The sequence below is a fragment of the Diplotaxodon limnothrissa genome, linkage group LG14 (assembly GCF_057381915.1).
Source record: "Diplotaxodon limnothrissa isolate DT_005_m linkage group LG14, D_limnothrissa_male_GT1.1, whole genome shotgun sequence".
NCBI lineage: Eukaryota > Metazoa > Chordata > Actinopteri > Cichliformes > Cichlidae > Diplotaxodon > Diplotaxodon limnothrissa.
This window is the reverse complement of record NC_140609.1, coordinates 20,614,872-20,680,287: the sequence shown is the minus strand read 5'-3', so window position 1 is coordinate 20,680,287 and position 65,416 is coordinate 20,614,872. Positions and strand designations below refer to the sequence as shown.

Below are 65,416 nucleotides of genomic sequence, written 5' to 3'. Positions count from 1 at the left end.
TTCATTAACATATGACGTCTACATACACACAGAGTACCTTGCCTGTGCGTTGTGTAAGTGTGTGTGTGTGTGTGTGTGTGTGTGTGTGGTCAGAGTGTGACCCCATAATCGACTTCCCTAAACCTGCTGGTCTGGAAGTCCAGCAGTTCATCTAAACAGAAGGCACTTAGCCTAAAACAGATATAGATACGTTTATCCTACCATAAAACAATAAGACAAGGTACGACCTCTCCCATGCTCCCAGAATGTGGGTGTGAATGCCAGAGCACTCTGGAATGCACACAACGTCTCTGCAGACTAAGAATCAAACCTCTATCAATCTACAACTAATTATAAAACTCTAAGCATATATAAGTAGATATTTCTAAGCATAAATGACAATAAACAATGCAAATCTAACATAAAGGGGAAAAAAAGGTGAATATTAGATGTCCAGATGTGTGGACAGAATTTTAACAAAGAATGCTAATGGATATGTTGTGTGGTGTTTCAAACTTGCGTTTTTAAAATGAGTGTTCTTCAGTTAAAATTGGATTGGGTAGGATAATGGATAACACTGTATTTAAGTTAAAATGATAACTTCAAATAATAGGATAATTCAATCGAAATCTCCAAATAACCAGTAATTTCCGACGCAAATAGTCATTTACAAATATTGTAACAGATATAAGTGAAAGTTTATTCTCCAGTTTTAAAAAAGAAACTCTTAAAAAAGGAGTTCACACTTGCATGGTTGGTTGTGATTTGTATGTGTTTTTATATAAACATACCACAACCATCTGTGTCTCATTATTGCTGAGCCACCTTTTAGATTAGAGTGACTCCCATCTGGCAGGCTGACTGTCAGACACTTTATCACTCTGCACTCATAGGCAAAAACAATCTACAGCCAGACCTTCCTTGGATTAAGTAAATGGGCACTTTGCGTGATGTAATGTTATGAAATTGCATAATCCATTATAGCTAACAGATCAACGTAGTAAAAAGAGCTCTGTATAATAGCAAATCAGGTCTACTACTAAGTAAAGCTTTTTCTACTGAAGGGAAGTGAAACAGAATCATTTTGCAGTACAGATACCTGTAGAATGTCCTGATGTTGGAGATTTCATACTAAGTGAAATCAGTACAGGCTGTTTTCATGACGAAATGAAAGTCTACACAATGCTGACTCTTAGATCATATCTGCAGAGACGTGACGTGATCTGTGCTGTGAAAGATTAACGTATTTTCTGTAAACTGTTTATGCTCAGCTCAGCTTGTAAAATGCTTCAATCTTTAAAATGACTTGAATGACAAAGCGAGTGAGTCATAATTTACTGGAAAAGTAACAACAGACACTCAGACATACATATCTAAGCAGCCTAGCAGGCTGGCCTGATTATTGCTATCTTGTTTTGTTGTCTCACACACAGACATACACAATAAATATTTCAAATCTTGCAGGAGACTAGTCTCGCAGAAAAATCTGGAGCTGGTCCAGAGTTGGTACCAGTTTTAAAATCAAGTCTGTGGAATTGTGAAGTACCGGTGGTTTTCTGGGGGCGTGTTCTTGGGGATTGGAACACGTTACCCTGGCAACCTAGCAAAAGTTAAGTTTAATGTTTTAAAATGTAGTTAGGCTTGTGAAAAGGTCTATTTTAACTCAAACCATGATCATTTTCAAAACCCCGCTAAATTGTTTGGTGACTAAACAAACCACCAAGTGTGGCCTTTTCTCCAGCTGGTAGTGATTAAATACTTAAATAAATAAAAAGTAAGAAAAGCACCACATTTTGAATAGCTGATGCGAAACACAACACATAATCCAAAACAAAAACAAAAACTCCACGAATTTGGTAAATATCAAACTTTTTAGAAAACTAGGTATTTTATAGCGCCCAAACAGGAACTTACATAATGTTGCCCTTGTGGTGGACCACTAGAGGGCTCCACTCACACCCAATGTGGAGGTAAGCATGGATGACACAGAGCTCTCAGTTCTCACTCCTTTATTCCTCTCCAACATTAACTGAACACATCGCACCACAAAGATGATCAGGTGGTCCCGGCCCAGGCCCCTCGCCACAGCCGCCCACCTGCAACCGGGCTGATGGATTCTGTTTTTTCCCCCAGGAGCGCCCCACAACCAACGGAGCCCGAGTTGTCTGCTGCAATCTACAGATTGTTCAATGACTGCAGCTTTTTCTGACCGCCAGAGCCAGCCTCGCTCCCGGGCTGGGTTTCCCACATGTGGACTGGAGAAGCCGGGTATCAAACCTTACAATTAGTAGACAATCACTCTACCCCCTGGTCACAGCTTCTGGGTGTCTTCTTCCTAATGGACAGAAGGGGGTGACTCTTTTTGTTAAAAAAAAAAAAAAAAAAAAAAGATTGTTTAGAACTGCTGAGCTGTGGAAACTCAGTCCTTCAGCTCTTTTGGACAGCAACCTCAGTAAATAGTTTAATGGTGAGTTTGTGGTCCTGGTCACTGGTCGTACTGAAGTGAACTTGATATACATTTTGTAAATCATACTTTCCCATGAAAGTTCAAGAGGACAATAAAGACTGGTATGGCTTAGGATTTAAATGACAAGTCGCTGCTGTACTGCTTGTAATGCATTGCCCTCATTACATCATTGCATCATTACATCCGGTTGTGTGCTCGTGCAGGGGGCCTGTATTTATGCCTGAAGGGTCTTCGAGTTTTAATCTGCCAATGAAAACTGTGACCAAGTTCACCTCATTGTTTTCCTCTGCCCTTCTAACACCAAATATAGACATTGTTGCCAGTACATCTGCTTGGAAAACTTGTTTTTTTTTTCACAGACACAGTGTCTTCTCATTTAAATCAGTTCAGATCCACTTAAAACAATCCTTGTCATGAATCTACTAGTATTAAATGAAAACTTCATTGTTTAAAAGTCAAATGACACATGAATGATAACATAATGTAAACAGTAATACTGTAATCTACATCTTGCATAGCTCTCTGTTAGGAATAGGTTAGGCAGCCCTGATCTCTAAGTGCAAACAGTCATCATGACACTGTCGACTGTCTAGCTCTTTAAATCTGTGTTTATCAGTCATTAATCCGTTCTCCTCTCCTTTCCCTGCCCATCCCCCCTTGTAAACTAAATGTACCGCCAAAAATCTAGTGATCATTGTTTTTGGCAGGAAAAACAGTAATATGAGAATTTCCTGTCTTGTGGTGACTTTCTGTTTTCTTTCCAGGAAACTAAATGCTTTGAATTTTCTTATAGATTTGTTCCTTGCGATCCTTGTGTCTTATGAAGCCTACAAACTGTTATGTTTTTCATTTTATCGGCAAGAGATGTCCTCCCTTAGGTATCCTCGCCTCAAAATAAAACAACGGCAAAAACAGCATCTTTTGTTTATAGAAGTTTTTCTTGAGATTCAAGGTAATTCTGTGGTCAAAAGGTCAAACTGAGTATTAGATAGAAGAAACTAGAAAGTCAAAATAGAGACTAAATGTTAAATAATATGGAAGGCTTTTGTTTGTAGAAAGGTTTTGTCTTTGTGTGTATATGAATTAACTCATTGGTGTGTATTTGAGGATCTCTCGACACCTCAAAGACAGTCATCCCTGGCAGGACTACAGATGGACTGTGTTTGAGGGCTTTAATTGCTTACGTGCACAAACTCACACACACATACATGCATACAAACACAAACTGAGTGTAACACATTTATACAATGTTTTAACATGGAGGCTAATTTTAAAAAAAAAAAAGAAGAAGAACAATACCTCTTGTGATTCATTAGAAATATAAAAAGCAAGACCTCTGCAACAACTTCTGTCTCTTAAGTACTCTATGCCATCGTTCAGTCAGAGAACAAATAATTCATCCCTTCAGTTCTCTATATGACTTATCGGAGGAAGAGAAGCCTGTCAAGGCTACATTAAAGTAATACCCTTAGACAGGTTAAAGAGATGCAACAGTCCATTAAAATAAAATGAAAATTTTATGATCAGCATTTCTAAGGCCACATTATTCCAACTTCTTCGCATGCATTCGGTGCAATTTTATTTAATGTTAGTTTAAGAGTAAGTGAACTTATAAAAAATACATGAGTACTATTACAAAGTTTTGAAGATTTTTTTCATATTAGATTTAGATAATGCATGCTACTTTAGGAGAATGATGAATTCTAATGCCTGTATAATAGAGCTTCAGTTTTGACTATAAGGAAAGAAAATTTTTAGGTGTTTGACAACAGTCCATCCGGTGTCCTTCATACTGAAATTGTAATTCTGGAGACCCAAAAGATTGTAAAATGGTGAGAAGTTCAAAGGTTTTCGCAGGTCTCAGTTCCACAAGTCTTGAGACCAGTAGGTAACCGTTGCTAGGGAAAGATGTGTATTCCCTGACCAGTTGGTGATGGTTGCTGGGTGTCGCTAGGTAAAATCAGTCACAAAAGGATTGCTGCTACAAAAACCTTGTTGTAAATGCTTTGGTTGCTAGCAAATTGCTGTGGTTGCCCAACGTTTGCATAGAAGATGCCAACCTGTGAGCAAACACTAACCAACTGCGACCCCGGCAGTAGTGAACGTTTAAAAAGTCCAAACTGCAAACAGAAAATGTTTGCCATCAAAGTAGAAGTTGTGTCTGTCATGGTCCTGGGCCGTGTTGGCCCAGTATTCTTAGTTCTCTTGTATTTTGGTATTCAGTTCCCTGTTTAGGTTCTGTTTCCTGAGTTGCCCGGTTATGTTGTTCCCTGTGTGCTTTCCCTTTGTGACTCTCACCCCCTGTGTGCCCCTCTATGTATTCATGAGCCCTTGTCCCCTTTCGTGTTTTATTCCATGTTTTCCCCAGCCTGTTATGTCTGTGTTCTCCCCGTGCTCTCTCCTCCTGTCTGAACCTCTGTGTACTTCCTGTTTGACTCTGCCCGTCTCCCGTCAGTGTTATGTTCACCCCGCCCTGTCTCGTTATGGTTATCTGTGTCAGCTGTGTTCCCCGTGTGTTCCCACTTTCCTCGTTAACCCTCTGTGTATTTCTGTCTGCGTCTCCCTCTGTTCGGCGTCGCGTTCTCCCTCATTGCTGTGTGGATTCCCTGTGTCTCCCTACGAGTGTTAGTTTATTGATTCCCAGTTTAGTTGAGTTCTGTATTTCCTATGTTCTGCCTGTCAGCAATAAAGCTGCTTTTGAGTTCATCCCCGTGTTTGTGAATCTTGCGATTGGGTCCTCCTCCCGCCTGCCACACAGCCGATCATGACAGAAGAACGCGACCCCGACATGGACCCAGCGATTCACAACCCCTCCGCTGACCTCCGGGAGGATCTGATTTATACAGTGGAGTATTACTGTCAGGAGTGGGTGGCGCTGCCCGAGGGTGAGTACCGGGAGACCGTAGCCGTCCGTCTACAGCGGATGGTGTCCGGACTCCCGTGGCTATTCGGCGCGCTCCGCCCCCACATCCAGGACTTCCTCGTCTCCACTGTAGGCGTCCTCCCGGAGCAGTCACTCCCGTACGAAGAGCCAGAGGATGTTCAGCCCGGCCTGCTGACGGATTCGCGGCCCGGCTCGTCTCCTCCCCCTTCCCGGAGAAAACGGCGTCCCCGCCGTCGCCGTTCCCGAGCAGCGGAGCAGTTTTCACCCCTGGGAGAGAGTGACCGTGTGTCACACTCTCAGCCCGAGCCTTCGGGTCCCGGACTCCATAACTCATGCACAATCGCGAGTGGCACTGTTTTTTTGACACCGGACTTGGATAATTCTGTTCCCTTTTTTTTTGGACTCCAGGGACACTATACAGCGAGGCACCTCCGTGCCCGATCATTCACCGGGTGCTCTCGCTGGTAACCCCTGTGTTTTTGAGCCCTCTGATTCAGGAAACGCTCGCAGCGTTTCCTTTGGTTCAGCGGATATGACGGTGTCACCCGTGGAGGTAACTGAACCTAAGACTGTTATTTCTCACCAGACTCATCTACACACTGCTACTAGCATTGTAGCCCCGCAGAACTGTGTTACTCCGCCCTTGGACTCTAGGGCTGTGACTCCCAGTGTTGCTCCTTTAGTTTCTCAGGTTGTGGTTTTTTCTGTGCCCCAACTTGAAAGTGTTAACTCGGACGTTACCTGTGCAACCTCACCTTTTCCCATGCCTGCTAAGGTCAAGAACCGCAAGGTTTCGTCTGCTATAGACAGACTAGCCATAGATTTTGGTTTGAGCTCTACCGAGCTGTTTGCACAGGTTCACTTTTCTGTTCCCTGGTTAAGTTGGTTTAACTCTGTGCACCATGCTTTTCAGCCAGGTTTCATGGACTCTGTGTGCACTACGTCTCGGGCTACGTCCGGTACGGCTGCGAGTAGCGTGGTTCCACATCCAGGTCATCCGGACGCTGCTTGTATGAGTTTTCCTGTACCTGTGGCTGCCCCTAGACCCACTCTTTCCAAGACTGCTAATGATGCCCTGGACAACTTAAACACAGCAGCGATGCTAGATCCAGCCCACCATAAGTCTCTGTTTACTGACATTGTATTTGACTTCAACAACTTAGTTCACCCAGTCACTGTTTCTGTTCCTATGTGTCGCTCTCCACCTCCAGTTCCTATAACCAGGGCAGCGCGGGCCCAGCTTTCCCTTGCACCCGTACCTACCCCTCGGGTGAGGGTGGCTGAGGTCCAGCTGGTCCCTGCTTCTATCCCCAGCCTGGCAGAGGCTCCGTTCATCCCGGCACCCGTACCTACCCCTCGGGTGGGGTTGATGGACATTCAGCCGTCACCTCAACCACAAGCGCACCTACCACTACACCTGGCATCCCTGTCCACAACGCAGTCTGTAGCTCAGTCATTAGCACAGTTTCTTGTTTTGTCACCAGTCCAGACTTTAGCACAGTTAGCAGCTCATTTACCCGCTCAGTCATCCGCTCCGTTGTCACCTCAGTTTCTTCCATTGCTTGTTCAGTTCTTAGCTCAGTTAGTAACTTTGTTTCCTGATCAGTCAGTAGTTCAGCAACTCGTCCAGTCACCGCCATCCTCTGCTAGAAGCTCTTGTGAGCTCACTCAGCCAGTTGAGGACAGCGTCGTGCTGACAAAGCTTGGACAGACTGTTAGCCCTGCACAGCCCCAGCCGTTGCCTTCTAAGCCGACTGCGCGCCCTGTGCAGCCACAGTTAGCGTCCCCTCAGCCAGAAGTCTCTGCACCAGCTGGCTCTGCACCTGTTTCCGCTGGGGGTTCAGGAGGACCCCTCCAGCCGCTCCTCGTCTCCGCTGGGTGTTCAAGAGAACCTCTCCCGCACTCCGGCCTCCTGAACTGCTCCGTCGTCTCCTTCGTCGCCGCCGCTGCCTTGCGCGCGGCCGGCCTCCTGAACTGCTCCGTCTCCTTCGTCGCCGCCGTTGCCTTGCGCGCGGCCGGCCTCCTGAACTGCTCCGTCTCCTTCGTCGCCGCCGTTGCCTTGCGCGCGGTCGGCCCCCTGAACTGCTCCGTCGTCTCCTTCGTCGCCGCCGCTGCCTTCCGCTGCCTTCCGCGCGGTCGGCCTCCTGAACTGCTCCGTCTCCTTCGTCGCCGCCGTTGCCTTGCGCGCGGTCGGCCCCCTGAACTGCTCCGTCGTCTCCTTCGTCGCCGCCGCTGCCTTCCGCTGCCTTCCGCTGCCTTCCGCGCGGTCGGCCCCCTGAACTGCTCCATCGTCTCCTTCGCTGCCGCTGCTGCCGCCGCTGCCTTCCGCGCGGCCGGCCTCCTGAACTGCTCCATCGTCTCCTTGGCCGCCGCCTTCTTCCACGCGGCCGGCCTCCGGACCAGCTCTGTCTCCTGTGCCACCCGCGTGGTCGGCCCCCCGACCGTGTGACCCATGAACTTTTGTGCCGGTGGGCTCTGGGTCGGCCCCCTGAACTTTATTTGAACTATGGTCTTGTGCTCCTGTGTTTTCTGTTGTTCGTTTTTGTTTCCTGTTCTGGTCCCTCCGTCCTGGTCCCCCGCCTCCCGCCCTGGGTGGGTTGTTTTCTGTTTTTGTCTTGGTTCTCGGGTTTTGGCTGTCGGGAGCCAGCCCTTGTGGGGGGGGTACTGTCATGGTCCTGGGCCGTGTTGGCCCAGTATTCTTAGTTCTCTTGTATTTTGGTATTCAGTTCCCTGTTTAGGTTCTGTTTCCTGAGTTGCCCGGTTATGTTGTTCCCTGTGTGCTTTCCCTTTGTGACTCTCACCCCCTGTGTGCCCCTCTATGTATTCATGAGCCCTTGTCCCCTTTCGTGTTTTATTCCATGTTTTCCCCAGCCTGTTATGTCTGTGTTCTCCCCGTGCTCTCTCCTCCTGTCTGAACCTCTGTGTACTTCCTGTTTGACTCTGCCCGTCTCCCGTCAGTGTTATGTTCACCCCGCCCTGTCTCGTTATGGTTATCTGTGTCAGCTGTGTTCCCCGTGTGTTCCCACTTTCCTCGTTAACCCTCTGTGTATTTCTGTCTGCGTCTCCCTCTGTTCGGCGTCGCGTTCTCCCTCATTGCTGTGTGGATTCCCTGTGTCTCCCTACGAGTGTTGTCTTACTGCTAAAACCCCCCAAAATGGACAACCTTTACTTTGAAAGAAAGCAATGTCTGTTTCCTGTCTGATTTTAGTTTTCACACTTTCTCTACTGCTCAGCGAGCAGCTACCAAGTGTTTGCAGACAAGACATCATCTTTCTTGCAAATTACAGGCAACTGCAGGAATCTACTCGCTATCAAACCATTCGCAATGATATGATTTTTGTGTAGCACTGTATACCTCTTAGGTCATAATTCATTACCTTGTAAACTTGTAGTTTTTCCCCATGCTTTAGTTTGTTTTCACAAAGAAAAAATCCAAGTGAGCTAAGGTGAACCAAAATGCGTCACTACAAACCACATGAGAATGCCTGGATCAGATGATGTGTCCTTCATAGGAGAATCAAAAGTAAATACAGGAAGAAGGTGCTGTGTGAGAAAACAGAGAATTTACATTGATTTCAAGGCTAGTTGGCAGCCCCTAAATACCTTTACACAGCTATAGCACCTTCCCACACTGAAAATGAAAAGCATATGTTGCTATGGGACGTTTTTTAGCTCAAACTTGTGTCTTACACCAGGTAGTTGGTGCAGATCACGTTCACACCATAAACTAACTGCTCTGGAGTTCATTTGAAACCGTACCGACACAACCTCCTCCAAAGGGTCTTTATGTGGTTGTTTTGGTGCACCCAAGAGCTTCATCATCATGAGGTATTTGCAACATGTTCAAAGAAGTATTTATTCTTGTGGGATGCAACATCCTGCAACTATATCAGACCAAAGAAATAGTCAAGTTTGAAGTTGTTGCATAAGCAGTTCATGAGAAAGCTGCAGCTGGCCCATTCTGAACAGGCACTAAACTGACATTTAGTCAGTTTAGCAGATAAAGTTCCTGTCATTTCACATTTATAAGTACATATTAAGACCGGTCACTTTGAAGTTTCACTCAACCAAAGCTAAGCACTAATTATCTGTGCAAGAGTCTACAATCTCTGGTTATTAGCACTAATGGTTACCCATTCCACAGTTTGGGTTGGACTGTCTTTAATAGTTCTCATCATTTCATTTTCATCAAACAGTAAAGTGAATATTTACTTTGCAGTGAGAGAAAGTGTCTTTGAAATCAGCATTGTTGTGGCGCATTCATGCATTTACATTGGTTGCCATCACAGCTGGAACACCATCATTTCTCATTAGGATCAATTTATTGCATATTATGAAAGATTAAGTTCATCTTTTGAGATAATATTGGGAATTTACACTATGCATATAGTAAAAGATAGCGGAGCATAACAATAATATGAATTTGTTGGTTTTGATAATTAAAGTAAAAGTTTAGTGACTTCTCTAAAGAAATGCAAAAACATGATTTTACTATAAGTTGAACCTGAGAAGCCTTTTTTAAACAATTCAGGCACAGCAGGCAGTTTAAAATTCTTCTTTATTTAATGATCATACCACACCAAAGATTGTGCTAGAAGAGCCATACAATGGAAAGAACTATAATACATGACCAGTGTTGGGGAGTAACGTAATACATGTACCGCCGTTACGTATTTAAAATACAAAATATGAGTAACTGTATTCCATTACAGTTACCATTTAAAAAGGTGGTATTCAGAATACAGTTACTTTGCTGAAATTAAGGTATTACATGGTGGTATTTTCCTGTTTCATATGTTTGGCTATGCTCTCTCTGTTTTTGGTTTCCACGCCCCAAACAAAACACGCATTAAGAAGCTCTAATGCCTGTGTCTCAATCTCGCGGCCCATGTCACCCCTACTTGCGGCTGCATAATGACATGAAGAAATATTTTTTAAAAATTATTCACAAAAATTATTTAATATGAAGGCAATAGGCAGAATGCTACAAGCATAGCTCTAAAGAATGTAGCTTCATGGGCAGTGTAGTCCGTGCTGCAGCGAGAATGGACTGCCATACACGTTAGGTGTCTGTGAACGAGGGAGGGAGAAAAAGGAAAAGTAAGAGCTGTCACTGAGCAGAAACAGGAGCTGGAAGCATGTAAATATAATAATAACCACTGCAGCCAAAAAGAGTGCCTGACGAGCCCAGTTGTAAGTAAGCTGCTAAGACTCGACTGTACACCGTGTTCGCGTTTGCCTCTCAAACAATAAGTTCCGTTGGAGCAGCCTTTCAACGCCTCTCTCTGTCTCTCGCTAGCAAAGTTGACCCAGATAACAAAGTAAAGCTAGTTTTCGGTTACGAGCCCGACACGAACCCGACATATTGAAGCCCATACCATGAAGCCCCCAGCACACGGTTTTTGTGCTGATGTTAATGCCAGAGTAGGTTTGGAGTTCTGCAGTTATTGAATCAGCAGAGCGTTGGCAACTTACTATATACCTCAGTACTCAACGACCACTCTCTGTAACTTTATTTGGTCTGACACTGAGTTGTAGCTGAGTTGCTGTGGTTCTGAAACACTTCCTCTTTGCCATAATTCCACTTAAGGTTGATCGTGGATTATTAATGATGGAAGAAACTTCAAGAGCTGACCTATAGCTTCAGTGCCATCCTGTTACCATACTCGAGTTCAGTCTTTAGAATAACCCATTCTTTTACAAAGGTTTCAGTGAAATAAAGTGGGTCTAACAGACTCCATGAGCTAGGCTCTTAATTTCATACACCTGTGGCATTGGGACTGAAAACGCCTGGCTTGAAAGATTAAGAGGTGTGACCCAACAAACTGAGGACTGAGGACAAAATTAGCTGGGTCCCAGGTGGGTTTACCAAGTGGGCCCCAAATATTAGCACTGCTTCTCCCCATTTGGGCCCCACATGTGTGTGTTGGCTGGGTATTTTTGTGTTTTGGGGCATATTTTGAAAAAGGATCTGTAAGTTACATCAAAATTTACCAGTTCAACTTTACACATTTCAAAGTGGTCTTCAAATTTAAATCTTAGTAGCATGACTACTGGACTACTAGGTTTAATTAAAAATAAAACACACACACCACTACATCTACTGCCATTTTTGGTTTTTCTGTTCTCATACTGATTTCCTACTAGGAGGTCAGTCTAACAAGAGTTCTCTTTGTCTCTCCTCCATCCCCCTATTGTTTTGTACATTTGATTGTTTTTCTTTATGCTACCTGTTCTGACCTGTCTACCTGATGTGATGTTTGTGTATTGTATGTATGGTCAGAAGAGGTCCAATTTTGCTGCAGGCAATTGCAAGTGACAAATAAATGGCTTCATCATTTGAGTCAGATGTTTTAATAGTCTTTTCCAGACAGCAAAATTGTAGTCAGTATTGTAATAGAAAGGAAATGGATTTTCAAGTTGTTGGTCCTCGTCACAGCTGCGAATAGAAGTGTTTACATGTCAGCAAAGATAACCTTTGTTGAACATCTGTAATCAGACAGTTGTTATTCTTCACCATTCTTTTGTCCATTCATCCTCTAAGCATCCCACACCATCACATTGTGCATAATATGTGTTCTCTGCAACAGTAATAGTACTGTAATAATCATTCATGATGCAAAAGTGTTCATTTTTTTCATGTTGAAGTCGGTCATCAAGACATGAATGTATTTCCATGAAATGGTACGTGGTCCAGGAAAGTAAAGGGAATCAAAGCTACTCTGTAGTTTCCCAGTTTTTCAATTTTTTAAATGAAAACAGCACTTTTGTTTTCTGTCCAAACTCTTTCATTAAGCGCTTCTCCAGTATACAGAGAACATGCAGGAGCCAACAATATTCAGCCAAAGGTTAAAAGTTGAAGTTTAAAGGGAAATTGACCCCTATAGTTTTTTATTGTTTATTTGTTAAAAGGTTTATGTGATTTAGGTTTTCCTCACATCGCGGTGAGACCAGCTTTGTCGCAAAATTAGTAAAATCTGAGTTACGACGAAATCGAGACGAAAAAACATGTTACGAGTCAGGGGTCTGGTCAGGACTCTGTGTGTGTGTGTGTGTGTGTGTGTGTGTGTGTGTGTGTGTGTGTGTGTGTGTGTGTGTGTGTGTGTGTGTGTTTGTACAAAAGAGGGGTTTCACAATGTGGATTTCACGGTCTGGTGCCTCGCATGCATGAAAGGAGGGATGTGAGAGATGACAGAGAAAGGGATGAAAGGGGAAGAACAGAGGGTACAGCGTGACACAAAGGAGGAATAGACCACGGTGTATATTATGCAACACCAACTGAGCTTTTTAAATTCTCATCATAGTAGTTAATAACACTTTAGGCTCCTCTCAAAAGGAGATAAGAGAAATATGTAAACTATACTAATCGAGCTAGGCAAGAATAAGGCTTACAGTAAGAAAAAGGTTGCCAGTTAACCTGACTTAACCCTGCTGACAGGGCAAAACCCTCGAGCTGATATATTCAGGGTCAGACTCTGCAAGGAGCTGAGATGAACCCCAGCTGCTCGGTTCCTCTTGCGCTTCAGTTTTATGGATCATTTAGCTTGTTATGCTGCCATCTTGGGTTCATGTCTAGTGTGGAGGATGTATTTAATTTTACTTGCTGCAAATGAGCAATGCAAGGGAGCCTATTTATGCTACCTCTTTTTCTATAGCAATCTACAGTATAGGGATCGCTCAGCACAATAACAGCAAGAGAAAACGTGTGACATCAGAATATTTGACATTTACATTAAACACGTGTAGTTAAAGGATTTTCATGTAGTTAAGAGATTGGAGTTACTAAGCACTGGGAATTAGAAAGTAGGATGAAGATGTTGACAAAGACAGCCAAAGAGCCTTCCTATCTGGTGGGTTTCCGTTATATATAAGTTTCAACACGTTCTCACTCCCAAAGCGTAACATTTTACGCTAGGTGACAAATCGTCAACATATTACGTTTTCGGCTACCCACCACGTTCCTAAATGACGACCTCGGAAAAAAGAGGAAATATGAGAACCGTCTGGACTCCATCTACACATGTTCGCTCTTTTTCTTCAAATCACTCAGAAACACGCTATTTAACATCATTATAGTCCTGGTTAAGATCAGGAATAAGGTTATGGTCAGGGCTAGGGATAAGGTTAGGTTTAGGGCTGGAATACAGGGCTGGAACGTCTATTACCGCGGGAGCGTCATTGCACTGGATTCGCCGCGTACCATAAGAACGCCGAAGGTCTCCTTTCGCGTTCCTCAGGAACGCCGCGGGACGTGACAAAACGTCGACATGTTACGCCTCGGGAGTGAGAACGGTTTATATGTCTTTGTGGAATCAGATGAGTCAGGCTAAGCTTGTTATCACTGGGTAAGAACATACTGATATCTTTTGGGCTAATACTGTAGGTCCAAGCTTTAAAATGAAAAGAAGAAAATTAGAATAGCATGAATGTGCCAGCCGGCCTTTATGTGCTATATAATTGGGTACTTTCCTTTACAAACATAACGTTTATTTTTTTACCCCACTAGATTTTTTTCTTGCCATAATCTCACTTTAAAGTTTTAATTATTACTAATTTATTCTCATTCCCACCCGACATGACATGGTTGATAATGACTACCACTCTTTCAAAAATCATCCTCCTCACACTACCTCTTCCCATTTTTCCTTTGTCTCCTCTAATCCATCATCGCACTTATCCTCTCATTTCCTCTCTCACTCCTATCCAGTGTCTCTTTCCTTGTCAGGTGTCTGAAGTCAGTTTATTAATGCCAAGAAATGAGCACGATGCATTTCCACCTTCATTATCTTCCCTTTCCCATCCACATATTCCTCTTTTACTTTTTGTGTCACTCATCGCCTTTTTGCCTCTGATGACTATCATGACAAAGTCTTTCTCATTTCTGTTCTTTTTGTTCTCTCTGGACTCTGGCAGCTCTGTCTGCAAAATTATCTTCTAATAAAGTTAGCCACAGAGAGCTGATCTGCTGTGACCGATCTAAAGCCTGTGGGGAAACACTTCCCTCTAGGATAATCAAGCAAGGAAGTGAAAAAGTTATTATTTTAAATGAGTAGGAAGCTCAAGAGGCACATTACAGCTCATTAGTCTGCTGAGGACTGACAGGACAATGACGCAATTCACTCTAGACTAAATCTTTAACAGAGAGATGCTGAGATGCACATGCAAACACATGCATATGTAGAAACACATGCAATTAAAGACAAAAAACTGATGGGTTAAAACTACATAGTGCACAACAGCATGTTGATAACTAAGTACTCAGATAACACACACCAATTAGTTAAACTGCAGGAATGTCTTAAAGACATAAAGACCTGGATGGCCGCTAACTTTCTGCTTCTTAATTCAGATTAAACTGAGGTTATTGTACTCGGCCCTGAAAAGCTTAGAAATATTGTATCTAACCAGATTCTTACTCTGGATGGCATTACCTCGGCCTCCAGTAACGCTGTGAGGAACCTTGGAGTCATTTTTGACCAGGACATGTTCTTCAACGCACATATTAAACAAATATGTAAGACTGCTGATTTGCGCAGCATCTCTAAAATTAGAAATATCTCAGAGTGACGCTGAAAAACTAGTTCATGCGTTTATTACTTCCAGGCTGGACGACTGTTATTCATTATTATCAGGATGTCCAAAAAACTCGCTGAAAAGCCTTCAGCTAATCCAAAATGCTGCAGCAAGAGTCCTGACAGGGACCTGAAAGAGAGAGCAGATTTCTCCTGTATTGGCTTCCCTTCATTGGCTCCAGATCCAGAATTGAATTCAAAATCCTGCTCCTCACATACAAGGTCTTAAATAACAGGCCTCATCTTACCCTAATAAACTTATAATACCATACCACCCCATTAGAGCACTTCGCTCTCGCTCTGCAGGCCTACTTGTTGTTCCTAGAGTATTTAAAAGTAGAATGGGAGGGAGAGCCTTCAGTTTTCAGGCTCCTCTTCTGTGGAACCAGCTTCCAGTTTGGATTCGGGAGACAGACACTATCTCTACTTTTAAGATTAGGCTTAAAACTTTCCTTTTTGCTAAAGCATATAGTTAGGGCTGGACCAGGTGACCCTGAATCCTCCCTTAGTTATGCTGCAATAGACGTAGGCTGCCGGGGGATTCCCATGATGCATTGAGTTTTTCCTTTCCAGTCACTTCTCTGCATTGAATCATACCTGTTATTAACCTCTGTCTCTCTTCCACAGCATGTCTTTATCCCGTTTTCCTTCTCTCACCCTAAGCAGCAGCAGATGGCCGCCCCTCCCTGAGCTTGGTTCTGCCGGAGGTTTCTTCCTGTTAAAAGGGAGTTTTTCCTTCCCACTGTCGCCAAAGCGCTTGCTCACAGGGGGTCATATGATTGTTGGATTTTTCTCTATATCTCTTATTATAGGATCTACTGTACAATATAAAGCGCCTTGAGGTAACTGTTGTTGTGATTTGGCGCTATATAAATAAAATTGAATTGAAGTATAACTGAAGGATGGACGCAGTCGGCAGAAATATTTACTACCATTTTAATGATGCTCAGTTATCCTTCACACTATTACACCAATAGCAGCTGAACTGTTGGTACAAAGCAGGATGGAGCCGTGCTTCCATGGTCCATGGTTTCCCTAAAAACGTATTAGACCAGGAAATGTTTTTCCAATCTTCTGTTGTCCAATTCTGGTAAACTGTGCATATTGTAGCCTTGGTTTCCTGTTTTTAGCTGAAATTATGTCATTATTAAGGTTAAGAGAAATTGTGGGTTGCAATTATATTTTGGGTAAAACAGCCCTTAATTGCTTTTTATATAATTGTGTAATGCATTAACAGTGTGTGAATGTATGCGTGAATGGGTGGATGACTGGATATGTAAAGCGCTTTGGGGTCCTTAGGGACTAGTAAAGCGCTTTATAAATACAGTCCATTTACTTGTATGTAAATGGACTCACTTTAAGTGACATTTTATCACCAGACTCTGGAGTTTCCCTCAGATCCTGGAAACAGGCGAACCTCAGATTTTTCTTTTTAACTGAACTTGCAAGTCTCAACTTTCTTTCCATTACTTCTGACCTCTTGTGATCTTTCCTCATCTCTCTGATTTCTTATCTCTTTGTCCTCTCTCTGCTCTTGTGTCATTCTTTCTTTGCTGTTGCCTTTATCAAAGCTAATTCCTCCTCTAACAATCTCAGTGATTGGAAGGAAGCTGAAAGCAAATGGCACTACACTTTTTAAATGATGTATCCACCATCATCATAATGGGGCAAATGTAACCCTGACCGAAAGATATGCCTCCGCATGACCTCTCCTGGTTGTTAATTTGGTTGTTAATCTGGAACTATTTTAGCAGGTATTAGTAGATATTAGACTGGTGACCTCTCCAGGGTGTGTCCCGCCTCTTAACCTATCACAGCTGGAATAGGCTCCAGCACCATGGGGGGAAATGTATGTATGAATGAATGGAGTTTCTCCCATTAAGGCGCATCCATAAAGATAAAAATAACACTCTTTACACTCTTGACTCCAGAAAGCCAAGAGAAAACCTAAATGTAAAGAGGGAAACCTGAGGCATCAAAATGTGAATCCACAGAGGAATGGGTCATATCACAGTAAGCATATTACTGTGCAGGTTTCCAGCAGTATGTTTGCTGATAATAAAAATAAAAACTCATCGGTGCACTGGTTGCTCAAACCTCTGACCATTAACTCATCAGTGTGAAGCTTCAAACAGTTGACATCCTTCTGGCTTCTGGTCCCCGTAAGAGATCAGGCTCTTGATCTTATCTAATCCTTTGTGGTTGTGACGCTGACCTCTGCTGAACCTGCAGAGTAACCAGCTCAAAATCAGTTTACGTAATAACTGACCCGTGCAAGCATATTACTACAATTTTAGGACCATAGCTTTTATTCTGTCCAGAGTCCAAAATAAATAACTCATAAATAATAAATTTCCTATTTTGCTCAGGTAGCAGTGCCTAGTAGAAAATGCTAATACACTGTTTGCACGGAGGCTAAAATAAACATCGCTGTGACACTTTTAGTCCTTCAGCTTTAAAGGGCGAGCCCGAGGACAAGTTTCTGTGGCCTTTAACAATCAGAATTGTTTACAAAGAAGTGCACAGGATTAAAACTGAGTCATAGCCATGGTTTTAATGCATATTAAACAGGTTACACACAAAGGAAACCAATGAATTATGATAGTGCTCTCAAATGAAGCATTCTAGAAACAGGCAGAACAAGGGTAACAGCAGAAATGTCTTTAAATCTGTGCATTGCATAAGGGAACAAAGGTCTGTTTTTAACTGTAACATGTAGTTTTCACTTTGGAAATTTTAAAAAAAGGGAAAAGTTCCTGCATCGTGTAACAAACTACATGATGTACATGCACGTCATCTGAGTTTGGCCAATGAGCCATTTCGTCACATTTTACGTTAAAGTGAACTTCTGTACCAACATATATCACAACCTTAATTGTTGCTTTCCTTTTGTGGTTGTGGAACTGTACAAATGAACAGAAAGATTCTGTGAGCTAATTATTTCAATATGATCGCTGATTTTACGTTTTGAAAAAGGAGTGGGGTGACGGGGCTGTGGGAATAAAGACTCCCATGCAAATTCCTCTGCAAAATTCAAACTGATGCTTATATTTAAAAGAAAAATAATCCATGGGATCAGTCTTAAAGTAAGGCTATTTTACAACATTTCTAGAGAAAGTATATTTTCAAAATATACAAGAGTTGCCATGTCCGACAGCAGCAGAATTTTTTTGTTCCACTCTTCTACTTTGTCAGAAGGCACAGGCACAAACCACAGCCACCACCACTATGTTGCCAATTGTTGCCAGGACAGCAATCCACAGCCAAATGGTGTCACTGGACACTTTGCCGTCATCCTCGGCTTCCGAGGGCCGCGAATAGCCAGCGTTGAGGTTGGACGTGGACGTCTGCAAGGACGTGTTGCCGTTGTACGGAGAATCCATGAAGGCCCCGCTCACAGCCGGGAATTGCTGCCAGGCAAGTAGAGAAAGAAAAACAAAACTGGGTGATTAATAAAGTCAGGTGCAACAAAACGAATGACAAGCTGAAATATGCGATTAAATAGGGTTTTAATCTGGTACGCAATATTTTAAGGTCTTTAACCTACAATGTAGTGATGAATTGGTGATATAAAAATGAAAAATATTGCAAGTGAGCACCGTTTTCAGTACAACATAAATAATAGAGTGATGAAAGGCACAACTGGAAAATGATATTTTCTGTTCAGGTTAAACAAACAGCTGCTCCTGGTCTCAGGAGAGCTAGCGTGCAGTGACGAGAACGCAGCATCTCAAAGGGATTAATTCTCAGACGGATTAACAGTCCGTCACATGCTTCACGTTACGAAAAGCTGCAGAGGCAAACACAAAGAGGATGAAAGAGAAAATCAGAAAGCAAACAAGGCACAAAATGAATCCCATTTTTAGTCTCAGGTGGAGGTGTTTGTCCTCTGTGGGCTTTCATATTATCCCATCAGACAGGAAAGAGATGCAGCCAGTATTCGTAGAAATACGAGCACACGCTCATGTATGTTTACGCTCTTCTTCCAGCCCTACGCACACATTTACACGCATGAGGTCCAAGCCACCTCAAGTTTTAGCCACTTGCTTAGGTTATGTTGCTGTCACTATTCATCCCGGAGGTGTGACACACACGCACACGAGGTTGAAACTCAGGATGCGTCGGCGTAATCCGCTGTAACGTTTCTCACAAACTCACCAGAACACCCAAACACAACCACACAGGGTGTCTTATACTCTTAAAGCAGAGACTGCACAGTCTGCGATACAAACAGACAGCCCAGTGACCATTAATAATTCTAGTTTTCACCCTGACAGATGAAAAGTTCAGCTGAGTTTGACCCTTGGACTTGTAGGTATTTAGGCATGTTAAGGAGCCGTTCTGTGATTGCTGAGCAACATAATGTTCAAACTTGACTGTCCAAAAAAGGTGAGTCGGATCTGACTGTGTCTGGAAATGTTCATTTATTTGATCAATAGTATATTTTTAAGAACTAAACATTACTTCTTATCTATACTCATTAGTTTGTTATTTATTTCTGATCACTGCGATCACCCCCACTGGAATAGGGGACGGATGATTTGAATGTAGCTCTTCAAATGTCACGTTCATCCGATGAACAAATGTTTCTGACGCTGCGTCATTGTGACTGCAGCTGAGGTCAGACCTTTGTGACTGTGAACACAGCTATGGCTCTGGGATGTTTCAAACATCAGGTTCAGTTTGACCCCAAGAGCTTCTCAGGCAGCGTTTATGTCCCCATCTACCCTCTCTACGACCTAACTCCAGATGTGACTTCAGGGCAAATTTCACTCATACAGACATTTTTTGTTTTTTGTTTTTAAGAACTCACTTCGTTATCACTGAATATTTACAAGAGAACTCTAGCTGAGTTTAGTGAATATGCTTTCTGTACAAGGGAGCGGATATTTTTACCTTTGTGAAGTTTAAACGCTAATTTTGAGGAATGAGCAAAGAGTCATTTGAAGCATGACATGAGAACATGGTTCAAATGCCTGCTAGTTTTAACTAGTAAGACTTCTTCTGTCTTCACACCAGATAAAGTACACAAGATTTAATGTTTGTTTGGTTTTATTTTAGTTTTTGGCATGAACTATCTTTGTATCTCATCACTCTTTGACCAGCTATTGGGCACAAAGACAAAAAACTGCCAAACAAATCCAGATTCAGGCACAAATATTGAACATAATGATGTATAAAACAGCTAATCCTCGATTTCAATGCATAAAAATCCACTGATCACACGGGGATCAAGCAGAGCTTAGGCTACATGTCCCAGCCAAGCAGATCGCAGAGCTTGTAGTGTACATATTAAATCCAGCGTATGTACAGTATGATGATGTTTTCCAATATACACGATCGTTCATTCCCAGCTGTCTCATCTTATCCAAAAGCAGCTGCATGTTTTCATACCGTCCTTGAAAAAAAGGAAGAATTTAAAACATTGCAACCATTAAGATGTGGCAGCATAATTTATGAGAAAACTTTGTGAGTGCCCACAGACGCCATCTAATATCTATATTTAATTAAAACTGCCTCCTGGGATTTTTCACAAGTGAATGCAGGTTTGGAGAAATTTATCATAAACCAAGCAACATGCAGTCTAATCATACAGAAAATCTAACCATATACATATATAATAGGGGTGCAACGATACTCGTATCGCTACTGAACCGTTCGATAGAGTGCTTTCGGTTCGATACACATATGTATCGAACAATACAAATTTTTTTATTTATTTTATCAACTTTTCTTCTGACGATGCTGTCTGTGTTGAGAGCTCAGTGGATCTGCGCTCGACTCTTTTCCAAAGATGAGTGATTTCTCGATTAGATAGATTTGTTTTGTTTTTTATTTTGTTGTTTCAGCAACATTAAATTTAAAAACTGTACTTTTGAGTTAAAATATATATTTATAATTTTAATAAATGACAAATTAAAAAGGCATGAACTTTTCTTTTGTATCGAAAAAATATTGAACCATGTCACCAAAGTATCAAACCGAACCGAACCGTGAATTTTGTGTATCGTTGCACCCCTAATATATATATATATATATATATATATATATATAAAATGAAGGCAAAGCATACTGTAACAGTGGGAGTGGTGAAATCGCTCACTTTTTCATTAGAAAGTCTGTGCCCAGAGGCAGTGTCTTATTCTGCGAGTAAAAGGAAAAGGTCATCAAGAAAAGCAGCATGAGCATGAGCAAGTGTTATTACACCACATGGTTGGAGGACAAATTATCCAAAGATATAATGAGTTTGTTTTTAGGATGACACAGTCTGAATTCAAATAGTTTCATATACTGTACGCTATGACTCCGCGTGGTCAACTGAAAGTGGAAGTCGGGTCGTACTGTATGGGTGCTAACACATTAAGATCTAATTTCTGATTTTAGTTCTTTTTTTTTTCATTTTACCTTTATTTGTTTATTTGAGAAAAAAAGCTCAGTCTTTGGATGGAAAATCTGATATTAAAAGCCTGTGGCGACACGAGAAAGGATTCGGCAAATGAGTTACAAATTAATGAATTAATGAACCGCGGCACATGCAAATGCTGTGCTCTTAGATGTGAACCAAAGACATCCACTGCAGTATTGTACTACAAATACAATACTTTTCAGCAGTGTCTTTACATACAACCAGCCACACACACTTAACCACACATCTGCTCTCACACACAACAAGCTTACAGTCACTGCACTGAGCAGTGTGAAAAGGCAGCAATCTGTTCAGTCACATTAAAGTTATATAAGGAAGTGACGTCTTTCAGTGCTACAGCATCTTCATAGTTTTACTTTAAGTGCTGTTTTTTCACACTTTAGCTCAACATTTTCACTGTGTCCCAATCTCAGAATTGTATGTGTCTCCAGCTAAAAACGACTGTGTTTATTTCTGGATTGTGCATTATAAGATCTAGAAAAATCTAAGCTTGTACTGCAAACTGTAAATAAAGAAATCTAAAGAAAGACATTGAGTGTATATCGTGAACCATATCAGAATTGTTTCAGTTAATTTTCTGTTAAATATTGGATTTATCTAACTCATTGTTTTGCTTTCATTTTTTAGCCACTATACTATAGTAGGCGTGGTATAAAAAACAGCTTTAAATTCATCTGCAGAATTCATCTCCACAAATACGCTGATATATAACTGTATCTTGATCAGTATGATATAACTGCAATAGAAATGTTGCAAATTAAGTCATATAATAAGTGAGGTTAATCCTCTTCTAACTGGATACCGCACGGACTGAGTACTAGATAACTGAGATTTAATTACAGACCACACACATCTAGAAGAAATACCAATCACCAATCACACTCAGAGTGAGAAAGTGATTTAGCAGTGATAGAAACACACCTTCAGTCAAGAAAAAAGCTAAATAGAACCCTAAATTAAAATACATAAATAAACATAATCTTAATGCATATCTAACTCTCAACAAATAGACAATCATATTCAGCCTGTTGCTGGTCCTGAAAATACAGATCACCTTCTTGTTCACTCTCAAACGCTCTAAAGTAACAAAACAAGTCAAGTGCAAAGCTGCTGGGATACTGAATTTGAGAATGCACCTTACACATGCTTGATCCTCTGTAAGTGTCTGTAAATTCGTCCAAGTTTAACATGCCTTGCATCTGATGCACGGGACATTTTGTCATGCTTTTGATACCAAGAGCAATCTCCATTAAGATCATACGAGTGATTAAAAGTTTCCAAGTGATTCCAGGAATCCTTATACAAAAATCGATGTATCTAAAACACACCATATAATGACAAACAAGCTAGAAAGAAGGTATGAAAACAGAGAGTTGTACCTACTGCCGGCTGTATGCGAAGAAAGAAACCAGTTCTTAGGATGCGGTCTGTCTCGTCCTACGCTCTGACTTAGAGTGCATCCAGAAACAGAGAGGAGCTGCGCTTCATGAGAATGAGAGACCTAACTGCATCTGAGAGAGACACAGTATACACTGAGAGAGAGAGACAGAGAGAGAGAGGTATCCTTTCCAGTGAAAGTGAGAGATGAGTGTACACTGTGAGAGCATGTGTGTGTGTGTGACAGCTATAGAGATCCCACTGTGAGAGTATGGATGTAAAAATGTGCGTGGGTAAGGGTGGGAGTGGTTTCATCTCCGAAACAGCTGAGCTGGAGGTTTCTAACCTCACTCTGACAGACTATTTATGTATCAGTGAAGGAGAGCCCTGACGGACGGCGAGAAAAGTGAAAAATGATGTTGTTCAGCCGCAAATGAGAAGAGCAATAGGGCGGAGGTTTGAGATGCATCCACTAACAGATTTGAACCAGCGGCACTGTGAGCACTCGGCATTCGACTCAGCTTGCTTAGTCAAATGCATGTTGGCATTTCGGGAGCTCGTGTACAAATATTAACAGCATTCATCTGCATGTACGAGTGAAGCCATATGCACAAATTAGAGAACATGTGTGTAAGATAGCATGTCTCGCAGCTTGTGTGCGTCATGCTCTGTGAATCCATGCAGAAGACAACTGTCTCAACATGCAAGTTGTCTCAGTCATTGTTTAAGACCGCCGTACTCTTTGTTAAAACATGAACAAAGGGTTGGTCAAGTATTTGCACTAATACACAGCAACAGTGCCTCCTGCTCATCCAGTTCAGGGTTAAGATGGGTCTGGAGCATGTCACAGCTGTCAGGTCACCAGTCTGTCGAAGGGCCAACACAGAGAGACAGACAACGATTTACACTTTAGATTCACCAGTTAACTTAACATGCATGTCTTTGGACTGTGGGAGGAAACCAGAGTAACCACAGAGAAGGCATGCAGGCACAGACAGGACATGCACACTCCACACAGAAAGGTCAGTGGATTTGAACCCAAGACCTTCTGCTTTGATGCAAAACTGCTAACCGCTAATACTAATGCTTAATTAGTAATTCACAAATAACTACTATATTATTAGTTACAAGCCCCAAAACAGAAACATACAAGTAAAGGAATGGAAAGAGAAGATGTTTGCAAAGAAATAAAGAAACAAGAATCAGAGCAGGTCTTCTGCCTCTTAACTTTTCACTTCCCACCCGTCACGCCGTAATATGTAAACTTTTATCCTCCTAACTCTATCCTGATGTTTGCCTGAGACTTCTGCCTCTGCTTCTACAAATCTTTATGCCCTGCTTTTGACCTCCTCTACATCTTTCTCGCTCTTCAAATGTAGTGACATCATCACCCATAAAATTAACACATTGCTGTTTTGCTTTCCTTCTCACATCATCTAACCTGCTATTTTTTCCTCCACTATCCTTTCATGAATCTCTCCCTATTTCCCTGTGCATCACTTTACTCTCTTAATTCAAAGCGTGATAGTATCATCCCTCCCTAGATGATGTAGCGTATAGTGCTGCAGGACTTGTAGTACTGCCGAGATATATCTATATATATTAGAATTAGAGATTTCTTCTGTTCATCTGCTTAGAATACGTTGGCATTTGAGTCTACTCTCTGTGCCCATCTGCATGTGCATCCTGTTGTTGCTTAGAGTGAGGAAGCACATGTGTAGCCTTTATGTTTCTGCATGAGCATATGTGTTGGCATTCATTTGCTTGTCTCTGCTCTAAATGAACAGGTGCAGGAAATGCATGCCTATGTAGATATAAAGCTTTATTCTGTGTGACTGTGTGGTTGCATACACGTGTAAATGTATATGTGTCCAGGACAGGCATGGTTTATAAAGTTATGTAATGTGCTTCTACACTGAGGGCAAATAGAGAAAGCGCCTTTTGTAATCCCACACTCATGTACACACAAGACACAAATGAATGCACACACATATGCTGCAGAAACACGCATTCATCAATCACTGAAAGCGCACAGTTATCTAAAATTAGAGGGGATTGAAGTGAAGAGAAAAAAGATGGAGAGAATAAAGAGGTCCATACTCACAGATGTTTTATTAGATATTCGTCTTCAGAGACGTAGTGTATCTTTATATTTAAAGTGTGTTTCAGCTTTATATGCAATATCTTTAAAGACTGGGAAGATTATGTTTTCATTTCACCTTTGACAGGTTAGATATTGCCATAACTGGGATCTTTGGTCCATGTGGTACTTATTTAAGAGAAAAACATGGATGGAAGAAAAAGGGGAAGAGAGAAGGAGAGACAGAAGAGAGAAAAATAAAAGGCTGAATAAACAGCCTCACAGCATCCAGCTGTTCATCTTCTTTGTGAAACATCTGTCATAAAATTACAGGCAGTGAAAGCAGAGGAAGGGGAAGAAAATACAGATGAAAATGATGCTTAGCTACTTCTTTATTGATAAAGTTTGCACAGTTAGCTCTGGACTGCTCTGTACCCTCACTAGGCATTTTCTGCATGGTTTTATTATATAAGGAATGTTATAATGTGTTATCTATACATTAGATCTGTAGAATCTCCCCCCAAAACACTTCTGTAACAGAAGAGGCTCTTGCTAATAGGCACAGGTTAGTTAGCATGATCCAGAGCATTTTAAACATGCAATCTATAGAGGATTTATATCTGATGAACCAGCAAACATTTCTACCTAAAAATGTACTTATTGGCTACATGATGTTATTCTTTAATAATAAATCTGATATTTGTTCAGTAATGGAAATGCTTATTTTAAAAAATGTCAGAGATGCATAGAAAAGAAAATAATATTCAAAATGAACCAGTTCTTTGATACAGTCTTTCTCCAGCCATCTATCCATGTTGTTCTAATTCGGTGTCTTGGGAGATCTGGAGTCTATCCCAGTTGTCAGGTCAAGAGCTGAGGTATAACCTGGACAGGTCATCAGGGCTAACATTGACAACTCATGCTGACACTCACACCTACTACCAGCTACCACCCTGAGCACACCCAACTTTACCTGATCACAAGTCTCAGTTTTACTACACAAGATAATTTAAATAAATAAATAATCAAATGGAGTAATAAAGCAAGCTTGAGTGGCTTATGGTTCTGAGGCCACGGCACTGGGTTATTATTCTGTGATTAAAAGAATAAAAGATCAAAAAGGTACAATATATGCAAATCATTAAATTACATTTGTAGAGTTTTACAGACCTGCTGATATTGTCTCCTGCTTGCAACAAGCCTTAGAGCCTTTGAGACAAACCTAGTTTAACTGAGTTCATTTTAAATCACACCCAAGACATGATGGTTTGCCCTGAAATAAATGACACCAAGCAAACTAAATCAAAATGTAGTATGCAGCTGAAAATAATTTCCATAATTTATAAGTTAATGAGCCATGTGATGAGAAGAAATGTCTAAGGCGAACTTTAGCTGAATGAATTCATGATAAGAATTGAAGCAGCAATTGTGCGAGGAGAGGGGGAAAAGAAACAAAATGAGCAAGAAGACGAGAGAAAGAAAAAAAGAGATGACCGCACTCGGTGATGAGCAAGTGCGAGTACTCTGCAGAAGAGCCTGCTCTTATGGCTGGTTGAATCTTTGCTTAGTTTTGCTGGAGGCTTCAAATCCTGACTGACAAACAAAGAGCAGCATTCACTCAGTTATTGTGTGCTTCAGACACACACACATACAGTATAGGTAGTGTAACTTAATGTCACTTATGCATTCAATTGCAAAAAAGGATTAAAGGATTTAACTGAATTTATCAGTTAAATACAGTGGGGCAAAAAAGTATTTAGTCAGCCACCGATTGTGCAAGTTCCCCCACCTAAAATGATGACAGAGGTCAGTAATTTGCACCAGAGGTACACTTCAACTGTGAGAGACAGAATGTGAAAAACAAATCCATGAATCCACATGGTAGGATTTGTAAAGAATGTATTCGTAAATCAGGGTGGAAAATAAGTATTTGGTCAATAACAAAAATACAACTCAATACTTTGTAACATAACCTTTGTTGGCAATAACAGAGGTCAAACGTTTACTATAGGTCTTTACCAGGTTTGCACACACAGTAGCTGGTATTTTGGCCCATTCCTCCATGCAGATCTTCTCGAGAGCAGTGATGTTTTGGGGCTGTCGCCAAGCAACATGGACTTTCAACTCCCGCCACAGATTTTCTATGGGGTTGAGGTCTGGAGACTGGCTAGGCCACTCCAGGACTTTCAAATGCTTCTTACGGAGCCACTCCTTTGTTGCCCGGGCGGTGTGTTTTGGATCGTTGTCATGTTGGAAGACCCAGCCTCGTTTCATCTTCAAAGTTCTCACTGATGGAAGGAGGTTTTGGCTCAAAATCTCACGATACATGGCCCCATTCATTCTGTCCTTAACACGGATCAGTCGTCCTGTCCCCTTGGCAGAAAAACAGCCCCATAGCATGATGTTTCCACCCCCATGCTTCACAGTAGGTATGGTGTTCTTGGGATGCAACTCAGTATTCTTCTTCCTCCAAACACGACGAGTTGAGTTTATACCAAAAAGTTCTACTTTGGTTTCATCTGACCACATGACATTCTCCCAATCCTCTGCTGTATCATCCATGTGCTCTCTGGCAAACTTCAGACGGGCCTGGACATGCACTGGCTTCAGCAGCGGAACACGTCTGGCACTGCGGGATTTGATTCCCTGCCGTTGTAGTGTGTTACTGATGGTGACCTTTGATTATATAATCTGATTATGTTCGTATTTTAGTCTTTTTCCTATTCATGATGATGTTTGAGCGCAGAGGAGTTCACAGGGAGCACGCCATGTGAACTCCTCTGCGCTCAACCATCATCGTGAATCCTGGTCTTGTTATCACTTGAACAACCAAGTCACGCTGCCATGTAACAAAATCACATGTACATGGATTACTGAATGTGTTACCTCATAGGTCATCTGACCTTATCAGGAATGCTTCTGACGGTTGTATGAAGCCAAGTTATAATGTAATACATAAAAGGAAACACTGAAATATTGCACCGGAGATTATACTACACTGCCAAGATATCATAGAAAATGAATGAAACACGTCACTGCATTAACATTTAAAGCCTCGGTAATGTGAATAAACGCAGACCAGAATGATACAGAACACTGTTAGACGGTCTAATGCACAACACTGTCGAATGATTGCTTTTTTCCATGTGCTCTAGCCAGGAGTTGCTTCCAGCACGATAGCATCTTGATACTTGCCCAGGAATAAGAAAATAATGACAAAACATGGTCCACTTACACCTTTAATACATCAATTGTTCCATATCCAAAGTTCCAGGTGAAGATGTAAATGAAGCTTCGGTTGCTCTGCATCAATAAATAGCAAGTGCTACAGAGGAGGAGTGAGCATAAAAGGAGTAACATTTTTATGGGCTGTAATTTCAAATGAAACTTTTCGAACAGCTCAAAAAATATCACCAAACATCCAAACCATTTTTGCAATTTGTCACAAAATGTCCAAAACCGGAATTTCCCAGGGAGACAAAGAGGTGCAACACTGAGAGATGAAGATTGAGGATATGTTAGAAAGATTATTATTAATTTTTATTTTAAAAAGGTAAGGAAATTTAAATCTTACATCTGATGCCCTCATTTATTTATAGTTTTTAAATAAGATATTTGATTCTACATTGTGATTATTAATTTTTTTTTTATATCAAATTGAAGTATCTAAATTTTGTGTTATTCAAAGGCTGCATGAAAGTTTTAGGGAGTCTGATATAGTTTAATGCAGGCTAAACTATTTAGTTTGCAGTATTGTTGTACAGCTTACAGTAATGCACTGTGTTGGATTGGTGCAGAGCAGGCTGTGGTGTTCATGGTCAATATTGAGTTACATAAATAATAAATAACTTGAAAAATTTTATATTAATTTCATGTGTCTAGGGGTTGAAAATCAGCCATATATCTTGTGAAACATCTACTTATATTTTGTTAAAGTCAGTTAGGCGAGTCCATAAAGAGCAGTTAATACTGAAGTAACAGCACAGCTGATTACTGCCTGTACACAAAGAAAAATCTCCAGGAGCTTGCATTACTTTATGATCAGCCCACCTGTCAAATCCACTTTAATCCCTCATATTATATATATATATATATATATATATATATATATATATATATATATATATATATATATATATATATGTATATATATTAGGGGTGCAACGATACTCGTATTGATATTGAACCGTTCGATACAGTGCTTTCGGTTCGGTACGCATATGTATCGAACAATACAATTTTTTTTATTTATTTTATCAACTTTTCTTCTGACGATGCTGTCTGTGTTGAGCGCTCAGTGGATCTGCGTTTGACTACTCCGCCTAGGCTGCACTGTCGCGTGAAGATCCACTAAGCGCAGCGCAAGCTAGCAAAACAGGAGCTAAGCTCGTTGCAACATGGCAACTACCTCAACGCTACCTGAAATTGAACCTCCCCCACTCTCATTCAGATCTGGTGTTTGGAACTATCTTGGTCTCCATGTGAAGCGTGACCCTGATGGTAAGTGCGTCATGGACAAAAGTAAAACAGTATGTTGGATGTGCCACGCAATGCTCAATTTGTGGGAACTAGTGCATTAGCGCAGTTAGCTTGTTAATGTGTTGACGGCGTCCAGCCCCACGCACGGGGTGATCCACGGTAACTTGTTAACGGAGATTTGCCGCGTTATGGCGTTAATGTCATTTTAATGAGATTAACGCTGACAATAGTGGGAACACAACGAATATGACTACACATTTACGCCGACATCATCCTAGTGTAAAGACAAGTGGAAGCAGACAAAAACAACAAGCATGCATGCTACAAACTTTAACCGAGTCATTTAGACAGCCGTTAGCACATGATTCTCCTTATGGGGACCTGATATGTTTAATATGCTGCCCAGAAGAAGCGTATAGTATAGCTTTTATTTTGGAAAGAGCCATTTCTCTGTAATAAACTCTCTTTTCCAAAGATGAGTGATTTCTCAATCAGATAGATTTTTTTTTTTATTTTGTTGTTTCAGCAACATTAAATTTAAAACTGTACTTTTGAGTTAAAATATATATTTATAATTTTAATAAATGACAAATTAAAAAAGCATGAACATCTTTTGTATCGAAAAAATATTGAACCATGTCACCAAAGTATCGAATCGAACCGAACCGTGAATTTTGTGTATCGTTGCACCCCTAATATATATATATTAAAGCATACATTTAGGCAATGACATGTTCATTGCATATATCAAGTCTAAACTTAAATAGAAGATAGGAAATAGGAACTGTTCATCAGAAGTTAATTATCAAGTTTCTAAGGTGAAGTGTGAGTTGACAGTTGAATTATTTATGTAGCAATGTGCAGTTGTGTCCATCCTGTCTCATGTCTGACGTGTGATACTAATCTATCATGCCAACCATTGTGAATGAATAAAGCATCACAGAGGTTATAGTACGCCGCAGGGCATTTATGTGTCCTCCCCTCCGTGCCTTTATTTGTCATGACTTAAGTTATTTCTCAAGGCTATCTCAACCCTGTGCTGAAGGAACAAACACGTGAGGTGCTTCATGCAATGTTAAACGACATACAGACATTCTTTGAAATCAACAAAAAGACTTCCCAAACAATGTGAAGCACACAAAGTAGAAACAAAGAAACTTTGTAGGCACATTTCATACACAATGGCTAGTTTGGATTTACATAATTACATAATAATTGCATAAAAAAATTAAAACACCTTTAAAGTGCAAAACATAAAACCTTGTAAAGTATATTAAAATCAAGGAACCCAGTTTAAAGGAAATGTAAAAATAAAGAACCAAGGCAAAAAATAAGACACTACAGAAGTTTTCTCTGGAAGCTCGCTCCATATTTATAGTGCATGCTACCTTAACGCTTAATGCTTTTTCCATCTTTATGTCAAGACAGAACCTGCTCTGTAGTACATGATCATGCTCTGTCATAATATATATGAAGTACAGATAGATAGATAGATAGATAGATAGATAGATAGATAGATAGATAGATAGATAGATAGATAGATAGATAGATATTGTGTGTGTGTGTGTGTGTGTGTGTGTGTGTGTGTGTGTGTGTGTGTGTGTGTGTGTGTGTGTGTGTGTGTGTGTGAATAAATTCACTATAACACAAAAATGTCTTGTGCAAGTCCAGCAGTCACATGTGCAGTCGATGATGCTGCCAATGTCACGTATTTGTTAAGGCCGTTGTGATTCTTTGCCATGTTGTTTGGGATGATGTGAGCCCTGAATACTGATGACATATGCTTTACGCGGAGGTCAAGTAACGGGTGGCAGCTGTTTGACTAATGTGCTGCCTGGGCATGCCTGAAAAGAAAGTGGGGTTCAATTCCAGGAGAGAAGATGTGATACTTAAAAAAAAAAAACTAATTCCCTTCCTATTGTGGTCCTATATTGATCATTATTTTAAAAAATATCAAATATGATTGCAGTTAAACTACTTAGATTAATGTAGTTTTACTTGTCCTCAGTACTGGACAACTGGACATCAGTAACAGGGAACTTCTTAATGCTGAAAACAAAATACAAAAAAAAAGTATGATCACATATTTTGGTCATAAATGTGTATTCAGGCAGAACAGCAAACGTATTAGTAGTTTTAGTTCTCAGTATTACATACATGCTTTACTTTACAGCCCTGTAGTTCTGTATAGATCACTGTATGAATGTGGGTAACTTATTTGTTAAACAAAGCAATACGAAAATCTGATCCATGTTTCTTTGTTTTGGATGAACTGGAAGAACGAGCTGCTCGTGATGGATCCAATTTGCTGTGTGTGCTACGCAGATGTCGCTCCGAAGCATCTGATAAACTCTTTAGCAGATGGTAATCTGACCTATATTTACATCGCACACACTTTGATTGGCATTGCTTAATTAAGACCAGTCTAACAGTCACTCCCAGAAAGAAAAAAAGGGGGTTGGGATTGAAAGAGAGGAAAAGGGTCAACAGAGGAGCAGTCTTGGAGGTTTGCTGCTCAAGGACACGCAGCATCTACAGGATTTGACAAATACATATTGAAAAAAACATTTCACTTGTTTCCTTTTTCTTTTAACTCTTCTGAAAGGTCAACCTTGAATTAGGCGGATTATGAAACTGATTTCTTTGCCACTATATTTTGTGCCATATTTAATGTAGTGGAAACATTATATTTACATCCTTCATCAGCTCAGTTATGACCTTTGAGCCTTTCACTTGAAAATACGTTCTTTTCTTAACAAAGTTTTGGAGATGCGTGGTTTTGACGATGTTGCAACACTGACAGTTAGTGTGGGGTGATTAAAGACCACACATTGAGCACATCTGATGAACTATCTAAGAACAGATGGCTATCAGATGAGGCTTTCCATCAAACTCCTTCAGCCAGACAGAGTTCACGTCTGGAGCAGAGAAGCTCAATGAGTAGAGGATTAAAGGGAACTACCACTCAATTGAGGGATATAAAACTGTTTATTATTGGTTGAAAGAGTTTATATTTTAACCTACAGCACACATGCAGAAAGTCTAACCAGCTGTGTGGAAAAGCTTTGAGCTTCTGTTGCCATTACTTGAGCATGTCTTTGCACTGAGGGTGTGTTGATTTAGTGCCCATAAGCAGATGGTAACAGGAGACTTTGCACAACAGGGTACCCATCAGGAAATAGGTACCCAATCTCCAAAACTACTGTGTGTGATACAGTGACATCTCCTCTTTGTGCCTTTGCATCATACTGTTTGATATATGAAAGCTATTTTTGCCAAATTGGAAAAATTATTTATTTCCCCAAACAGCAGGTTTTCAGATGTGATAAATAAATACTTCTGTGGCATATTTCATCGGGAGTCTATTAAACTGTGTCTGTTATGAATGAATGCTGTCACAACCACTATCTTTTTTTACATTTTGTCCAAAGACATGTAAAAAAATGGTTTCTAACTGTCAATAACACTATTTAGTCCTTAAAAAAAATCCTTTAAAAATGACCCGTCATATCTGTAAGTTAATTTATCCTTTCCACATAAAGAAAGATGTATCTATTTTATATTTGCCATTAAATAATTATGATTTTTTTTTTAAAAAGACAAGCTAATAGACAGCCTAGTTACTCAAATATTTTCTTATGAAAAAAGTAAAAAAAATCATCTTTGGAGATGCACTATAGATGCTTCCTATTGCAAATAAAGCACTACAGTAAAAGTGACTCAGTTCCTCAAAGAGCACATTCAGTGATAATAGGAGTTTTACTGTGCTTGCACTTAAAAGCCTGTGGACATATTGCAAAACACATCTGTAGGCTTTATAGCCCTCCAATACCCAAACGGGTCACTACTGCAACATAAAACATTGCCCTCAGGTTATAGCTAAAGCTCAAGATCATAATTCAGAGGCTGGGAAAAAATGAGAGAAGAATATTCTTTCATGATTCAGAGTAACAGGATAGAGGCTGCTGTGTTAACCTTTAAAGAAAAAAGTCCAAGTTCTTATTTTTGTAAGCATGTTGTTCTTTGGATGCTATTTTAATGAAAGACTTTTAAATGAACTTAGTGGACTGGAAAGCTTCACTGGATAAAAAGTAAAATGTTGAGTTGCTGATGTGCAAAAACTGCTTCATTCATGCATCCTGAAAATGGAAAGCCCTCTATCTGACAGTGATGTGATTTTTTAAATTATAACACTTGAAGGCAAATCAACATACAGCAAAGGAATATGCATTCAGTTTGAGTCATGTGAGCAGTACCCTCATGGACAACGATGTCTTTGTGAACAAAGCTGTACCCCAAATTGTTCTCAACTGTATTTCAGTCCATGTGAGTGTATGGCTCATGGATACTTCACTCCACTTTGTTAAGAATTGGCAGAAAGACGAGAAAAAAGCAGCGCTGATGTGACTCAGTTGTTTAAATCAAGCGTGAGTCCTTGCTCGCGTGTCTACTTTGGGAGAAGCTACTGCACAGACTGCTTCTGACTCATATCTGTATGTCTGCTCTGTCTAAAATTGTACAAATAATGTGCAATTTTGTACTCTTCAGTGTACAAAAAGTTTTCTAATGATTCAGTGACTCAGTCTACACACTGTAGCTACAGTTCCCAAGTAATAATAAAGGCTGATAAAAGTAGACAGTGTGGGATCTGTACTTTGTCTACTTTTATAATAATTTCACTACAACACACTATGTCTGGAAAACCTTGATTACTATGAGATCAGGCTGTGGGCTTTTAAAGCGTTGATACTGGACAACATATGAACATTTGACCACTACAGCCAGGGAATCCAGTGGATGTAGCAGAAGTTGGTGGCATGGTCACTGTAAATGAGTGCAAAGTTGTTCTAAATGATAACCAGTTTTTAATAAAGGTCATCGAAAGGCATAGGTCCCCTGTAATTAAATGGAATTCCACTGTTAATTTTAAATTACAATTTCATTATATTTACCTACAAATTCTTAAAGGTAAGAGTAAGGGGGTCACAAATCAGGTTTTTACTTTAAACGAATCAATACTATAAGGAAATTTTAATATTTAAAAATTTATTACAGTAATAGTGTGCAGTTTAATGGTAATATTTCCCCATCTGACATCAAAAGTACACTGTACTATGGAGTGGATTCACTTTGCCTTTTTACACCTTTAGATTCATTAGGTTGTTGTGTATGATGGGTTTTTCTATTCGTCTCTGTACTTTTATTTTACTAATTAAAATGTGATAAGGACTATTCTTGTTTTTCAGCTTACAAGAAAAGAAATACCTGTAAAAATTTGGTCTACGTGACTTTATAATGATGGAGCTGATTCTAACTCGGTTTTTTCTTTTCTTCCACTGTTGTGGTTTAAATTTAACTTTCAGACAGAGGTTTCTTCATGCTTGTAAAACACATGGAAGCCAAGGTTAAGCCACTCCATATCGTACAGTGTACTTATGACGAAAGACTGGGAAATATTGTTTGTTTTAAGCAAAATTGCCCAGAATTTATGCAGTACTTCAAATTTCTTACAGTATAATTTGTGTACCCTATTCTAGGGTAGCAAATCATCCTTTAAGTACTTCTAGGTAAATATAAATACATATTAATTTCAAACAAAATACAGTGAAATTCCATTTCATTACAGGGGAAGTATTATAACGGTGTTACCTCTTTGTCTTATGATGACACATTTTTATCCTGATGGGAGTGCTCTCTTCTAAAATCACATTGTCTCAATCAGTTTCTACCATGATCCAGTATCTCGTTATCTCCTCTTTAGTAAAAAAAAAAAAAAAACTTTTTAAATATCCTTCTAAAAATCATAAAGTGAGAGCTTATATGGATAACCATATTTCTGTTTCCTTACCTGTGCAGACATCAGTGATAATTCCATTGTCCCGGGGTCAAAGGTTGCCAGCTAGAGCATCTAAAGAAGGCGGTCTTTAAAGTAGAAGTCAGACAGCTGACAGCAAAGAAAATAAAAGGAGAAGAAAAACGAGTATGAGGGCTTCAAAACGGCACTGCTGTGCTTCACTCAGTGTACTTGTGAATGCTTTTCATGCTTCACAGAAGAGTTTCTTCTCTCAATACATGTCTCTCTCTCCCCCTTCCCCCCCCCCCCCCCCCCCCCTCACTCTCTCTCTCTCTCTCTGCCTTTGTGGATGTGCATGTTGAACATAAAGCATGCTGATATGGCTTTGGCACTAAACTCCACGTCTTCCTGTTACAACTTACTTTGGATTGAACCCCATAATCCCAAAGTGGATCCTTGAATTATGACTGTATTGCGTGCATGTTTTTTTTAACCCCATTATAAAGGAGTCACAGGCTGTGATTAAATCATGTAGATAATAAATATTTCCCCTATGTGTTATAGGTTATTATTTTGTTATAGTGTCTCTTAAAAATGTATTTTTGGCTCTTTGGCTCTTTGGGTGAGGGAAACCTTTGACTATAAACAAAAGTTTCCATTTCTGGTTTGTGTTTAGTATCTTTTGAAATGCAGCACACATTTAAATATGCATTTACATGTTTAGAAAGGTCCTAAAACAAAGTTTAAAATAGTCTCTTGGAGGATTTCCTCTTTATGTTTTATATTGATTTAGGTAGGGTAACAATATCTTAAAGATTAATTTAAAGTTTTTTACAGACGCTAGGACACATTTCCCAATACTTAGGTCACTTTTGCAAAACACTTCACACAATCCTCCTAACTGACCGTCAGCTTGGCAAAGCAGTTCATTTCACATTCAAAATGCACTACAACTACCAAAACACTTTATTCAGGTCTCAAATAAACTCATTCTTCCAGAACACTAGCAAAGGTTGACAGCCGACAAACACACTTTGTCACCCACAAAACAATGACCTAAAAAACACTAACAACATGTAGCATTACACAGTGTTTTCTTGTGTAAACCAAGGACACATCTCTGTTTATAATTTCAATATATGTTACTGGAATGAATCAGACATCATGCAGAATTCGTTAATATTTGTTTATGTATTTTTATTTTTTTGCACTAAGTAATCCCAAAATACAAGAATTTGTATACACACCATCCACTGATACACATACAATAGTAATGCTAATCTACTCGGTCTCCTCCATTTGGCCACAGGTTGTCATCCACATCACATCTTATGTCATCTAGGGCAACACACCTAGGACAGAATCTTCTGGCTGCCAGAATTGAAGGAGTTGGAAAATTGAAGGAGTAACACCTGTGTAGATGTTCATCTACAATGAGAATCAGCTGTGGCTGGTTAAACTGCATTTTTAGTTTACAGTTTTTCTCAAATGTTAAAACACAAAAGCCAATCCTGTAACCCAAATGACCAGTAGTCTAAACACATTTACTAAATGTAGCCACCATATTCCAGTACCATAAACACATGTCACATGAAGACACAATTCACAAAACACAACCCTCTGTACTCATAAATCTAAACACATTTTTCCTTGCTAAAACACATGTTGCAAAACAACTCTGCTCATATCCTCAAATGAAAGCCCATGTGATGCAAAATGCTTGCCACAGTCACCAATCTTTGAACACAGGGAACACACCTGGCGTCATTCACTACACACAATGACTCAAAATTGAAGACACTTGTTGCTAATGCTGTACCCACATGTAAAAGCAAGTTCAGAGTGCACAGTATGCTGAAGGTTCCAAACAAACACAATGGATGAAGGCAGAGTCAGGGGAAGAGGAATCTGATGCAGAGGAGGGAGAAGAGCTGGCCCTGGAAGAAGAGGAGCAGGCCAATGAGGAAGAGGAGTTCAAATGAGAGGAGGAAGAGGAGCAACCAACGAGGAAGAGGAGAAGGCCAACATGGGAGAGGAGAAGGTCCAGGAGGGAGAGCAAGACAACCTCGCACCATCATTACGGACGAGATGCGAGCAACAGCTCAGCGACATGATGCCGCACAGTGATTGTGGTGTGTGTGTGGTGTGAATAACGTAAATAAAAAAACTTCACACCCTGTTCATGTTTTCAAGATTACTGTTGTGTGCAATAGATTCTGTTTTTGCATTGAGTTGTGTTACAGTAGTGTACGTACATGCAGGATTTTCTATAGATTTATACTACTCATATGAAACTCACAAATCTAAATGCCTAATCCTCTGCAGAGATCTACGACGATCCGTTACTGTATAGTTTCTAAAATATGCATTGGCAGTTATGAAACAAAGAACCTTCTCACAAATTGAGCATTGTGTTTTCAATTGTTTTGCTGTAGTGTGTAATGCTGTGTATAGTGTTTACAGTTTTGACAGCTTCGAGCTGCTCTCTTGGTGTGGGAGTTTGAGTTTTGCAGTGGGAAGGTGTGGTTGTGTTTATGTAGCTTTAGAGAAGGGTGTTGTGTTTGGACATTGGGGGACCTGGTGGTAACGTTTGTGACATGTGTTTTAGCATTTGAGAAAAACTGTAAAATATGTTTCACTAAAATGTTGCTGTTGGATTTTGCTGTCTTTTCAAGTTTTGCATTGTGTTATTGTTTTGGCCATAAGTTTAACAGTTTTGAAAACAGTATGTAAGCACATGCAAAATGTCCTGTACGTACAAAGGTTTTTGGCAGTTGTTGTGTCTGAGTGAGAAGATAATTCATGAAATTTGAGAGATGTAGTCATTGAATGCATTTTGTGCCAAAACAATGATAACTGGTCCTCAGTTTAGCCCACATAGACTTCTGTTGTGCTCACTGTGTGAGGAGTTTTGCAAACGTGACCTAAGTATTGAGAAATGTGTCCTAGCGTCTGTAAAAAACTGTAAATCTATCATTAAAAATTTCTGAAAAACAAAATGCAATAACTTTCCTGTTATTCAGTTCTTATTTTCAAACACTAAGTACTGATGACCATCCAGAAACAGCTAATTGTTTCCTGCTTTATATACCCCATGATTATTTCAGCAATAATGTTTTCACATCCAAATGTACCAGAGTGCAACAACAATAATTACACTACCTGGGACTCTGTATGCCGTACAAAGAGATACTTTTTGATGATGATACAAATTGCCTCTAATGACTGTAGACCTCTATAGTACTTTGTGCCCTTTGCAGTGATTTTCAAATGCATGACAAAATAGTCCCTGCTCTAACCCGTGTGTGAGTGTGTGTGTGTGTGTGTGTGTGTGTGTGTGTCATAATTTAGCGTGAGAAAATTACTCCACATTTATGTGCCCTGCATGTCCATGTGTAGGCCGGGCTGTTTCAGAGCTTCGTTGTGCAGTACAGAGTTTGTCACGGTGCCTGAGGGCTGGTGACTCCAGCTGTCAGTGGAGAGAGTGAGACACAAAGTCAACTTACAGTTTTTTCTGAATGCTTAAACCCTAACTGTGATTCCTGTAGCACAATCTCTAAAACTATTCAGACTTATAGCAAAACCACTCACTGAGTTTGCAAAACTAAAAGCACAAAAACTGCTTTGCACTCAGTTTGCAATTTTGTAACACACACTTTGCAAAACTGTAGGCACAATTCACTGCACAACACTCAATTACCAAATTTCCAACACACTCCTAGCAAAAGTATACACATGTATGGCTATCATTAACACTAATTTGCCAACTGTCTGGCACACTTTCACACGTGAAAACTTTTTTAGATAATTAGTTCACTTTGCAATCAGCCTAAGCACTATATTACAGGTAAGCTGTGTGTGCGGAGTACAATGGAGGGAGCAGAAAGAGTGAGAAGTAGAGGAGGCCGAGGAAGAGGACGTGGAGGTGAAGAAGTAGGATGAAGAGGACGACAAGGACAAGGAGGAGCAAGAGGAAGACGAGGAGGGGGGAGAGGAAGGGTAGGAAGAGTAAGAAATAGAATTGCTGATGACATCAGAGCTACAATAGTGGACCATGTAATCAACCGTGGAATGACCCTGAGGGTAGCTGGCCAACGGGTCCAGCCTAACTCGAGCCGCTACACTGTAGCAAGTACCATAGGGACATCTTGAAATGAGAATCGGTTAGCACAGTCACTTCGCACAAAGATTTGTAGCACTGCCATATGCCAATGAGAAACACACCAATACCATTGATGTAAAAATACTGAAATTGTTACTTTACAGTATCAGAATCAGAATCAGAATACTTTATTGATCCCTGGGGGAAATTATTTTTTTGCTAGATGACCAGATGCTGGGGGCAGAGGAAGCATGTTCACTGCAGACCAAGTAACCCATATAGTCATTATGGCGATTGCAAATAATCCTATACTTGGAAATAACCACTTGTGTTTGTTTTGATGTGTTTGAATAAACACCAGTACTTGAAGTTTGGATCCCTCTATGCTTATGGATCTATGACAGAAGTATGAGCTCAAACTGACATAGCCTACCTTGTGCACAGAGAAAGCAAAAGCCAGATGTGTTTTGTATTCATACCATCAGTGTGCAGTTGGCGCATTGTGTGCTTAGTAGATGATGGCTTGTGTGTACTGTTTGATACGGAAACACCATTTTTACGAAGGTGTGAAGAGTTAATCCAGCTGTGTTTGCTTTTGCAAGAGAACTACAATGTTTTGATTATTGGGTGACAGGTTTTCTTATTTGTGTGAAGAGTTTTGCAAAATTAGCCAATAGTTACAAAAAATGTGCTTACGCAATCAGAAAAAACTGTAAACAAAAGAGTGACAAGTGAAATGTGTACGATTCGAGAGAGAGGAAGCAGATCCACAGATTGAATCAGTTCGCTGCCAAAATTAGTTTGTGTGCTCACATCATGTTTATCAGTTAAAACCCACAGGAAGAAATGTGGTTTTACTGGGTACATTTCTTTATCACACTTCCACGTCCAATCACTGTAAAACACAACTTTAACAAATACAATAAAAAAGACATCATAGCCACAATTTTTTTCACATATTGTTTTTTTTAATAAGGCTGTTGTGTGAATGGATGAATGAATGAATTAAAAGTGCTATATATATAATAAACACTGTGAAACCCCTAATATAGAGAGTAAGTTCTTTACATTTCTTTTAATCTTTTTAATACGTGCATAATCGTTTTTCATAGACTACACAAAATGAGGGAAATTAGCGCTTTAAGGGTGATGCATTAAATGTGCGTCACTTGATTTATTTATTTATTTTCTTTGCCACTTGGGGGCAGTAGAGTCGCTGCACAGTCTCTGAATGGTGTGACCCCCGCATCTTTTGTTCACTGTCGTGTAAGCAGCCACGGAACGCATTCTGGGGGCTGGGTGTTGGCTGTTCTTGATTCCTGTAAAGGCCAAGCTATTTTATGTAAATCATCTCCAATGCTGTGTCTGGAAACTCCCCAAATGCTTTTAAACTAATCGTATTTATCTGAATAAAAGTGAATAAAAGACAGATTTTTCTTTTGTCGTCAAACATTCTGAAGAACACATTTGCTGAATGATGTATGTAACGTAAAAGAAAGCACTGATTAGCCCACGAAAAAGTATTATTCCAGTCAGACATAGCTGGGTGTTCTAGGAAAGGAAAAAAAGGAAAGTCATCTTTTGTGATAATGCATAGTGACATGTCCATCAAGTGTCGATCAAGCGAGAAGAGGTGTGTACAAAAACACCCATAAAATTACTGATACAGCTGATGAAATCTCATACGGTGTTGGACAGATAGGATATTATGTACATATGAGAACAAGCTACACACACTAGAGCTAAAATATTTAGTAACAGGTCATAAAACCAAAACTAAAATCTGAAACTAGCTAAAATAAACTTGTTCACAGACTCAGGTTGCACAAATATTTCAGAAATCTGCGAAAAACAATCGCAAAACTTGAAAGTTATTGTGGTACTTATTAGTTATATAACAAATCCGAGCCATGCCGGAAAAGTCAAGCATATAGCTATATGTAGGCGTGTGTGTATGTGTACCATGTATACAGGGTGGGCCATTTATATGGATACACCGTAATAACATGGGAATGGTTGGTGATATTAAAGTCCTGTTTGCGGCATATTAGTATATGTGAGGGGGCAAACTCCTCAAGATGGGTGGTGACCATGGTGGCCATTTAGAAGTCGGCCAGCTTGGATACAACTTTGTTTTTTCAATAAGAAGAGGGCCATGTGACACATCAAACTTATTGGTAATGTCACAAGAAAAACAATGGTGTGCTTGGTTTCAACTTAACTTCATGAGTTATTTATAAAGCCAGCAATAGTAACACGAAATTCACACTTTTATACATCTTGTTTGATTTTCTTGCTTAATATTTGGAAGTCAGTGGCACATCTCTGACTAGGCTCACAGCCCCAGATTCTCATTATTTTTAACCATCTAGTCTTCAGTCAAAACAACGAGTTACTAAATGGTGTGGATTTAAATGACTTCATGCATGCTTCTTCGCTTGCTTTCACTAACTCAGATGGTGTTGCAACTGTAGCAGTTTGTCTTGAAACAGCAACTTTTATATCAAAATTTCATGTTTATTCTCAAAATGATCAATAATATATATATTTTTTTAATGTGGCCCTAATACTCTGTCACACTTTCCTGTCGTGCCACTCAAAAACAAGGCATTACGGGTGATGGTTCATGGGCAGCCAAGCAGTCAAGTGTGATCACATTCCAAGTCTTGTCTATTTTACAGTAAGTCAGAACACAGAAAAGCAACAAAATAAGTAAACGTTGGTTCAGAGTGTACTTGTGTGAATAATTGAGTAGAAAATGTTTTTTTAAGTACTAGTCCATTTTTAAAAAGTCACTTTAACCCTTTAGAGCCGATCGGAGCGGGAACGCTCTGTTATGCGTAACTATTTTTAAATCCCAGTAGCACTGCAACCACGTAAGCTAGCGCAAAATTTTTTTTTGCATATGAAACCCGAGGAGTTGTACTTACATCTGATGCCATCAGCTTGTCCTAGGTCACGGTTTCCTTCCACATAAAGCTTTGCAAAAACTGCATAAAAAGCGCTTGCAGGAACAAAAACATAATATTCCAGAAACACGCTTTACCGATCTGATCAGCTGTTCAAAACACTTCCTACGTTGGAATAGACGTCAGCGCGAACTTTTGCATTTCCGCCATTACCTGCCCGAAACCGGAAGTGACGTCATTTTCGCGGAAATGTAGTCTTTTTTGCGATCAGGGCCTCAGGGCCTATACTGCTCTTTTTAAAAGTTATCTTTGACTTTATGACTTTCTGTGTCGTTTCTGGGATGCTTAGGACTCATATTGCACTGCTGGAAATAGTTTATTTTGATGCACATGCTGCTTTTTTGCAAATTTGCAGTATAATATTTATTTTCGTTTTTCCTGCAGTGTATAAAAATTGGTGTATTTCAAAAATAAAACTATGAAGACACTCAAAATAAATTTCCTGTGGTAGGAAACTATTTTGTGCAACTTTTTTGTATTTACAGTTTTGAGGGATAAGACTCTTAAATTTCTCTAACTACAAATATATGTTAAAAAATCAAAAACGATTTTCAATTTTTTTGTAGTTTATTGCACTTTTATGCAATTTATGTAATTTCTATGCACTTAATGAATACATATTATTAAAATCTGGGCTATAATGGTTGTATTGATGTATAGCAACTTGAAATGCTCCCAAAAATGGCTCCACAGCATGTAAAAATATAATATAAGCTCTGGCGGACTTGGTTCTATGGTAGGTCTTAAAGGGTTAAGATACATTTAGTACAGTTTTAGAGTCTTATTAAATTCATTTCAGTCTCACTTTCACTTAAATACATATCATCACCTTTACATAATCTCCAAGATCCCAACGTGGATAGGTATTTTTAGATCAGTGTGACCAATTACAACATGACAAATGACTGATTATAGTCAGATATGTGTCTAAGGTTTTCTACAGACAATTTTGATGTAAGCAGTAATTGCTACGGTAATGTACAGTAAGTTTTTCCAGTTCAATGAAGCTGACTGACAGTCTGATAAGCACTGTAATGTCCAGAGTCACAGAGTTTAAAAAAATCACTGATGTTTTGTTGTTGTTAGTTAATGGAGTGAACTTTAGTTGGTTTGCAAACTAGATGTGTGTAAATGTTCAGGCACCAAAATACACAAACATCTTGGTAACTCTGTAGCCTCCTGGTGCTTTCAGAGGAGAATCATACTGTTATTATATACCACTGTGAGTCTCTGCATTCTGTCTTTTCTATAGCAACATTACAGATGGGCAGTATGCAGGGAAGTTCAAACGGCTCAGAAGAGAGAGGTCATCACATTCACTACACATACTAAATTAATGAGCCAACTTATTAGCTTAATATAACTTCCAGCTCTGTCTATAAATGCCCCCATTGTCCAATAACTGGTTATGTAATAGCCTAAGTGTTTAATCTAATTGCACGCCTTGAGGTAATTCCAGACAGGAAGAAATCTGAATGTGTCAGTTTTCATAACATTACTCCTACTGATATTATATTTTATGTCGTATCCTTATTATCCATACTAGATCATAAAACAATCACCAGTTACTATTAAAGATCAGCCCTGTTATATGAACCGAATTTTATCAACCCATAAAAATAACCATGAGGTGCGCGTGTAATAAGGGGTGTCTGTTTCTGTACAGATTACTAATACATTTCCATAGCTTACAGGACAGGAACATTGTGTATTTTTTTTAGAAAACTACACAATAAAAATGTATAAAATAATTACTTCATAAGACTATGGTCAAAATAATTATCTGTTACTCACTGTTAAAACTGTTAAAATAAACATACTGGATAAATATGTGCTATTATGTGTAGAAGGTTATTAACACAGTCACAGTCGCCCATGATTAATGCAGCAAAGCAAAAACCAATAGAAACGTTATCGTGGGCATAGACGTGAAGAAACCTCGACACAGCAGACGGCGGTGTTCACCTCTCACGTCCGTTCATCGTTACATTTACAAGAGAAGAAGAAGAAGAGCGTATTCACTTCCGTGTAAAATTTCATGAATGACCACAGCTTCCCCAGTGTAGCTCGCTAACTAGTACCAACTTCGAGTAGTGTCGCTTGTTTGACAGCTGCCGCTACCGCCTGCTTGTTCTAAAATGGATTATACTGCAACTCAAAGTGGGTTCAGACAGCGTAAGTTACGTACGTAATTTTCTCATTAGCTCAGTTCATACGTTTGCCGGGTGCATGCACACATTTGATGCTGGCTACTGTTAGCTCGCTCTTATCAGCCGGTTGAGACTACCTGCTGACGTTAAACAGTTAAACGGTGAATTTAAGCTTAACTTTCAACTTTAATTAAAGAGCTTTAATTATATAATAGGCGCCGACAATATGTGTTGACACTGCTAACTAGCTAATTCGTCTCCCGTTGCACGGGCTGGGCTGGCTAACGGTCCCCTCTGATGACGTTACTTATTCGGAGTCTTTTTTTGCTCCCTCTATGCTGAGCTTTGTTTGTTTAGGAGCCAGAGCTTGCAGTAAACAGTGCTTATTTGAACTCTGATCAGTTTAATGATTAGTAATGAATGTACAGTGTTATTTTTGTGCTTTTAAAAAATGTGTCAAGCCACTGCAGAGGGGGCCCTCTTGAAGAAGCTTGCTTTCTTGCTTAAAGTAGAACAGTTTTGTAATATTTACATATTTATTTCACTTTTTTAGCTTCTTTATTTCATTCTTAACAGTTAAATAATTTTTCTACCACTTAACGAATAGTAAAAGTTAGAAAATCCAGATCTCAAACTGGCTCTGAGAAATTAGTCCATGCATCTGTAACGCTTTATTTACAAGATTATCCAAATCATCAGAAAGACGGATTCATTTTGGCCCAATTACAGCAACCAGTGTCTTTACACTAATATTGAAATTTGAGCATATTACCCCTGCACTGAAGTCACTTCACTGGCCCCAGTTAAATGCAGAATTTTCTTTAAAACCCCTTTTTTAGGGGCTCTCTTATCGATGTCTCTCCACTGCACCTGTATTCACCAAAACAGGTGAAATGGGTTCACAATAGTTCATGTTTTCTAACTGGACAGATTGATTACCCTTAAGGATATCCATCATGAGTGTTTTCTCCTTCTCCAAACTCTGTCTTTTTACACAGAGCCCAGTATGCGTCTAAGGAATAGTCCAGGGGACAGTCCAGATGGCAGTCAGCTGTTTGAGGATACGAGCAGAGCTGGGCCTGGACCACAGGCAGGATACAGGTGGGACTCCTGCCAATGAGGATGAAGCTGTTTTTTCCTTCTCAAGAAGAAGCCTTTGACTGTGTTTTTACAAATACACTCAGTGCCAGAAGGGGGCGACAACATTCCACACCTCATGTTTTACTTGATCGAGCTCATGTCTTTTGTCTTCTGCTTGCATGTGTTGTAAATATTGCTTTTGCTGATTAGATCATCATGTTCACCGAGCTGATCCCCTGTCTTGTGTCACATTGGCAGGAACCAGCAGGCCGGCCCTCAAACTGCAGGATTTCCTGGTCAGACCCTCCTGTCAGAGCCCATGTCCAATCTGGCCATGGCATATGGCAGCTCGCTGGCATCCCAGGGGAGAGAAATGGTTGACAAGAACGTAAGAGCAGCTCACCAATTTTTAACAGGAATGAGTCCAGTAAAATCCTGCTCATGTTTAATCTCATAATAATGGTAGAATAAATGCAGTGATTGCCCTTGTTAGTCAGAGCCTCGTATTCATGTCCGCATGCTTGCTTGTTTCAGCTGGATAGATTCATCCCAATTTCCAAGCTAAAGTACTACTTTGCTGTGGACACAGTGTACGTCGGGAAGAAGCTGGGCCTTCTAGTTTTCCCATATATGCACGAAGTGAGTCTCTTTACACCTGCTAAATGTCAATCATTCTGGTGGATATGTGTAGAGATTGCTTGTGGTTTTCCATAAATATTTAAGATAAAAGAAGAAACCTGCTATCTTCACATAGACCCAAATATTTAAAAACATGTTTATTTTGGGTCTTACATGTTTGAAAGTAAGTGTGTGATCATGTATGTTGCAGAACTGGGAGGTGAGCTACCAGCAGGACACTCCTGTGGCTCCGCGCTTTGATGTGAACGCTCCCGATCTTTATATTCCTACCATGGGCTTCATCACATACATCCTGGTGGCCGGACTGGCCCTCGGCACACAGAGCAGGTACATCTGCATCCATGTTTTTATCAGAGTGATGCACATTTGAGTATGACCCTAAGCTCCGGTTATGACCATCTTAAACACTTTTTGGAGACTTGTAGTTTTATGTGTTTCTGGTTTAAGCCATTTCATTTTCTTAAAGGCTGTCCTTTTCAAACCTTAAAGCCAAAAATGGAGAACATCACCACAGGTTCATAATAAAGGATTTAGAGTATTCTCTGTTATATTTCTATGGACTCTGTTATTTCTATGGACTTCCTCAGGTTTTCACCAGAGCTGCTGGGAGTTCAGGCAAGCTCAGCTTTGGTGTGGTTAATCATGGAAGTCCTGGTGGTCCTCCTGTCACTCTACCTTGTCACTGTAAACACAGACCTCACCACTATAGACCTGCTGGCCTTTGCTGGCTATAAATATGTTGGGTATGTACCAATTGGTGTCATTGTTTGCCTTTTATTACTCTGAATCTGTCAGTGTCATGCCTTAAATGTGTATATCTCTCCTTTTGTTTCTGTAGGATGATTGTAGGCTTAGTGGCGGGCCTTTTGTTTGGGAAGCCGGCATATTATCTGTCTCTGCTGTGGTGCTGTGCTGCCATCTTTGTCTTCATGGTGAGTAAAATTATTTACTTACGTTTAGTAATTTTGTTTTAGTGTACAGATTTTAGGGTGGCACGGTGGTTAGCACTGTTGCTGCACAGCAAGAAGGTCCTGAGTTCAATTCCACCATCAGACCGGGGTCTTTCTGTGTGGAGTTTGTTGGCCCTGCGACAGACTGGCGACCTGTCCAGGGTGTACCCCGCCTCTCGCCCTATGACTGCTGGGATAGGCTCCAGCGCCCCCTGCGACCCTGAAAAGGATAAGCGGATGGATGGATGTACAGATTTTATTTTTGAAAAATTATTGAAGATGGTTATAGGCTTGAACACATGTCAGAAAGCCTTAAAGGTTCATAGATCTCACGTCAAACTGTGCAAATGCATCCTTCTGTATTTTTTAGTACATAATCGCAACAATAATAATAATAATAAATTCCTTGTGATTTTTTTTTTTATCATAACTTCCTGAAACTTGGGGTAGTCATATTTAAAGATAAAAAGTTAGACAGGTCAGGTAATTTGCAGACTTAAGTTTTTTCCACTTGGGGGTGCTGTTGTTAAACGTGGCCGAAGTTTCAGAGACTGCAATAATCCTTTTGAGTCAGACGTTTAGCCTTCAAGTTTTTTTGTATCATTTGTTTTTCCTGTACTCTTGTTCCACCCTGACTTCTGTTTAGCACAATGCGTGCTGTTTGCATTGGTGAGGCAAGGAGCAGCCAGTCAGAAGAAAAAGACAATTTAGGGAGATGAGTGTTAAAGAAAGAGGCGTTGAAAGAGTTTTTGTGTCCGACAGTTGAACTGAGGGGGTTGTATAACCCACCAGTTTAAGACAGTATAAGATAAATTTGTCTTTTTGCAAAGCTACTTTGGTGGATGCTCAGGTTAAAAAATCTAGAGCTGCAAATAAAACGTTTTCAAATATCTTTTGCTTGTCTCTCCTCAGATACGCACTCTGCGTCTGAAGCTGTTGTCAGAAGCAGCAGCAGAAGGGAAGCTAGTGAGAGGAGCCAGAAACCAACTGAGGATGTACCTCACCATGGCTATAGCAGCAGCACAGCCCATTTTCATGTACTGGCTCACTTTCCACCTCGTCAGATAAAAACTCCAGCACTTGCACATAGAACTCGTCATCTCACCTGACTAAAATTTGAAAAAAGAAAATAAACACAACATACATATCAAAGAAGCTGGACTTGGATGAAACACACAGCGACATGAAGCCTCCACGTACGTGTGGAGCTGAACAACACGCTACAAGACGACTTAGAGAAGATGCGAGGCGTTACCGCCGTTTCACAGCACAGCCATTTCATTAGCATTGCCTTTTTTAAGTCTTCGCAATTTTGTAGCAAGAGCAATTGGCTTTAAGTTTCTTTTTTCTACTGTGTAATTACTGCTTAATTATGTTTTTTTGGGGGGGTTTTTTAGGAGTATTTATGTATGTATGTATGTTTGTGTACAGCAAGACTATTATTGCAGATGTTTCATGAGTGATATCTCTGAGCCAAGAAAAAGCGGTAACCTCATACAGACCGTCCACTTAATAAAAAGAACTCAAATCTGGGTTTGAAAATGATCAACTGGCTCTGCTTGAACGTTTGGACGATGAAAGCTTTTCCCCTTCTAATGTTTTTTTTTTTTTAATGGCTGTAATTGTCCAGCAACATGAGTAAAAACATCTATCTGGAAACCAGGGTTACCCAGCTCGTCTAGAAATGTCATATAATGCCTAACCCCCATTGTTCACACACTCTGTATTGATTCTGAAAATATATATATTGTATAATTCACCCTGCTCCCCCCCCCCCAAAAAGACACACTGCTATTGATAGCGGTCGTGAAACTCTTAACGAATGCCTAGTCAGTGACGTCTGCGCTGTTCCCTCCCTCTGCCCCCCTGCAGGACGTCTCTACAGGAGAAGAGTGAAAGATTGAACGTCAGAGGCGACAAATGTGGTTAAGTTTAAAGATTAGGGGTTGTTGTGTAGTGCATTCACCTAAAGTCCTTTTTATTTCAGTGTCTAACTTGACATCTATGCTGTTGCTAGCAGATTTCCATGGTTACCTGTAGTTTGCATGAAAGATGGTGACTTACCTGCGAACACTTGCCACCTACTAGTGGAGAGGCAATAAAACTTGAAAGTGTGCAACACAAACAAGCGGATAATGTTTGCTTTCAAAGTAAACCTAAGAAAGTGTTTCCGGTTTGCTTTCTACTTTTCACATTTTCGCTAATACTCCACAAGTACTTTGTTACTGTTTGCAGCCATTAGGTGTCATACAAACTGTGGGCAACAATGGCAATCTGCTTGGAGTCAAGCACCCAAAGGTTTTCGGTCTTTGCGGTTAATTTCACCTTGAGAGTGCCACTAGCCTCCTGAAACCACTCACCAACCAGTCACTGAATGCACACTTTTCCCTAGCAAAACATGTATTACACTTCAGAATCACATTCAAATGATAGCTGTCTGCATTTTTCAGAAATTAGATGTATTCAGCTTATTGAGAACACCTATGAATGTTAACCAGTTTGATTCTCATAACAAAAATAAATACTCTTCTCCCTAGCAAAAAACAAACAATAACACTGGAAAATATAATAAGTAATTTTATCGTATCAGATGAACTGCAAAAGAAATTTCCCTCGTACGGTCCCGGTACTGGTAATTTTTCTTATACAGAATGAGGCCTTATTTCTGTACCATTATTTAATAATTAAAATGTGATAACTGTTTGTGATAAAATGAAGAGTTGACTGATATATTGCATATTCCTTTATTGGGTGAGAAAGTCATACCTACAGAATAGATATCAGAGCCTTAAACAGGCTGACTTCTGCTAAATGGGTCAAACTGGGCAGAAAGTATCCAAACACATAACATCCTTATAGAATATGATGTAACACTATAGATCAACTTACCTCAAAATATATAAAGCATACAAACAATTACAGCAATATGATGCAACAAACACAGCAGTGCTACTAATCCAAAATACTCCAAGCTTCATATAACTGAAAAAAAAAAACATGGACATTTATTTTTAGCTCCATTCTGCTGCTGATACATACTTTAGGTTTCTGAACATTAAAGTCTGTCTATTCTCTCCATCTGTCAGCTGCTGCTGGCTCTTCCTCCTCCTCACACACTGCTGAGTTTGTCCTGGTGGATCATCAGGGGTGCAAAGCCTCACAGATGATGTGCAGCAGTGGGTCCCTCAGTCTGTCCTCACTCTGGACACTTGCAGTTGACATACATGGAAATCTGATTTGGTACCAAATCAGAGTAATCAAGTAAATCCAAAACTAGTCTAATGTTATTAGAAATATGCTTATTTCTCATAAAGCCTGACTGTGTCTCAAGAACTCTTTAAATTCTGTTAACAAGTACTAAAGCCATATAGTCATTATTGAGCAGACAGATGGGTCTCAATAAAAAGTGAGTCTTTTGGAATAAGTGTTATGAGACCTTGAGTAAGAGTAGGAGGGAGGGTGTTATTCTCTATACTTTCTTTGAAAACCTGTAGTAAGAACGGAGCCAGGAGATTAGAAAATGATTTGTAAAACTCTGCAGTTAAACCCTCTGTGCCGGGAGATTTATTGGCCTTAAGTGCAGAAATGGAATTAGAAACTTCCTCCACCATCAGAGGGCTGTCACAATGACTCCTATCGTCCACATCAATAGTTTTTAGGTTTTTAATATTATTGAGAAATAGTGTTGAAACGTCCTCATTATATTTTGAGTTGTACAGTTTAGCATAGAATTTGGCACAAAAATTTGCCTAGGAGACAATGCCATTAATATTTAGTTGATGAATAGAGTTTGTTTTTGATCTGTATTTTTCAAGCCTGAAAAAGGAAGCAGAATTTTGTTCTCCCTCCTCCAGCCACCTCTTCCTGGATCTTACAAAAGCACCCGCAGCCTTGCGTCGGTATAAACCGTCCAATCTATTTTGAAGGTCTAGTAAAATCTTCCTCCGAGGTTTGCTGATCACTTCTTCCTCAATTTAGTCATTTGACTCCCATATCTTCTCAAGAATCCTTTAGTAAGGAATTATTTAACTTCAAATAGGAGAATTTGTAAGGTATATTATCCAGTGTAAGCATTTGGATGTTAATGTGAATTGCTCCTGCAACAGGATCCTGGATCCTGTTGCGCCAAGTAAAGAGTCTATCATCTGGAAATTTTTCTCTCCAAATATCCACAACATTACATTTTCCCATGAAATTTGTAAAGTTTGTACTGTATGAAGACTGCTGCCCTGGAGGCCATCTATCAACCATATTACCTAAAGCGATGTTAAAGTCTCCACCAATGAAGAGGATTGAGTTTGCGTATTTGGAGAGCCAGAAGATAATTCTTTCTTCTAAGGAGTCAAGTAATTTATCATTTTCAGTTTTATTATTGTAACCATATATATTGACTGTAATGAAGGTACTGTTATTGTGTCTCATTATTGAGCAGAGGTAGTGTCCTGAGTTGTGTCAGAGTGTAACTCATCTCCAGAGAAGTGGTAATAATACAAAAATAATAAAATACTAGGCAGCATAGCAGAGAATTTATTAAGATGATTTACTAGGTACAAATGCAAGAAAAGGTGATTTCCTAATCTAAGTATGTTCTAAGTAGGTATGACATGAAGTGTTTAACAAATTTCTTACACAAATATTATAGAAATCTGTCAAAAACTTGTTTACAACTAAACGTTATACTGTTATTTCTTAGGCAGACAACAAAGTGGGTTCATGTTTTTTACCCACATTTGAGCGGGCACACAGGACTTCTCTGAGGATACAATTCAACCCCTGAAACTAAATAAAATAAATAAAATAACAAATCTGACACGCTTATTTGCAAAACTGAATCTGAAAATTCACAGATAACAATGGTTATTTTGTAGCATTACAAATCAGAATTTTGAGAGCTTGTGCACAGTGGTGGATTAACCACTACAGAACCATTAAAAGGTTATTTTATTAATTACCAATACTGTGGTTTAATCCATAAACTGGGCGGTGTAAGAAATTTGCTAAGCACTGTATTTATTGAAGATTTAAGCTTGTGTTCATTTTAAAAGCACAAAAAAAAAAAAAAAAATTGTAATAACAATAAAAAATATCACTCAAAATTAATAGCACAGATTGTAAAGCAAGAAGAGCCGAAAAATAACCGATGCTAAGATGGGCTCTTTACAACGAAACCCCTGCTGCTTCACTCTGTGGTGCGTTGCTTCTTCCGGAAGCCTCTGTTGTGATTGATAGCCTGGAGAAGCCTTGTGCGCATCGTCCTCTCGACTGGGTATCTCCTGTAGATGGGCAGTAACAACAGGAAATGGCAGGTAAGCGATTCAGGCAAATGGCGTTCAGAAGCATCGGGCAGCACAGCCACTCTCATCTTGATGCTCTCCATTCCCAGGAAGGGTACGCGATCACTGCCTGTGAGAAACACTGAGGATGAAAGAAAATAACAGAGGATAAGTGAAAAATGGAATCTGAAATGTTACACAAATTTTTGGCAGGACATCAAGAAACACATGTCAAGTAAGCTAAAACTGATAGACGTAAATGGAAATGACAGCAAGCCTAATGATGAAATACTTACAAAGGAACTTTTTCTTTTCCTCTGCTGTCAGGCTCTCAAACACCTCCCAGAACACCACTATATTTGGATGCTCATCATGGTATTCGCCTTCATAAAATGTGTTCTGTTTGGGAACATAAAAATAAGGACATATATGAAATATGTGTATCATTTACATTTTTTTAATCCCACTGGCACCAGACTAGGTGTCAGTGGTGTCACTCTGCTAATTTCATAAGCAGAGTGCAAGCTTTAAATTTAATTCCTGATTTATGTTACGTTGCAAGTGTGCACACAGTCAGCTATTCTTTTGTATTCTTTTGGTCAAACTGAACTATGGTGACACATATGGTTCAGGTGTTTTAGGGAATTCATAGCATAGCGTGCTAAACTATCCTGCATTGGCAAGGAAAATTACTCATTCAGAATATGGTGAATTAAAAAAAACAAATCAGATTATGAATAAAAATCTTAGCATCAATATTGGATCTCTTCAAGTTTATATCTCTTTACCTTCTTGAACACCTCCCAGTCGTAGTTTTCTTGGCCCACCATCACTGCTTGCAGCTCCTCTGGCTGGAAGAAGTCCACCACGTCCATGTTGCACACTTTGAAAAACCCTCTCTTGAACTCGTCAAACACTCTCTCCACTGATTTGTTGAAGACGTAGTTCACAAAGGCAGCTACGTATTCTTTCCTATTGATGAAAAAAAACCATTTAAAAGTATACAAGTACTGATTTATAGTGTTGGCAACATCCCAGCCAGTGTAATGGCATGTTGCAACTATAAAGAAGGGAGCACAGCGTGGATGTAGCTGTTAGATGGCAGAGAAGGAGTGCTGTGTAGACTGTTTATACACACCTGTTTGACCCGGTGACAAGTTTTCCTGGTTCATTTGGCTCAAGCTCAACTGTCTCACCAGCCCAGGACACCTACCACAGATAATCACTCTGTCAGGTGAAGAAAGTGTGAAAGAAAAACAGACACGAAACACATGATTTAGTAAACTTACAGTGAAAGTAGTGTCCAGCGTTTGAACAACATCAGGGGTGTAGTCCTCTAAGATGATCCTCCAAGACCTAAAGGCACAAAAGCACTGATGAATGTTTTGATACTGTTGTTAGCACTATTTTCAGTGTATTTGAGGTTAAACGCACGGGAAATATCTATGTATCAATAAACTTCTTTTGTCATGTCATGTGAGAAAGAACGCGTTTCACTTGTGTGTTTTTAAGTCTGTCTTACTCTGCCAGCACAGGGTCAAACTCCTTCATGTCGTCCAGCGTAGGTTTGACCCTGAGCAGCTTCTTGAACAGAGCTTGTGGGAAGCGCAGGTGGATAATGTTGTGGTTGTAGAGAGCCAGGCCACACAGAACGCCAAACAGGAAGTAAGTCTTCTCCTCTACTTTTGGCTGTTTGGTCGGTGAATAAAAAGAAATTGTGATACAGAAAAATCCATTTTAAATCTGAAATTGATCATATATCTATATCTCTCTATATTTATTTTTTTATTTATTTTTTTAATCTGCTGCTTTATTTTTTTAAGCAGCACATAGATTATTAATGTAGGTTTTTTCCATAATTGGTCTTACCTTGGGAGGGAACCAGGCCACAGTCTGGCTCTCATTATATATGAACATTTTAGATTCTGGAGCCATCAGCTCATCAAACACATGCAGGAAAAAGTCCCTTTTGTTGACATTTGTTGTCTTCCTGTCCTCCACAAACAGCACCTAGGACAGAAAAAAAAAAATCATGTTTCTGTTAGTTTCTGCAACTCGTGATTTTATAGAGCAGTTTATTTAATCCCATGTCCATTCTCTTCTGCTTATCGATATCAAATTACTAAAGTAATTTTATGGGCATTCATCTAAACACTTGGGTCCTCTTTTACACTTTAACAAAACACTGCTGGCCAACAGTGCTAACCCTAGCTCTAGCAATCTAGTAAAAGTAAAGTTTCATATTTACTAAAAGCTCCCTTTGGAATGCACAGTGGTCGGCTGCACTGAGCTGTCTGAAGGTGTCCTCGACCAGGTGAGATCGCCTCAGGGTTAGCTGGAAGACTGGGGCAGGTGGAGAGTCTGGGGCATGCGGTTGATGGGGCACCAAAGCTGCTTGATGAGCGAGTTGATGCACATTCTGTAAGTGCAAAAAAACTCCACCAATGAAGAGGATTGAGTTTGTGTATTTGGAGAGCCAGAAGATAATGCTTTCTTCTAAGGAGTCAAGTAATTTATCATTTTCAGTTTTATTATTGTAACCATATATATTGACTGTAATGAAGGTACTGTTATTGTGTCTCATTATTGAGCAGAGGTAGTGTCCTGAGTTGTGTCAGAGTGTAACTCATCTCCAGAGAAGTGGTAATAATACAAAAATAATAAAATACTAGGCAGCATAGCAGAGAATTTATTAAGATGATTTACTAGGTACAAATGCAAGAAAAGGTGATTTCCTAATCTAAGTATGTTCTAAGTAGGTATGACATGAAGTGTTTAACAAATTTCTTACACAAATATTATAGAAATCTGTCAAAAACTTGTTTACAACTAAACGTTATACTGTTATTTCTTAGGCAGACAACAAAGTGGGTTCATGTTTTTTACCCACATTTGAGCGGGCACACAGGACTTCTCTGAGGATACAATTCAACCCCTGAAACTAAATAAAATAAATAAAATAACAAATCTGACACGCTTATTTGCAAAACTGAATCTGAAAATTCACAGATAACAATGGTTATTTTGTAGCATTACAAATCAGAATTTTGAGAGCTTGTGCACAGTGGTGGATTAACCACTACAGAACCATTAAAAGGTTATTTTATTAATTACCAATACTGTGGTTTAATCCATAAACTGGGCGGTGTAAGAAATTTGCTAAGCACTGTATTTATTGAAGATTTAAGCTTGTGTTCATTTTAAAAGCACAAAAAAAAAAAAAAAATTGTAATAACAATAAAAAATATCACTCAAAATTAATAGCACAGATTGTAAAGCAAGAAGAGCCGAAAAATAACCGATGCTAAGATGGGCTCTTTACAACGAAACCCCTGCTGCTTCACTCTGTGGTGCGTTGCTTCTTCCGGAAGCCTCTGTTGTGATTGATAGCCTGGAGAAGCCTTGTGCGCATCGTCCTCTCGACTGGGTATCTCCTGTAGATGGGCAGTAACAACAGGAAATGGCAGGTAAGCGATTCAGGCAAATGGCGTTCAGAAGCATCGGGCAGCACAGCCACTCTCATCTTGATGCTCTCCATTCCCAGGAAGGGTACGCGATCACTGCCTGTGAGAAACACTGAGGATGAAAGAAAATAACAGAGGATAAGTGAAAAATGGAATCTGAAATGTTACACAAATTTTTGGCAGGACATCAAGAAACACATGTCAAGTAAGCTAAAACTGATAGACGTAAATGGAAATGACAGCAAGCCTAATGATGAAATACTTACAAAGGAACTTTTTCTTTTCCTCTGCTGTCAGGCTCTCAAACACCTCCCAGAACACCACTATATTTGGATGCTCATCATGGTATTCGCCTTCATAAAATGTGTTCTGTTTGGGAACATAAAAATAAGGACATATATGAAATATGTGTATCATTTACATTTTTTTAATCCCACTGGCACCAGACTAGGTGTCAGTGGTGTCACTCTGCTAATTTCATAAGCAGAGTGCAAGCTTTAAATTTAATTCCTGATTTATGTTACGTTGCAAGTGTGCACACAGTCAGCTATTCTTTTGTATTCTTTTGGTCAAACTGAACTATGGTGACACATATGGTTCAGGTGTTTTAGGGAATTCATAGCATACCGTGCTAAACTATCCTGCATTGGCAAGGAAAATTACTCATTCAGAATATGGTGAATTAAAAAAAACAAATCAGATTATGAATAAAAATCTTAGCATCAATATTGGATCTCTTCAAGTTTATATCTCTTTACCTTCTTGAACACCTCCCAGTCGTAGTTTTCTTGGCCCACCATCACTGCTTGCAGCTCCTCTGGCTGGAAGAAGTCCACCACGTCCATGTTGCACACTTTGAAAAACCCTCTCTTGAACTCGTCAAACACTCTCTCCACTGATTTGTTGAAGACGTAGTTCACAAAGGCAGCTACGTATTCTTTCCTATTGATGAAAAAAAAAACATTTAAAAGTATACAAGTACTGATTTATAGTGTTGGCAACATCCCAGCCAGTGTAATGGCATGTTGCAACTATAAAGAAGGGAGCACAGCGTGGATGTAGCTGTTAGATGGCAGAGAAGGAGTGCTGTGTAGACTGTTTATACACACCTGTTTGACCCGGTGACAAGTTTTCCTGGTTCATTTGGATCAAGCTCAACTGTCTCACCAGCCCAGGACACCTACCACAGATAATCACTCTGTCAGGTGAAGAAAGTGTGAAAGAAAAACAGACACGAAACACATGATTTAGTAAACTTACAGTGAAAGTAGTGTCCAGCGTTTGAACAACATCAGGGGTGTAGTCCTCTAAGATGATCCTCCAAGACCTAAAGGCACAAAAGCACTGATGAATGTTTTGATACTGTTGTTAGCACTATTTTCAGTGTATTTGAGGTTAAACGCACGGGAAATATCTATGTATCAATAAACTTCTTTTGTCATGTCATGTGAGAAAGAACGCGTTTCACTTGTGTGTTTTTAAGTCTGTCTTACTCTGCCAGCACAGGGTCAAACTCCTTCATGTCGTCCAGCGTAGGTTTGACCCTGAGCAGCTTCTTGAACAGAGCTTGTGGGAAGCGCAGGTGGATAATGTTGTGGTTGTAGAGAGCCAGGCCACACAGAACGCCAAACAGGAAGTAAGTCTTCTCCTCTACTTTTGGCTGTTTGGTCGGTGAATAAAAAGAAATTGTGATACAGAAAAATCAATTTTAAATCTGAAATTGATCATATATCTATATCTCTCTATATTTATTTTTTTATTTATTTTTTTAATCTGCTGCTTTATTTTTTTAAGCAGCACATAGATTATTAATGTAGGTTTTTTCCATAATTGGTCTTACCTTGGGAGGGAACCAGGCCACAGTCTGGCTCTCATTATATATGAACATTTTAGATTCTGGAGCCATCAGCTCATCAAACACATGCAGGAAAAAGTCCCTTTTGTTGACATTTGTTGTCTTCCTGTCCTCCACAAACAGCACCTAGGACAGAAAAAAAAAAATCATGTTTCTGTTAGTTTCTGCAACTCGTGATTTTATAGAGCAGTTTATTTAATCCCATGTCCATTCTCTTCTGCTTATCGATATCAAATTACTAAAGTAATTTTATGGGCATTCATCTAAACACTTGGGTCTTCTTTTACACTTTAACGAAACACTGCTGGCCAACAGTGCTAACCCTAGCTCTAGCAATCTAGTAAAAGTAAAGTTTCATATTTACTAAAAGCTCCCTTTGGAATGCACAGTGGTCGGCTGCACTGAGCTGTCTGAAGGTGTCCTCGACCAGGTGAGATCGCCTCAGGGTTAGCTGGAAGACTGGGGCAGGTGGAGAGTCTGGGGCATGCGGTTGATGGGGCACCAAAGCTGCTTGATGAGCGAGTTGATGCACATTCTGTAAGTGCAAAAAAACCCAATTAGAAGGAAATCTGCTAAAAGATAGAAATCAGTTCCTGTGTAATTGCAGATGGTTAAAAAGGGTGAAATCTGAATCCACGTTCTACCTTCACTGTGGCTGCACAGAAGTTAAATACGGCCACTTTGTGAAGCAGGGTCAAAAGGAATGGGTAGCGACAGAAGATGGCAGGTGTGTTCACGTCATCCTTTAAGACAATCGGTCATTTAATAATGAATATCAGTAAAAAGCAGTCTGACAGAAAGTGAAATCCATACTGGACAAATGGACACATTGTTTATTTGAAGCACTTGAGTTTACTGTACTGTTTGTTTTTACCTCCTCTTTGGAGAATTGCCACCAAAGCATGATGTCAGTGTTAAGCTGCACAGCATTTGTGATTTCTTCTACATAAAAGGTGCTCAGTGGGACTTTGTAGGACTTTCCAGCTTTGTTTGCCTGGAAAAAAATATATTTTTTAATCAAGAAAACAGAAACAATATTGTCATTTGTTAACTTTTTTTTAACAGTTTTTCTATCTCAAGACTTTCAATTATTAGAACTGATCATATTTTACTAACAAGAGATTCCAGTTGATCTGTTAATTGAAACCAATATTTCATACCCAAAATCTAACGGTCATTAAAAAAAAAACAGAAGTAAAGCACACAGCACTGACTTTGTATAGCAGCTTGAGGGCTTCCAGGATAAATTTGACTCCTGGGTTGTGTGTTTGTAAGAGGCCATTCTTTAGCATGAAGGCGAGAGCCTTTTTGAAGACCATGATGTGCTTCATCAGTATCGAGGGGGACAGTGAACTCCACCACTTTTCTGCAGAACACACAAAAAACATACAAAGAAATATTAAGTTTACACTGCATAAATTGGATTTCTAACATCTCCAAAACTATTATTTAGCAATAAAAAATAACTTATTATACAAACTGAAGAGATTTTAAAACAAAACAGTGTCTTACATTGAATAAATACTTTTAAAGTTATCACAGTAAACTCGATCATTATACTGGGCTAAACCAATTTATTAGACCGCCTGTCATATGTTGTTACTTTTTATGCATATAAACCGAATTTAACATTCAACTACTAAAACATTTTTTCTGTCTAGGAATGAAAGTAAATAACTATATTTGGCATCTCATTTAAAAAAAAAAAAAAAAACTACAACTAATGCTGTTTCATTAAATGCTAAATTTGAAAATTCATGGATAACAACAGTACTTACATTTTAACATTAAAAAAATTGTTTTAATTAAAGAGTTTAAAGAGTAAATATCAATAGTGTTAATTAGTGTTAATTTAAAGCGGCGGTCCCCAACCCCTGGGCCATGGACCGTTAACAGCCCGTGAGTCGTTTGGTACCCGGCCGCGAGAGTTGAGGCTCGGGTGTGAAATTTATGGTTTTCATCATTAACTGTGTTTCCCTGGGTCTTTTCCCCATGTGTTATGAATAAATTTAATTTTTTGGGGTAGCAGGCCACACAGAAAAAAAATTAATAACTTACATTATTTTAGTTTTTTTCTAATCTGACTGAACAGTGTGAAGCAGGGTTTTCTGCAGTTACAGCTACCAAAACAAAATTGCGGAGCAGACTGAGCATAAGCAACACACTTCGGGTGTCATTACCCCCCATTACTCCCAGGTGGGACCATCTCGTATCAGCCGTATCATTTTATTTTGTATTTATCCGCAACACCTTAAAGGCCAGTCCATGAAAATATTGTCTGACATTAAACTGGTCCGTGGCACAAAAAAGGTTGGGGACCACTGATTTAAAGCATTTACAGCATAAACCTGACAACGAGTGGTTGACTAACAAGCTTGTTCTCCAATCTTGTGACAAAAGTCATTTACTTAATGTTTCCAGAGTCTTGTCCGACATCTCTGCTATAGTGATGGCCACAGATAGAACTGTATTCATGACATTAGAGTCCTCTTGAAGAAGCGGGCAGGTCAGAAGAATCAGGATGATCTCTGGAGATTTTAATGCAGTTCTTGACAGGTAAAGCAAGTCGCACAGAGGGACCAAGTTTACCTGCATGGAAAGGAGACCTACTGTATGAGATCACAAGTTTAAAAAAAAAAGTCGTCATATCTCAAATTGTTTAAAGAATGTTCTTAACTGATTGTTTGATCCACTGTCTTGTGAACAGCTGGTCGAAAGCTCGGCTAGCGGCCTCCAGGTCCACGGTTAAGTCGCCTGCTTCCAGTGGAAACCCACTGATATCAAACAGAGGTGAGCGGCAGCACCAACCAGTCAACCCTTAAATCTTACATTTCTAGATTAACCCCGACCCAGACAAAACCATCAGTGAAGGACTTACTTGGCTTTTGTGAAACTTGCAACAAGACTTGAACTTGTCAGGAACATCGATCCTATTTCTCTGTCGCAAAGAGAAAGAAACATCAGCAGAGACTGAGACAGTGAAGATCTTGAACATATATTTAATATAACTAATATTAAAACTGCAGTCACATAAATCTAAAAATCCCAGAATGATGATGAATTACCTTTTTGCCTCCACATTACTATGCTCCATCATCAGCCATTCTTGGAGTTTTGTCTCATCAAGACGTCCGGTTATCTGTTTGTGAACAGAGTTCTTAAAATAAAAGAGAGAAGAAGTGAGCAGGCAGAGTGACCTGTTTTCTGTGAGCAGTTAAAGCTGTAGGTGTTTGATTACCTCTGCAGGTGAAGAGTAAGCAAAGTTTGTGTTCCACCCAGCAGCTATTTTCAAGTCTGCTTAAACAAAAATCAAACAATTTCATCTAAACATTCAAAATTTATAAAGCACATAAACTTAATTTACATTCGAGATTCTGAACTATTAATCCTACTAGCAACATCTAACACGCATACATACCACTGGGCATGGCTGCTGCATCGTCAGTGGTCCATGGAAACTGAACCAGAGTGGGAGTCAGACTGCCACCATTGTGCCCATTTCCAGTTTGACCTTTAGCTCCACTGCCAAAAGCCCAGAGCTGACCAGAAGAGCCCAAAACCAGAGTGTGATGCCTGGCAGACCAAAAACAGTCCATGGAGTGGGTATTAAATAGCACTCAAACTGCTTCATCAAACACACCTCATCCACCCAGGCACTTTTCTCTATGCTTAAGTGCGTTCTAGCTAACATTGACAATACAACACAACGGGGATCTTTAGCACACAGACTGTGAAACGCTATAAATGATCATGATGGTAGCCATGGTGGTGCTTATATTAAAAACAAAACATCCCGGTTTTTACCTGCCACATGCAATCTGGGAAGCAGGACCATCCACACCTGCAACCAGTTTGGGCTTCACTTCATTAGCAGAGGTGCTGTGACCGAGCTGACCTTGGCTTCCGTCTCCAAAAGTGTAAACTTTACCGTCCTGCAAAGCAAAACAACCGTAGCTTTTACTTTGTTAATCAATGGTTGGAGTCACCTGGATGAACCAGTGAAGTCAAACCTTTGTCAGCACAGCAGAGTGCGACTCTCCACAGCTTATGAAGGAGACACTTAGAGGTCTGAGCGCAGGCACCATACAGATGTTGAACCTGCCTGTTAAAGCAGAAACAGATAAAAAGTAGTGTGTTTTATTTCAAATCATGCCACACACATATACACTAAGTTTATGAGTCACTAACTTGCTCTACCTTTCTCATCCACCCTGTTAACCCCGAGCTGACCACATTTATTGGCCCCACAGCAGTACACCAGGTCTGCGAGGGTAAGGAACAGACTGTGGGTCCCTCCTGCTGCAATCTGGGTTACCGCTACTCCAGCCAAAGCACAAATTATGACGGGTGTATCCTGCACCGGCACCTCCTTCCCCAGGCCCAGCTGACCATGACTGTTTAAACCCCACGAGAAGACATCGCCTCCTGGAGAGAGGTGAAAAGTGTTTTTAAAATGTTCAATTAACAAACAAATCATTAATTTAGTTTATCACATTATTATTCCTCAACCACCACAGAATATTTTACTTAGAAGTAGAATAAATAGGATGCATGGATACGTTATATAAGTGAGAATTATGTAAATCAAATTAGAAATTCAGGCGCAGTTATGGCCTTTTAATTGATATACTGCTGGATAAAGTGCTGGAGTTTAAATGGACTGACTCTCTTTGCCAAATGAGCCTCTGGACAATGAAATATCTTCAAATACTGTCAGCTACGTGAAAGAATATACGTCACACTTTTAGGGCAAGCTGGGTTTACAATACGGATAAAGACACTTTAAAAAAGGAAAAATTCATCATCAGTCATCATGTGTGGGGAAAACTGTTATCGCCCTTGTTCCATATGAACACACAAAGTTGTGTCTTACCTTTAGTCAGGGCCAGGGAATGGGAGTTTCCACAAGCAACTTGAATTATCGGTATGGGCAGTGGGATAGGCACCTTGCTGCATGATGATGGACAACAATTCGTAAAAATGTGGCAAAAAGCTTTGAACAATTGAGTGATAATTGTGCATATTATTCATGTGTCACTGAATGAGTGATTACCTTGGTCTGTGACTGTTGGGAGGTGTTGGTAACCCTAGCTGTCCATCCTCTCCTGCCCCCCAGGAGAAAACGTGTCCAGATGCACTCACAGCCAGAGAGTGGTCCTGACCGCAAGCCATCGCCACCACACGGCCCAGCCCCTCCACTTGAGCTTAGAAAGAACGACAGAAATTGCACACAAACGTGTCAGCTGGATCACATTACATGTCTGACTACAGTAGCCTCAGCCTAATGAGAACTTAATCATAAACAAAGACAAACAGGGAAGTTTGGGACATCCGCTAAAACCTGTGCAAAGCTTCTCATCTATAGTGTTGCAAAGCAGTAAACAGCTTACCTTACTTACCTGCGCTTTCTCTGGGTTAAAGCCAGTTATAGCTTCTAGGTTTCACAGTACATACATACATGCATACAATATGCATGCTAATGTATCAAAAATATATAATAATATGAGACAATAATATAAACCTGTTATTTATTTCTTACATTTTGCACGTGATTTATATGACTGTCCGTGTTCGCGCTTCCGTCATATTTCATATTTCTTGCTACATCTAGCAACTCTGAAGTTTCTTAGGTTTTAACTTTCGTTGTCTGCACCGACAGCACTGAAACGAAACTGAAACTTGACGCATTAAGTTTTATTTACGCAGTAAGTGTTCCGGAGATGATTTATCGCTTCTTAAGGACGCAGTATCTGATTAAAAGCCTGCGCCACACGGTCAAATCACACCTTAAATAAATATGTCCAAATACCCGTGAAAAGAAACTAAGAAAGCAATTAATCAAATAATAAAATTATAATATTTTGTTTTATTATTTTGTTTCCTTTAAATGAAAACAGCTAAACAGCCTACTCACCTATGATCTTTCCATTTTTTTTCTTCTGTCGTCCAAGTTGTCCCTGAGAGTTGTGCCCACATGACAGCATGTCCCCGTCTGCATTAAGAAATAAAGTGTGCCGATCCCCACAGCAGATCTTAGTTACAACCCCGGGGACGGTCCAGGACACGGGGCTGGGGGCCCCCTGTGACCCGAACTGTCCGCTGGAGCTGTCTCCCCAACAGAACAGCTGCATGTCTTCACCTGGACTCAAATGAGGACCTTGAGGGCTCTGTGATGGCAATTTAGCTCAGCTGATGCTGCCTTCGAGGGTTGTCGGAGATATTAGAGTCACCTCGTAAAGAAATCGACCATTCAGTCGCATATTGTATGTTTTTTTTCATAAGGGCTACCGTGTCTAAAACTGTCATTAATGCAATTATTTAATTAATTAACTAATATAATAGAGATTTCTAGGCTACAGGGTGCACAATTTGTTCTTTCCAAAAGCAGCTAATGCAAAACCAAAAAGTGCTCCACTTTACGAGGTTGAACTTGAAGGCATCACGAATAAATAAGATAAGATAAGATAAGATAACCTTTATTAGTCCCACACGTGGGAAATTTGTTTTGTCACAGCAGGAAGTGGACAGTGCAAAAGTTATGAGGCAAAAATTAGAATAAAGAAGAATAAATACAGTACACAACTGTACAGAATAGAATAAAATAAAATACTATATACAGTAGAATAAAATAAAATAAATATACAATAAGATAAAAATAGAATACAAATACAAATACTATATACAACTGAGTAAAAATACAACGATGACAGAAAGGATTATTGCACTTAGTATTATTGCATATGTATGGATGTGTGTGCTTGATCAGTTAAAGTCTTTATTATGGAGTCTGACAGCAGTGGGGAGGAAAGACCTGCGAAATCTCTCCGTCCCACACCGTGGGTGCCGCAGTCTCCCACTGAAGGAGCTGCTCAGTGCTGTCACAGTCTGCTGCATGGGGTGGGAGATGTTGTCCATCAGGGATGACAGCTTAGCCGCCGTTCTCCTGTCACTCACCACCTCCACTGGGTCCAGAGGGCATCCTAGAACAGAGCTGGCCCTTCGGATCACCCTGTTCAGTCTCTTCCTGTCCCCAGCAGAGATGCTGCCGCCCCAGCAGACCACGCCATAAAAGATAGCAGAAGCCACAACAGAGTCATAGAATTTCTTCAGGAGTGGGCCCTCCACTCCAAACGACCTGAGTCTCCGCAGCAGGTACAGCCTGCTCTGCCCTTTCCTGTAGAGGGCGTCTGAGTTATGAGTCCAGTCCAGTCTATTGTTCAGATGAACACCAAGGTACCTGTAGCTGTCCACAGCCTCAATGTCCATACCTTGGATGTTCAGTGGTTGCAGTGGAGAATGCTTGTGCCTGCGGAAGTCTACCACCAGTTCCTTGGTTTTACTGGCGTTGATCTGGAGGTAGTTCAGCTGGCACCAGTCCACAAAGTCTTGGGTCAGACCTCTGTACTCCTTGTCGTCCCCATCAGTGATGAGGCCGACTATTGCAGAGTCATCAGAGAACTTCTGCAGGAAGCACTGGGTGGAATTGTGGGAGAAGTCTGCAGTGTAGATGGTGAAGAGGAACGGAGCCAGAACCGTTCCCTGTGGGGCCCCCGTACTGCAGACGACCCTGTCCGACACACAGCCCTGAGTCCTCACATACTGTGGTCGGTCGGTGAGGTAGTCCAGGATCCAGGTAGTGAGGTGATGGTCCACTCCAGAGTTCACCAGCTTGTCCTTTAGAACCGAGGGAAGAATGGTGTTGAAGGCACTGGAGAAATCAAAGAACATGATTCTCACAGTGCTTCCAGCGGTCTCCAGGTGAGCGAGGGAACGATGTAGGAGGTGAATGACGGCATCATCCGCTCCAATGCCAGGCTGGTAGGCAAACTGAAGTGGGTCCAGTGATGAGCTTATTAGGTGCCGAAGCTGAGCCAG

General features: G+C 40.1%; 4 protein-coding genes across 7 annotated transcripts; 1 reads left to right on the top strand and 3 right to left on the bottom strand.

Annotated features, from left to right (window-relative positions):
- Positions 1-18,093: 18,093 nt before the first annotated feature.
- LOC146618774 (uncharacterized protein C14orf132) lies at positions 18,094-44,112 on the bottom strand. Its single transcript, XM_085370116.1, has 2 exons — positions 44,096-44,112; positions 18,094-18,343 (listed from the first exon to the last, which is right to left on the bottom strand). Exons 1-2 carry the CDS (start codon positions 44,110-44,112, stop codon positions 18,094-18,096), a joined length of 267 nt encoding a protein of 88 aa, XP_085226242.1.
- Positions 44,113-44,167: 55 nt separating this feature from the next.
- yif1b (Yip1 interacting factor homolog B (S. cerevisiae)) lies at positions 44,168-49,350 on the top strand. 3 transcript variants are annotated; one of them, XM_085370607.1, is made up of 8 exons: positions 44,168-44,290; positions 45,279-45,381; positions 45,619-45,748; positions 45,895-45,999; positions 46,190-46,326; positions 46,587-46,742; positions 46,838-46,931; positions 47,862-49,350. In XM_085370607.1, exons 1-8 carry the CDS (start codon positions 44,269-44,271, stop codon positions 48,015-48,017), a joined length of 903 nt encoding a protein of 300 aa, XP_085226733.1. In that variant the 5' UTR covers positions 44,168-44,268; the 3' UTR covers positions 48,018-49,350. The 3 variants fall into 3 exon arrangements, with proteins under 3 accessions (XP_085226733.1, XP_085226732.1, XP_085226731.1); XM_085370606.1 differs by having other exon boundaries at positions 44,168-44,305; XM_085370605.1 differs by having other exon boundaries at positions 44,168-44,314.
- Positions 49,351-52,045: 2,695 nt separating this feature from the next.
- Positions 52,046-55,114, bottom strand: LOC146618772 (E3 ISG15--protein ligase HERC5-like). Its single transcript, XM_085370115.1, has 9 exons — positions 55,109-55,114; positions 54,471-54,641; positions 54,092-54,232; positions 53,745-53,911; positions 53,512-53,578; positions 53,361-53,431; positions 53,011-53,194; positions 52,519-52,621; positions 52,046-52,364 (listed from the first exon to the last, which is right to left on the bottom strand). The coding sequence occupies exons 1-9, from the start codon at positions 55,112-55,114 to the stop codon at positions 52,129-52,131; spliced, it is 1,146 nt and encodes a 381-aa protein (XP_085226241.1). The 3' UTR covers positions 52,046-52,128.
- Positions 55,115-55,478: 364 nt separating this feature from the next.
- Positions 55,479-63,677, bottom strand: LOC146618771 (putative E3 ubiquitin-protein ligase HERC6). Of its 2 annotated transcripts, none has more exons than XM_085371739.1 (23): positions 63,456-63,677; positions 62,595-62,745; positions 62,415-62,491; positions 61,739-61,966; positions 61,552-61,643; positions 61,346-61,473; positions 60,960-61,114; positions 60,780-60,835; positions 60,607-60,698; positions 60,420-60,479; positions 60,219-60,315; positions 59,950-60,130; positions 58,756-58,907; positions 58,416-58,535; positions 58,186-58,284; positions 57,906-58,076; positions 57,527-57,667; positions 57,180-57,346; positions 56,947-57,013; positions 56,796-56,866; positions 56,445-56,628; positions 55,953-56,055; positions 55,479-55,798 (listed from the first exon to the last, which is right to left on the bottom strand). In XM_085371739.1, exons 1-23 carry the CDS (start codon positions 63,670-63,672, stop codon positions 55,563-55,565), a joined length of 3,045 nt encoding a protein of 1,014 aa, XP_085227865.1. In that variant the 5' UTR covers positions 63,673-63,677; the 3' UTR covers positions 55,479-55,562. The 2 variants fall into 2 exon arrangements, with proteins under 2 accessions (XP_085227865.1, XP_085227866.1); XM_085371740.1 differs by lacking the exon at positions 63,456-63,677 and adding an exon at positions 63,081-63,143.
- Between the last annotated feature and the right edge of the window lie 1,739 nt (positions 63,678-65,416).

Bases quoted from the DNA above. Each gene is read 5' to 3' on its own strand.
- LOC146618771 (XM_085371739.1), bottom strand. From the start codon at position 63,672: ATGCAGCTGTTCTGTTGGGGAGACAGCTCCAGCGGACAGTTCGGGTCA. The intron at 56,867-56,946 runs GTAAGTTTACTA...TATCTGTGGTAG, and splicing joins CGCTGGACACTACTTTCACT to GTGTCCTGGGCTGGTGAGAC. The intron at 56,629-56,795 runs GTGTGTATAAAC...TTTCATCAATAG, and splicing joins CTTGTCACCGGGTCAAACAG to GAAAGAATACGTAGCTGCCT.
- yif1b (XM_085370605.1), top strand. From the start codon at position 44,269: ATGGATTATACTGCAACTCAAAGTGGGTTCAGACAGCGTAAGTTAC. The intron at 46,000-46,189 runs GTGAGTCTCTTT...TGTATGTTGCAG, and splicing joins TTTTCCCATATATGCACGAA to AACTGGGAGGTGAGCTACCA. The intron at 46,327-46,586 runs GTACATCTGCAT...GGACTTCCTCAG, and splicing joins GCCCTCGGCACACAGAGCAG to GTTTTCACCAGAGCTGCTGG.
- LOC146618772 (XM_085370115.1), bottom strand. The intron at 53,579-53,744 runs GTAAGACAGACT...TTGTGCCTTTAG, and splicing joins TTTGACCCTGTGCTGGCAGA to GTCTTGGAGGATCATCTTAG. The intron at 52,622-53,010 runs GTAAAGAGATAT...GTTCCCAAACAG, and splicing joins ACTGGGAGGTGTTCAAGAAG to AACACATTTTATGAAGGCGA.